Genomic DNA, 72,089 nt, shown 5'->3' with positions numbered 1-72,089 from the left:
GGCATTGTCATTTCAAAAGACAATTTCCTACCCATAATTGTGTGTTTCATTTTAATGACTGAACACGGCAGCAGGCGTCTATAATAATAAATAATACAAATCATAAAGGAGGAGATTTTCAAGCCTGTTAATATCTGTTTGAGCAGTAGATTGTGAGGAATAGTGCAGTGCCTGGGGTTGCGAATATGATCAAGTCAATGAAAACCCATATCACAGGAGTGGAATTGCTTGACAGCAGGGAACCCGTTCTCAATAACTACTCTCCCACTGTTTCTCGTTAGAGACTAATGTACTTTGTGTCGAGAGGCATTTCAATTCATTGAGCCTTCAGAAAATGAGGATTCAACAGCAAGCGGCGAACTAACGCGGAATGGACTCGCATTGTTGCCTTGTTATTTTGTGGCAACCTTGCAAATGAATTTCTTCTGATTGAAACGTATCGGTGAAAAGCCTTTGAAAGTTCTCCGATCTCTGATCCATCACAGACGTCTTCACAGCAGTATAGGTTTACAAATGAAATGAAATATACTGACCACAACAAATCTCTCTCCTAACCAAAGTGAGCTGTGCAAAACCATGCAATAAATGATCTGTGTCATGGAGTGACTGGGGGAGCATGCTTGAGTGATCGGAGAGCTGGTGAGGGGCGGCGTGTGGACGCCCATATTGCAGCGCTGACCTTTCCGGAGGTGGAATTCACTAAACTCCATTTCAACTACAAAAATGAGCAGAAAAAACACATGACATTCAAGCACAGGCGGCAAGGAAACGGCATGAGTTGAAAATACCAATTCCGATAAATCCTTCAGTGGGAAGCAGTATGAGTTCCCAGCATAAGCAACTGTGCTCGTGCTATTGCTCTGCAACAGTAATGTGTACGTAGTCTCAGGTCACCTGATGTGCACCTGGTCAGTGTGATCAGGTTAGTCAGCCGCTTTCATGCAGGGTTGGACATTTTTAAATACATGTCTGCTTGTGCATGTGTGCCATTATTTTACTGAATACATAAGAGGAGCGTGTGTATGTATGTGATACCGAAAATATTCATAACTATTATTGCATCAATATCCATTGGGTAACTCACCTTTTGTTTTCTCTCGAGTTATTCCTCGTGCGTTTGTGTATAATTCCACCGCCGAGCACTTTTTGTTATTTGGGCCTCGTGAGTTTGTTTCTGAGTGTGTTTTCGTTGTCCCCATTAGTCAGGTTTGAGTTGCATTCACCAGCTTTTTTGTTTTCAGGTTTTGACCCTTTCCCTGCGTGTTTGTCTTCCTCGCTCCACTTCTGGTGTCGACTCTTCTTCGTTCCTGTTTGTGTTTTATTTATTGCGTATCTGTAATAAAACTCTATATTAAGAACTTGGGCCTGACTCCCAGACACAACATGACAGAATGTTTATTTCAATTCTCTGACACATTGTAAGCGTGCTACATGGCAATTTTGTAACAATTATTCCACCTGGCTTCTGAACTGATATATAGCATGTACTGTACTTCAGTCAATGTGCTGTCATTATACCGAGATGGGGAGATGGGGAGAGGAGCAGAGCGATGAACATTAGCGCTCCCAACTCCACTGGCTTCAGGTGACTAGTTTGACCTTTCCACAGGTTTGCTGTAAGTGTTTGAAAAGAACAGTGAGAAAAAGCGACTGACATTTCACAGGTGCTCCACAGAAACAGCGCCGCTGCTTAACACAATTGAAAATCAGATTGATTTGAAAACATGGCCACTGATATTCCACCGTTTGTTGCACTTGTTTTTTCTCCCATTGTAGCCTGCAGCAGAGTTCCTCTTTGACATCAGACAATAATGGAAACATTAATTATCAGCAGGAGAACTGCATCATAACCAAGCACCATTTCGGTTTTGCCGTGAGCCGGAGGAGGCTGCGTGTACTGATTCAGTTATTGTGCTGTTGTTTCACTTTGACTCTGAGGAAGAGACCGTTTCATTATCAGTGGTCCAACATCCCAGAGGGCGCTCTCCTGTGCACACTATAATAACAATAATAATAACAATATACAAGTGGTGTTGTTAGTAGCAGCAGCAGAGCAACAGCAATGTTATGTTATTTGCGGCTTGAAGCTTAATGATCTTCAAATGAAGGACTCTAATCTGTTCAGGGGATTACAGTCGTCGATTCTTCGTGGATGAGCCTCTGTTGATCTGATTCACCAGTCGAACCTTGAATGTAAGCCAGACTCACTGAGAGACAGTGGACCAGGAAGAGGTTAGGTTGGATGACTCGTGGAGGACTCTGGTCGGCAGATCTTAGCGGTGTGCAGTGACTCAGTGGAGAGACATGAAGGGATGGGCGTGGTGAGGTCACCAGCTGAGACCCTCAAACAAGGCCTCCTGATACGCTATTGAAGAACAGCATCGAAGCTCCGTGCGTGGTGTGGGCTTCGCAGCCTCACCTTACCTTGGACCTAATGCCAGGCTGCAGCCATGACCTAGTCAAGGGACTCGTGAGCGACTTCAAAGCAGACACCAGTGTGACACACGCGGCCGTAGAAGGTGGGTCCCCATCACCCACTTGCTGATGTGTCTGAGCCATGCGACTGCAGTGTTGGTTCAGGTGAAACTGGGTGTAGAAAAAGGAAAAAGCATTGAATCATCTCTCGGGGAAGAGGACGCACCGCAAGATTCAGCGCGTGTTGGGACTCTCGAGTTGTCAGAAACATCTGTGTCAGTCTGTCTGCTGTAAGTCAGCAGTGGTCAAAGTGGGTTCAGCCAGCCAGTTTAGAGGCGGACGGACGGCAGCAACATCGATTGAAGAGTGCAACGTCTTCTATTCTTGTCGGCCCACACTGACTGTCGTGCTTTAAACGGCCTGGTGCTTTGGCTAGAATAGCCCGCAGCCTTGATATTCCCAGGAGGGTGAAAACCCCCTGACATTTGTCAAGTCTTTCACACAATGATCACAGTCCAAACGTGAAGCCGTCTTTTATGATGTGTGTCAGAGTTTGTAAGGCTCTCCCGGCCTCTGTGTGCTGAGGCAGAACGCACGAGGAGCTGGCGGCAACAGATGTTTGAAAGGAGAGCGCTGATACTCCTCAGTCTGCAGTATTGAGAGCGTTTCATAGTGCAGTGAGCACCGGGGGGCTGGAAGAGTGAATCCGCGGCCTCTTTCAGAAAGTTCCTCTATGCCCTGAGTGGAGCTGGGAGAAAGGCGCAGCTGCGTCGGGAGCTGCTGATCCATGATGCCTTTATGGTCTGCTGGCCCTTATCATTGTACGCTTCTTCGTGCCTTTACTCTTGCAGGTGAGGCAGAGAAATGAATGACAGCTATTTGTTATAGTCAGCAATTATTGATTCCCAGACCAACTCAGCTCACTGCCGCGCCCCGCCACGGCTTGTTGAGCTGTCATCCAACCAAAGGCAGGAGACGACGTGGCCTTTCATTTGCTTGACTGTCCAGCACACTGCAGCCTCAGCATAGCAGAACGAAGCAGATATTGTATGACAGATCCTCATGTCTCTGCCAGCTCACCTGAGACTCACCTGACACCTGGCTGCTGGGCCATTACCAGTGTGCCCCTCCTCCATGACCTGCAGGACAAGCCATCTCCATCCTCCAGTCTGGGTGGCCAGTTATTAGGAAATCGGTGTGTGTAATGTTGCTATACTTGTGGGGACCCATTCATGGAAACACACCTCCTTGTGGGGACCTTTTGTGATTTGGGGCTATTTGTGGGGCCAGTCCCCACAGGGTTTGAGGAGTAAGGCTTTGAAAGAAGTGTTCCATTATAACTGAACTTTGTGTTAGGCCCTGGCTAAGGTGAGCCGTGTGTTTTGGATGGTCAGGGCGAGGATGAGAGGCTGGGCAAAGCATGAAAGTCAAAGAGCCGTCCCCACAAAGACTGGTCTGAATCAAGACCCACGTTTGGAGACAAAATATGAAGGACATTTTACTTGTTTACTTATATACTCGGGACAAAACTCGCGACGTCTGTTTGCCTTGATCACGCGGACATTTTCACCCTTTCTGTCGCCTCCTTTTCTCCCCCCCACCTCCCCCTTGCCTGGGCTGAGATGAATACGTATTTAGCGAGGACTGAGATGGTGCAGAGTCAAAACTACATTTGTCAGTGCCACAGCGCCTTTTGCTCTGGCTGATTGTGCGGCATTGTCTTGCAAGGCTGCCTGGAGACATTCCTGCTGGACGGTTGGTGGGAGAAGGGAATTTGGTGCCACATAAACGAAAAGAATGTGTTGTTCTCCTGTGGGACACATGCAGTGTGGACTACATGATTAATTGGGCCATTAGCAGTGTGTTTGAATTCTACTTTCTACTTGATTCAGATATGTTTGCAGGTCCACATGCCTCTCTTTTGCACTGCTCTTTTCACATGGATGATTTCACAATATTTGCAGTGAACATCAGCATTTGTTTTCCCTTCAGATACATTGTTTAATACTGATAAATACAATGAAAACTGCCATTGCCTTGTCGCTCATTTGTTGTGAAAGTTGTGACTTGATCTTGAGAACCCTTGAGAAAAACATTGTTCAGTCGTAACTTTTTTGTTATTTGTAATTACGTATTTGTGGTTTGTGTGTGCAATTGCAAGCATCTTAAAAATCATTGGGCAGGAGCGGTTGGCTTAGTTTTTGAGGTATTCTTTGAGATAGTTGTACGTGAGAATCAGATATAATGGAAGAGTTGGAGTCCTGCCGGCCTTGGTTGGTCAATGAGAACACTTCCAGATCTGAAGCCTACAAGAGACATTCAGGAATCTGTGGTTCACAACCTGCGCATGCTGTCCTTTGGACACTGCGTCTCTTAATCAGTCACAAAATACTACAAAAGTACGTGCAGCAAAGTAGTGAAACCAGGCGGCCGCTGGTCCAGGTCTGGACTGGGAGCTCTTCTACTACACACACCGCTGGTCTTTAGATGTTGTGAATGGGTTAAGACACAAGTAAGTCAAAATATCAGCTGTCAACATTCAGATTAAAGAACGTTGGCAGTAATGTGTGAGCTATTGACCCCACGGTTTTTAAAGTGGTATTACAAGTTTAAACACGATTTGTGTCAGCAAGCAAGGTTTGTGTCTTTCAAAGAGGAAAACGACATTTGCATTTTGGGAAAGAAAAAAAGTGGCCCTATTCAGCAGCTTCTTTTTTTCCCTCTGAATAAATTCTCACATACTAATAGAGTCATCAAAAAAACCCTTTGTATATTCAAAGTTATATCATGTGAAATGGCATGGAAACACTCCGTTGTGTCTATTGAGTCTGCTGATGATGTCACATCCTGTAGACCCAATGGATTTGAGAGCAGAGAGGCTTTGAGTTCCCAGTGCTGAGCAGACACGAGCGGGATGGGATGGTGCAGTATTCTGTTGCAGTTGCCATCGCTGCTTTAGTTATTGTCCGTAGCGCAGCCAAATGCACACTTCTTCAGCTTTTAAAGCAAATGATTACTTTTTTTCCCCCAAAAGCTCTTGTGGCAGGTGGAGGTGGACCTGGCTGGCTGGGAAGGGTGGGATATCATCTTTTCTTTCTTTGGTCAGTGAAGACAGTGAACTCCATCTACCTAACCAGGCTGCCATTTTTGCAGTGTTTTGTACGGATTCACTCACCACTGTCCGAGTCATTGATCCCTTTATCCCATTTTATCTTGATTAAACTGCAGAACAAGACGTCCAAAAGCATAACGGGGCACGTTCATCGTTTCATGACTCAAACACAGTTGGATTCCCTTCAGCTCCAATGACAGCCGTGACTGCTCGTGTTTTCCACCGGTGTCTCTCGAAACTCATCCTGCTAAAAGAAAAGAGAAATGCTACCAAATCCAATTATCACTTTGAACCATTTGTCTTTTTTCCAGTTTTTCCAATTTTCAACTCTGCAAGTTTGGCAACAAAGAAGTTTTAAAGATTGGCTGTAATGGCCAGTGCTGACTGCTGGCCTGGAAGTAAATATTTAGACATGTAGATGTGCACTGCAGACGGTTCACACTCTGAAGCGCCTCTTTGTGTCCTGAGCTCGCCACCTTCCCAAGCTTCCAACTCATTCAAATGGTAAACTGGCAGAACCGACTCTGAATTCATGAGGCACATTAGCAGTCAAGTCCAGCTTCCAACTCTCCAGCCTGACTCACCGTTTCCCACTACTAGCAAAGGACAGTATTTAACATTAGAAAGGAGTTAGCGCGCTGCATGTGACACGCGCAATCGATAATGCGTCTCTGACACGTTGCTTCCAAGCATGTGCTTTTTGTTGGTTTTCCTTTTTCGTTTCACCCACATTCTGTGTCGGCACAGCTCAGATTTTAAGATGTTACTTGTACGAGGATGGACAAGTGTGCAATTTCTGAAGCGGTTAATGCTGCAGCTGGAAATTCTGTCCTTGAAGGCCCAGAAAATCCCAAAGAAACATGACCAACCAAATGTCATACACCCTCAAGTGCCTTCTTTATTGATTTTTTTCTTAAACAGTACAGTAGTTTAGTGACTTTCTGGGTCAGATGGGCACGTGACCAGACAGCAGGGGGCTGACCACAGAGTTGCTCTCGTCTGGGTCAGCCGTCTCGTCTCAGGTGAATTTGGGATGGTGGGTTCATCCCGTGAAAGTTTTGACACTCCTTCTGTCACCCTCACTTTGGAGTGAGGAAATATTTGTGGTGTCTAACTTATTTCCCGTAGGATGACAAATGTATGGCTTTCTCATGCTGATCTGAACAACAATACCTCACGCGCGCTGAACCCGTTTGCCAGTTTGGAGTGCGACTGACCTCCCACAGCTCTATGAGGGAGGGATAGTGGAGCTACATCTGTCCGCCAACACGGAGGAGCGGCAGGAGACGGTTGGATGGCACTCAACATCATGTCGAGCAGTGAAAGCCATGCTAATGTGCAACTGCCGCTCAAAACAGCGACCTAATTACCACCCATTTCCCTCAGCATCCCCTTTAGCAATGTTAAATTTGAAGCACAAAGCAAAGACAAGTGGATGTTCTGCTTCAGTTGCTCCGCTTATGGGGAAAGGAAGCAGCAGGATACAAGCGGAATCAGTCATCTTGTCTACTTGCATATAGCTGGCTCCATAAACCCGCACACGTGTCCGTTCTCTCCTTGGAAGAGTCCAAATGTTTTTGTCCTTCCTATCTGCATATATCTCGGAATACCATGGAACGTTGCAGTGAATAGAGAGGAACAAGTCATACTTGGATAATGCGGAGTGATGGGCTTGCAGTCGAACTGTCACGAGAGTAATTATACAGTACTGTAAATAACGTGTGTGTGTGTGTGTGTGTGTGTGTGTCATTAGACTTGACAGCCGCAGGCAGGCAGGCATGACATCAGATGTCTTCCTCGCTGCATAAGCAGCATTAGTGCTGTGTGTATGGGGGCGGAGGGAGAGGGCAGTGGAGACGGGTGGGTTTGAGGGTTCTTGACATATGATGCATCATGGGTTTATTGTGGTTCTGTAGAGCAGTGAATCACTGCATGGCAGACATAGTTATGTAATGACTTTTGAGACCTCTCTTCTCCAGGACAAAATCTGAACTAGAGAGATATACATGGTCGCTGAAATCAAACTTTTGACAGGCATGTCAAACCAGTATATTTTGCATCATCTGAGGACCAAAATAAACCCAACCATGAGCACCGTAAAGGGGATCCCTTCCTGTGATGCACTCTCGGACACTGCTGATCGCACGGGAGTGGGAACAGACAGAAACAGAACCGAGGAATAAATCTGGGAACGCAGAACAAACACACAAGAGAAGCCAGGATCTGACGGCAGTCAGTCACTCGCTGAGTACAAGAAAGTCCAGGAACACAAAATACACACGACGGTCAGACTCTCAGCTGAAATAAAGTCCAGTAAAATCCAACAGAATGTGACATGGTGGTCAAAAGTCACGCACGGGAAAGAGGGAGGAAATACATGCTGGTGGTGGCGGCACACACGCATGGCTGCGAAAACAGAAGTGAACCGGCTCACAGATATATTTGACGATAAAATCTGAAGGATCTGGAAGCGAACACGGACCGGGAATAACCCAGAGAGAGCCAAGGGACCTGCCTGGGAGCAGTGAGGACCTGGCTCACTGGGACAGCAGAGCATCCGGTCCCAGGTGTGGGCCACTAGCAGGTCAAGCTCAGGCGGACATGGAGGGGAGAACACAGGAAATGAAGCGACAAAATAAGAGCGCATCATGACACACAATGACAGGAAAATGAAAAAGGTCCTCAAAAGGCTGTATTGAGAGAGTCAGCATGAAGGCTACAGAGAAATGATCCGTACGCACCGTCATATTGGAGCTCATCCTGCACACTGGCCAATTACACTGAAGTCAGCAAGCGCTCGACACTTTCAAACATAACAAGCATATGTTGTGGCTATTCGGGCCGTAGTGTCAGATACGACTGAAGTCACAGAGAGTGTCCCGGGGCTTTGGTTTGACACAAGGATGACGTCATGGTCCAAGGGTTTGTGAGTGTCTTTTGGCTGGGCTGACTGCAGTGTTGCCAATTAAAACTCTTCATTAATGGTTTGTAAGACAAGTCCACGACTAATCCCTTAATATGGTCGGCATAGATAAGGGCTTTTACTGCCCTCCACCCCCACCCTTCCACTCGCACTCTCTCCATGTCTGTCTCTCTTCTGGAAGCTTCTATTCCATCGGTCCTCTGCTGTAAACACTTGACTTCGCCAACATTGTGCCTGAACCTTATGGTCAAAGGAAGCTGGTTCACAGGACGTCAGTCAGGAAGTGGTCAGAGTCAGTGTTTCCAGCGAGCCCGGTCAACCTTGTCTTTCATTCTCAGCTCTTCAAGAATTTTGTCTCATGCTGACATCGTCAAGGGGCGACATCATAGGCGTCAGTTGAAAGAGAAAGGAGGGGCAAATGTTTGGCTATTAACTGTACGATGCAGCCGTGAGGAAACTGTGTGGTTGTTGTCCGGATAAATGGGAGTTGATTTCTGATGAATTTGAATACATCTTAGTTGCAGTATGGACAGGCAGAGTCAGAAGCGGAGAAGAAGAGCACATAATAAAGTCAAAGGTCTACCCACCCACAGACTGTGGTCACGCTAATGTCTCAGCGTGTGTCTGCTGCGTGGATGTGAGTGTATGGACTCCCACTTGCACTGTATTGAAATGACTTTACTGCGACCAATGATGACCAATACACAAATACTCAACACACCTTGAGTTTCGGTCATAACATCATGAACAAGTGCTGTAACTAACTTTAAACGTCCTCATGCAACAACCGCAAAAAACATAGAACCCAGATACATGTCAAGCAGCGAGGGGCAGTTCACAGTGAGTCCTCTGTGTATTTGCATTTGTTGTAATTCAAAGTGCAGAAAATTGCATTTGTTCGAGTCAGGGGTTACAGAGTCGGGTGTCACAGTGAGAAGAGTCAGAGATTCATATTCTGAGGTTGTCCAAGTGACAAGAAAGGATGAGATCATAACAGAATAAGTCAGTTGAGACGGGTGGTTTGGACACGCGAAAGGGGCGGACGGTGCGGGACCAAGGTTGTTGGAGCTGGAGGATAGCAACACAACCAGTGTGGTTCATGGATGCTGAGAATGAGGAGAAGGCTGAGGAGCCTCGGTGGAGGCTTGACAAAACTGCAGGACTGTCATGCGCACCGGTCTCACTCAATCCGCCATGCTTTTATGGCAGCCAGACAGGGAAAATATCACCTCACATTGCAGTATTCACAGGTTGTCAATATCGGAACATACATGGCTTTGGACGTTCTGTCTGCAGTCACAGTAGAATGGTTTTGTGTTCAAAGTGTTTCAAGGCTGAGGTCAGCTCACTCTGTTCTGTGTGCGTAAACGTTGCCCTTATTCCACACGGATTCTCATTTTGTTGATGGCTGATACATAAATACAATACTGACCTCAGAACTGTCATTGAATTTTGAACCGCTTTGCTTCCTGTCACCATCCTGATCGTCTTCCAGTCCTCTAATTCTACCACTCTGTTCCTCTTAACTAAATGTGGCAGCTCACCTTCCTCTGGCTTTTCACTTTGACTTTGTCTGTCTCCATGAGTGTCACGGATTCGGGCGACTGGTGACCTGCCAGGCCTTTTCAGAAATATCAGCTGGACCCTGATTTAAACATGATGAATTGTCACGGCTCCGTATTTGGGATGGGACTTCATTGCCAGGCCTTTTCTACTCTCCAGTTGCATAACACTGCTGAATACAAATCCATCCTTGCAGCTGTGTGACTCAGAGTTCTGTGAGTCTAATGTCCCTCTTTCCTCCTCCGTCTGCCTAACTGTGCTGAACACTGTGATGTGAATGGAGGATATGCATGTGACTGGAGGCCTGGCTGGGCTGAGCATGAGTTGTTTGAGTCCCCCCCAGCAGAGTTCTGAGCTGCGACTCTGATTGGCTGGAGCTGACCTTGCTGCTCTACTCATGTTCTTCTCAAGTTAGCACCAAACTGAAGCCACATCAGATAGACAGACATTGTGCAGCCTAAAATCACGGTTTATTTGGGAAAAATCAAAGAAGTTAAGAGGACATGATTTTAGTTCCTGACTTTCTGCATAGGTTTGCATTTTCAACACGGGCAACAGTTCTGACTTCTATAGCTTCCCCTGTTTCTCTCTTGATTTCACTTTTTCTCTCAAGACTGACTGCCCATCTCATCATCTGTCTTCCACCATCTCATCTCATCTAATCTGTGGGTCAACATAATCCAGTGGCTGGAAAAGGCAAGTGGCACAGTACGAGCGCTCAGTAAGAGACTGTATATCTGTGGTGTATGTGATCGCGACATTGTTACAGTTGGTCCATATTTCCTCTCTGCTCTCTGGCACTGTCAGTCCTCCTGTGTGCATAGCACTGGTCATGCTGCCATCAGGAGACTGCACTATCTTGAAACTCAACTCTGAGCACGGTGGGAAGAGGATGCGTGTCTGTGCCTCTCATTGCAGAAACCTCTTTCCCAATACACTTTTTGTGGGTGTTTTTGATGGAATGTGGGTGGACTGGTCATCCAACCTGATGTTTCTTCAGCCATGGCAGCAGGTTGGCTTTTCAAGTCACCAAAGAAGGTTGGAAGGCGGCTTTCTTAACCGCAGTACTGAGTTTTCTCCTGTTTCGACTAAACCACCCGGCGATGGAACACTGCAGTTTTGCACAGAACTCCATCAAAAACGCTTCATTAAGCATTTGTTGTCCTCAACCACGCCGGCTATGTTACAACAGAGGACATGTCCTCACTGAGCCGGACTATCATCAATATTTATGATGAGACGCTGTGTGGCATTTTTTCCCTTTAGAGTCTGTTTTGGTCATGTTTTACAAATGCAGCATGCACAGTGCCTATGTGACGGCAGCGTCGATGTTATGGTGACCATTAAGTTTCCACTGGAGAGTCTTTCATGCACGTATGAACAAACCCCACATTACAGCAGAGAATATAATCCAGAGGTCTTTATTGAATTTGCAGATATCATATATTGCAATCATGCTTTTCCATATCAACACAATCTAAAGACATTTATGACATATTTTTACATATGATATTGTACATGAGGCCCAAGGTACAGCAGCTAGAGTTATAGAAAAGAATATTCTCTGACTAAACATTGCATTATTACTCTATACTGTTATTGTACATGTTCTTATTTTTTATTACGGTTGAGTGAAACGAGTCCTTAACGTTCGGAGATTTATCACTGCAGAAAAAATACACCTTCAGTGTTGAGAGAAAATCAAAAGGAAAGGGGGATGAGGTTGTACAGACATTCACAGATACATGGAGCACACAATTTTCATCATTGAAGAGAGAAAACAAAAAATTGGAATGATAACTTCATACAAAATTGACTCAACCCCATTTTTCATTTGAATTCACATATCTTCATTAATAAAAATATAAATAAACTGGAGTAAAACAACCTGATTTCTGTCGCACGTAGCTGGCACATAAGCAAATACACCGTGTGATAGTCAGGTGTCTGGTCTCTCATGACGACTGCTGTTAATGGTTTGGTATTGCCCAACAAACATGATATGTAACAACAGGTTTCTGTTGACCCTGTGAAAAGGAATAGTTTCACTGGTGTTGGCTTACATCTGGCTTCACCCTGATGTTGTAACAGTACAGACGCCGCTTGTGTCTTCCCTCGCCAGCTAAAGTCATCCTCCAGAGGAAAGGAGCGAAACACTGGAAAGGAAAGGAGCAAAATGGCAAATAAAAAGGGAGGCAACACTTTGGATGGACTCTCCTCCCAAGCCTGTGCGTTTCTCTTCACACTGGGTTGCTGTCAGGATTAGTGTCTGCTCAGTACAGCAAGTTTGTATCATGCAATTCAGCATGTTCACAGAGAGTTTGGTTCCATCTACCTTTTTTTTTTTTTTTTTTCCTGAGGAGTGGGTGACTAGATAGACGATATAAGGAGATACGAGTTAACAGTCAGAAGGTTTGCAGCTATTCCAGAAATACAGCAGGTGCAGTCTTTTTGCCCTCCAAATACATATAGTGTATCTTCAACAGAGATGTGCTGGAAGAAAGACTGTGATTCCCGTTTGTCCCAACCAATCTTCCGAACTGTGCTTCAATGTGTTTGGTCCCGCTCATGATCAAAAATAGAAAAGACGATTGGAACCACACGACAGTCACGTGATATGAATCATACAGCTGACGCTTGCCAGTTCCGCTAGCACTCGAGGTCATTTGTGCTTTTTTTTTCTTTTTTGCAACATGTGGTGTTTAACACTTGCCTCTGCAAATGTGCAAATGTGATGCAATGTTTACTGTGAAACAACAGATTTGGCCTGACCTGCCGCACATTCCCATATCGACTTTGCTTCAAATTGAACTCAATTGTTCCACTACGACATATTTATTTCACAAACAAGCATTTTTTTATTTGTACAGTAGTTTAGTTTCCTAACATCTCCAAAGTAGCACACGACTATTGTAGGCCTTTGATATTTAAATTATACATGTAATATACAGGAATTTACTTAGTCACATTTGATTTTCTAGAAAGACTTTTTTTTGTTTGTTTCTTGTTTTTTGCAAAATTAAAATTCATACTTACTCAACTATAGTTTTCTTTTTTTTCTTTAGATCTCTGAATTGTGCAAACCAAAATAAACAAAAGAAGAAATATGAAGTGTGATCAGGTCGGTCTCACGTGGCTCCTGGAGGTAGGTGAATAAAAGCGGACATGGACGTTGCCAACCTTAATCCCTATTCTGCTGCTAGAGTGGACCATAAAGACAAAGAAAGGACATGGATTTCTAGATGTACGCTTCCTCGTTGGCAGGATTCTGGCTCTGGCTTTCAGTTTGCTGTTCTGGGCCATTTTCTTGAGCCTTGACCAGAACCACAGGCTTGATCATCATCCGCAGACGCTGCATGGGCGAGACAGAGAACATGCTCAGTGCTGACATCGTCTATTGGAATGAAGAAATCACACTTCAATGTCTATGTTCATTTGAAGAAAAAAACAACAACTTTAAAAACAATTTGTCCAACAGTCCAATGATAAATACAAAAGAAAAGTGTGTTATTTTATTCCCAACTTGGTATCAACAAGCATGCAGATGTCTTGGAAACCGCAGTGGTCCAATCTGTCACATACACAGTACACTAGCACATCAATCTACAGATGTCTTGTAATCTTGTGACCTTCTACCATCTGATTTCAACTGCTAATGCTTTTGTCAATGCAAAGTAAGATCAACTCAAGTCTCATGTCGTAGGCTCAACTGTCCAGGGCCATGGAGAGCGTGAGGAAGAGGTGAAGAAGCGGGTGCAGGCAGGATGGAATCACTGGAGAAAAGTCTCAGGTGTGATGTGTGACAAAAGGATGAAAGGGAAAGTGTCCTGAAGGGTGGTGAGGCCAGCAACATTGTATGGTTTGGAAACAGTGTCACTGAGGAGAAGACAGGAGGCAGAGCTGGAGGTAGCAGAGATGAAGATGCTGAGCTTCTCTCTGGGAGTGAGTGCAGGATGATGATAGGATAGGATCAGAGGGACGGCACATGTGCTCAGGTGTTTAGGAGACCAAGTCAGAGAGGCTGGATGGAGATGGTTTGGACATGGACAGAGGAGAGAGAGAGAGAGAGAGAGAGCCAGTACATTGGTAGATGAAGATGTTGAGATGTTGGAGCTGCCAGGCAGAAGGTGGAGAGGAAGGCCACATGATGGAGGTGGTGAAGGAGGACATGAGGTTTGAGAGAAGAGGAAGCAGTGGACAGGGGGAGATGGAGGAGGAGGATCCGCTGAAGGGAGAAGCCCAAAGAGAAAGGAGAAGAAGAAGAGCAACCTCCATGCCATCCAGTCAGGACAATGTGCTGACGCTGATGACGCAATGTCCTGTGGCATCAATGAGAGTCAAAGTCAGCCATGACACTGAGAACCTTCCATCCCTCTTGCTAGACTTGAGCCTCTGCTACAAACTGGTAGATGACAACATCATCTCCAACACAAACATCTGCCTCGTCTGCCAGATCGAACAAACCAGACTCACAACTTCACATAAGACCAAAATATTCTTGCACTGGAGATGGAAGATCTGAAGCCATGCTGCATGCGCTTCAAGTGCCTCTGAAAGCAGCGCCCAAAATGAGCTCGCAGCCTCCATCAGCCCACTGATTGCTACAATACCATCTGACACCTGCAGCTTCCTCTGTTGTGGAGGACTCAGGAGAGCAGTGAGGGAAACCTGCATCTTCTGTTCTCAATGCTCAATGTGAGTATATGTCTTCACTATACATGTTCTCCACATATTGTCTTCCAGTCAGGGAATTTTCATGCAATGTTAATCACTCAGGTGTTTCCTCGGTTGCTCCACTGGACATCAGCAGGCAACAATGCCAGCCATTAATGTCAAGTACGATGAGAAATACTCCATGATATCGGTACTGATGAGATATGTTATCACAGGAGAGCACTTGAAGAAGCTTGTTGCTTTTTTCACCTCACCTCTTTGTACGTGCCCTTCAGGTTAAGGAACATGTAGCCCATGTAGCCGGGGATGAGGATCATGGAAGAGAGGGCCATCAGCCATCCCACTCCCTGACCCCAGGCCGGGAAGACATAGTCGCCCATGGTGAGCGGAACCATCTGCACTGCACTGAACAAGAACACTCCCTGGCAACGAAAAAAAAAGGTTGCCTTAGGCTCATTTCACATTGAATTTCAGTGTCACAATGAAAGAGCATGGATCATGCGGACGCCAAGACGTGCTCAGCTAAAGACCAAGGTCCATACTTACAGCAACAATGAGTGGAGTGAAAACACACCAGCAGGCCTTCCACCACAGACACGGCTTGTACCCGATCATTTCTTCAATGTTCTCATAGAACTTGTTCACACCTTGGGGTACACACCAACATCAGAATGTAAAGGTGTTATCACTACAATATTAATATTCAACAAAAGTCATGGGGCCGTGACTGCAGTTGCAAAAGAGCTGATGTAAACGCCCGCATGTATCCGTGTGTCTGTCTCTCAGCAAAATCATCACCATCACATTTTGGGGAAATAAGGAAAAGTTCATTCAATGTTGCTGGTGTTGTGGATTTCCATCAAGAAGCGAGAAGTTTTATCTTCATTGAGTTGCCGTATGCTGTGCTTTATTGCCCTACAAATGGATTTGTGTCAAAGCAACTTAGAGAAGCGCCTGACCAAAGCAGCCTCACGTGCTGCTCTTCGTGGGTCCTTCTGCACTCTGCTCCTCCTTTAGCGGAGTTTTGGTGACTGAATATTCGGTGCATCCCTAATGGCTTCATACGTTGTTCTGCTGTTTTGACTAATCTGCAGAATTAGCAGAGAGGGTGCCATTTGTGACACATACAGCAATAATAACAATCATAATGCCCCAATTACACAGCATCTTTTCTGAGCATTAACAGACAAAGCAGAACTTCATCATGAACCTACAAAGAACTTTCAAACAAGCGCGGTTAAACTAGGTTTTCAAACCAAAATCTCTCGGCAAAATGGAAGTCATGAATTTTCCAGCCAGTTAGAGGCATGAGGGAGATTTCTCGCTGAGTCACAGCAGTCCAGGTGGGGCATGAAGACATGACTGTCTTCTTCTAGGTTGGCATGTGGCAGCATGGGTTCGATTTGACATACTATTGCTCAGTGAAGGCAACAGAACTGGAGTGTTTTTTTTTGCTTTGCAGTACAGTCAGCTAGCTCTCACCATTTCAACGCATCACATATTAGACATTCATGAGACAATCTAATGCATTCAAAAGACACTGTGGAGGTTTGTCATCATGTGTGGTCACGATCACAAGGGTGACATCATTCATGACGGACTTAATGTCTTGGTAATGTAATGTAACCTAAAGGCCATAGCAATAGTGTGGGTCGTGACAATGACACATCACACAGCTCAGTATTAAGACTACAGCTGACTCTAACATAACAAGCACACTGTATAGTGTTATTACACACAACACTGGCTGCATTACATTCACGACCTTCTGTACTTCATCGACCTTGTTTCAGTTACTGTTCATGACTGCAAATATTCCGGGCGTCATCACACCTTATGAATGCATTGTAATGAGTGGGTGCAAGTAAACAAGCTTCTCCATAGGTTAAATCAAATCAAATTTGCCTTCAGTAATATGTTTCTGTTAATCTAAATCTAATGTATTATTGACGCTTTCCTCCATTATTATCATTATTTCTGTTGAATCACCATAATGTCATCAGGTGATCTGTGCAACAGCATGTGTGGTGCCATCACTGGCAACAACCAACTCCAAAGCTATTGTGACTCCCCATGATGCTCTGCAATGCTCTGATGCAAATACATTGTGGTTTTTACACATTAAAGTGCTCTAATGTGCTGTCTCCACTACTCCTCCTCATTATTTGGTTTTTCAGCAAGTAAATATTCTTAAATAGAGTTTGAAATGATTTTTCTAAAAGCACACCTGGTCAGGCTTGATTCCTTTTTTGAATGTGGATTCTTGATGTTGAAGAGTGACCCAAAATTGTACACACATCATCTTAATTGTTTCTTACATTAAAATGCACATTTCAAAAGCAACAGTAGATTCTCGGGGCAACCCACCATAAAACCATGAAATGGAAATGCACTCAAAGAAGACCAAGAAGAGCAGAGACATTCCACTTGCGGAGTAGTAGTCAAAGAGCTTGAAGACATACAACCCTCCCTGTGAAAGGACAGAAACCATTAGATGGTGCAGTTACAGTACAGCACTTGTGGAATCATGTCAGGGCAAGAGCGCCATCTCATTCGCCAGACTGTCTGTAACTGAACATGACCAATATCCCTGGACATCGACTGCTGTCATGAATACAATCCTCCAGCTGAGGGAGCAGCTCAAACGGCCAGTTCTATGACGGGAATCTGGTGTGGCAGAAAAGAAGTGTCAGTGGCGGACTTGACCTTGGCCCGCAGGGGTTTGTATTATTGACTGACACCGGGAACACAGAGAGCTGGCTTTGATCCCAGTAGGGTCTTGAATTTTGACACTCACATGCCATTAACTGGCCATTATGTCAATGTATACAGTTTAGTGTTTGTAGAAGAAACATATGATTTGTTACATATTAGTTTTGGATACATTATATATTCACATCATTGTGTGAATTTTGGAATCTAGGTACCTGAGAAAACACACGTGTGTGTGTGTGTGTGTGGTGAATGAGTGTAAGACCACGAAGTGCTTCATTCTTTTAGCGCTGCTGACGTCAGTCATAATATGATGGTTATCGTAATTTCCATGAAGCAAAGACTGAACCCTGCCGCCCTGTTAATTTGTTCACAGTCAGTCACAGTCGAAGAAATCTTGAAAACTTGCAACCAAATCACACAAGTCACTTTTGAAAATCATCCAGATTATCAACTTGTTAAAGGTGATATGTGCCACCAGCGAGTTACAATCTCATGTCATCCGTGGTTTACAATCACACAAGTGGGACATTGATACATTGCATGCAATAGCTTTAGCTGCATTATTGTTGTGCTTATATTACCCCCCCGCCCCCTTGGGCCACTTTGTCAATCATTTTGCTTTGCCATGTTTCTACAAATGTTTTTTTCCATCAGTTTAGGCACCACAACTATGGACTGAAGAAGGGACAGCAGTCACTGTGAGTTCTTAGGAGGATACTAACCCATCCAAAAATGTGGACTGTGGGAGAGAGCTGTTGCAGAAGTTCTTGTTTACCTGTGTGATGTTGGACAGTCCAATGGCATAGGAGATGACACAGACGATGGCGATAAAGATTTCCCGGCGTTTTCGGAGAACGTGAGGGAACTCATCCACCAATGCAGTGATGAAGCCCTCAACAGTGCAGAACTGGGAAGAGTGTAATGGTGTGACACATGAGGCACAATACAATCCCAATAGAAAGTGTTTTGTCTTCACCTGGCTGTCAATCCCCAACATCAGCAGCATAGAGAAAAAGAGGATTGCCCAGAGAGGAGAAATTGGGAGTTGGGTGACGGCCTCCGGATAAGCCAGAAATGCAAGTCCAGGTCCTGGGAAATACAAAAGCATTGAAGCTATACACAGGCACAAATGTCCGATGGGAGTATTGTATATTCGTTTTTTTTGTCATCAGTGTGTTGCTAGCATGTCGTTACTTTTGATGTTTGACGTCGTCTCAGCGTTGTTTAAGTTCATTTCCTTTGCCAGTGAGTTCCACTCTTCCACTTCCACTATGGCAGTGTACATTTGTCTCAGTGAGGGTCTAGCACGGGGGTGGTAGAAGTTCCCTCTTCTTCTCTGCTCCTCCTCATCGCTTTAGTTAGTTTCTACAGTCTGGGTAGATGATCCGGAGGCAGTCCATTTCTGGCTCTAAACATGACGCACAGTGCTCGTGTCTTTACTAGCTCAGGTCACTTGGGTGCTGCTCCTGTATTAGCTAATACTTCTGTGATAAACGCTCGATCACTATTATAACCGCAGAAGCATATTCAGTGGTTTGTATTACTTTGGCAAGTGTTCCCCCGCACCTCCACCAGAGTGTCCTCATCACTCTTTCATTCAAGTAGCATTTATTTGTCCATTATACACCGCTGTGTGGGTATTTTCATTCTGTCATTCTGTCGTCATGTGCTGTTTCAGTGGGAGCTGCTCGTCCGCACTGAAACCCAGAAATTTCACCACTAATACTCTTTCCATGAAGTTGCCACCTACATTTCGTATTGAAGAGTTCAGAATTGAGCCATTTCGACACTTAAGGACATTCACTGTTGTTTATACGTGATTCATGTGCTCCACACAGTGCAGATATCCGGAATATAGTGTATGAAGAACTTGGGTCCCAGAACTGAGCCTTGAGGCATTCAACATTCTGTCTCTATCTTTCTGGTTATCTACCGCCACATACAGTTTCCTCCTGCCTCAGGTAGCTTTTCCATCGGGCCTTTTTCTGGGCATCTACAACACTTCCTCTTCCTGCTGTTGATTTTCAAAAGTTGACATTTCCTTCTTCTGTCCTCTGTCTTCTGTGCTCTCTCTCGGGTCATGTGGTTGGTATCACTCATGAATACCCTCAGCTGGTCACTCATGTCCATGCATAGCAGTCCACTTCTGTGGTTTTTGAAGACGTTATCTCTGAATGGTTGTTACAGGCCTTACACCCTAGAAGACGTCCTCTGTTGTGGAGTGCACGCAGGTTGTTGTCGGTTGTCGTTGGATACTGTCACACTTGTTTACTAACACAAGTATTGTCAAAGAAAGCTCTACTATTGTTCTCTTTTTTCACGGAGTCCAGAAAACATGTTTCAGAAAAGTCCTCTCTTGTGTCTTGATGTTTCAGTAAAAGAATAGCACAGTAAGAAGCTCCTCCTTGTGCCCGTTATCACTATCGAGTTTCAACAATTACCTGAAGCTGCCACGTCTTCGATTGGCCTCTTTGTTACATTTGCCATGAATCCCACGATGGAGAAGATGACAAAGCCGGCGAACATGCTGGTGAAGGAGTTGATGCAGCAGACAATGACAGAATCTCTGTTGGAGGAAAACAGAGCGGAAGCCAGCCATTGTCACGCTCATATCGATTCCTTATCAACCTGACACACATTGTCCGGAGGGAGGGGCGGAGCTGCAGCTATCCCAAACAGCTGAACGCCTATCTCATGCTGACGGTGGTTGTTCTCAGACAATGTGGGAGACATGGGCGGGAGAAGAGTGTGGGGGTGGTGCAGGAGTGGAATGAGTTACCTGTAAACATTGTTGTTGAAGGGATTGTAGCTGCCAAGGGCAATCAGCGAGCCTAATCCCAGGCCATAGGAGAAAAAGATCTGAGTGGCAGCATCCAGCCAAACCTGAGATCCAAAAAAGAGACAGGTGACTCAGCACAGCATGAAGAACCCTCATCCTAACGCGTCACATCAATACAAGGCTCGATGTAGAACCCTGCCGGCAGCTCCCTTCTGTTAACATCATTGTATGCTCAAGATACAAAGAAGACTGTGTTCATAGTACACACTCACGTCCCAAGTCTCCTGCTGATAGAGAAAACCTCCAAAATACAAAAGTGATTGACACTTGATCCTGTCTGAAGAACGAGTTGCAGCTCTCTGTTTCTGGGCTGTAATGTGATATGTAGCACTGTTTTCATATCTCATCTACTGAATAGCAGCGTGACATGTGAAATGCAGCTGTACAAGTTTGCAGAAACTGCTCCAGCGGCCCTGGCATCTCAACAGGGCTTCTTGGTTCGTCACGTCTCACTTGTGCCCACCCACCCCACTTGACTCAATTGTTTACTTGTCGTGTACGTTAACCTAATTTGCACTGGCATGTGTCGGACCTGTTCAAACATCTGCTCATGCTGCCTGGTGCAATGAGAGTAAAGCTCTTGCACAGTCAGCGCTCATCCTCATTCTGTAGTTGGAGGTACCAGTGTTTAAGCTGCGCTCACTTCAGCCCGCCCTTAGGCTGGACTTGGACCTGAGACCCACTCATTGCCAGGATGCAGGTTAACCATCACCAAACACGCCCAGGTAGTTATTCCAATGATCTGTTATGAGTAGTTGTGGTACTAGCCGTACGTATGTCACACAAACCAAAAGGATAAAAGGACTACGTTGTACAAAACAATTAAGTACTACTTTGAGTACTACTTTTCTCCTAAGGTATTACCAAGAAGAAAAACAAATAAACTAAAATGAAGATCAACATTCCGAGGGGAAAATGAAAAGTTTCTGAGAAGTCAGTGGTGTACCTCGGACTCCTTCAGTTTTTCAAAGTTGGGTGTGATGTAGAAGAGGACTCCATCCATGGCTCCAGGTAAAGAGATGCCACGGCAAAAGAGGATGAACAGCATGAAGTATGGATATGTGGCTGAGAAGTACACCACCTGTAAGCCAGGAAAACAATGTGAAGCTCAGCTGTGAAATCACCCTTCACCATGGCTGCTAACACAAGTGTCGTCTGTCAACCTCAAAAGTGTTACGAGGACACTGTCCTCAGAGCTCTGAATGACGCCCCCAGAGTGACACGGTTCACTGGACATGGCCAGATCAATTTCCCTTCTCATCTGGACACACATCGCACCAGGCTATATAAGTCAACACATTGGCTTGAGTCCGTAGACCAACTCATTGCTATTGGATAGAGAACATTTGCTTGTTTCACAGCTACGAGGAGGAACACGGATTTCAGACCGGTAACTTTGGCACCTCCGTTCTGGGCAACTTAAGTGCTTGATGCAATGTAGAGCAGTGAAGAGGGAGTGGGCGGTGCTTCACCTTGAACTGTGAAGGTGTATTTTTGTGAACTTGTTTCATAAACTTTAAGGTGTGAATGTCATTAATGTTTACAGGCTCCTTAACCTATTTTCTTTACGACCAACTTTATCATTGCACTCTTTTTACAGATGTGAATTCAGACTCTCTGAAATGAACAATAAGAAGTGGTTTGTGTGCTACGTAGATATGCTAGATAGGAGACGGGGCAGGAGGCCCTGTCGCGGCTGCACCACTGAGGAGGGGAGAGGAGTTGTTGGCAACTGAAACCCCACATTCTCGTGCAAATCCCAGCTTGAATGGCAACCACTGACGGTTTCCAAGAAATTAGACTTTTAAGACTTTTAAGCATAAGTAAATATGGCCACAGGTGAGAGGAGGCAGGTATCGACCAACAGAATGATGACACTTCACCTAACTTCCTAAACATAGCCAGACATACACGGGCCGGAATAGTCAAAATGACTTTTGTTTTTAATGGTGAGTACCTGCAAAAACTGGTCCGTTTAGATTATTCAGTGGATGATGATGTAAAACACATGAGGGTCGCACATGGTTATTGCACAATTCAGGCTCATCTCAAATGACTTCCACTGAAACTAGGACGGCACCATGCAGCACGGTGGCGCTGATGTTCCGTGTGACTGGAAGGTGGCCGCCTAGTGAGTGTGTTTAGAGGACAGGTTTTGACTCACTGCCATGTGGCGCATATATGCAGCACCTTTCTGAGTGATGTTCACAAAGTGCTTTACAGACAGAGCCGGACCTACAGAACATGTATTTGAAGATTGTTGCTTGTCGAATGTGGTTGAATGGGCTATCCCACTCACAAAACCACTTGTTGTCGAGGTTGTGAGAGTGAAATATGACCGTGAACACCGTACTGCAGCTTAGCAACGTCTCTGTAGAATGGAAGGGGGAGGATGGGTATCCTTTTCCGACTGTGACATTTTGACTCACTTTGCCAGTCCAGCTGACTCCCTTCCAGATGCAGAAGTAGACAAGGACCCAAGCAATGGCAAGTGTGATAGCCAGTGGAACTCGGATCTCTCCCGGCTTCTCCAGACCGTCGGTCAGTTGGTGCATGTTGCGTCTGAAGGGAGAGGGCTTGATACAGTGACACAGTTGATCACCCTAAATAGAGCGGCGATTACAAACGGTCTGATCTGCATGGCGTGGTTGTTGCTTACTCCCAAAACTCCACCACAGCACTGGTCAGATTGGACGTGTCAGCGATGCTGTAGTTGGTGTAGCAGCGCTCAGTATTCCAAGGATTGCCACACGTTTGCCATGGCAGTTCCTGAAAATCAAAGCGTTACAATGAAATAAATCAACCACAGAGAATGCTCTTGTTTTGCTTTTGCTTGGACTGCTCTCCCGCGCTCCGCTGTGCTCTCTTTCCCTCACTGTCAGGCAGCCAAGCCCATGATGCTCGTTGGGGACATTGAGATTTCATGCTTCCCTGAAAGGACTCAATGACTCATCACCATTTATCAATACCTTGTGTAAAGTGCTAATGATGTGGGAAAGGAAGCAATAAATGTAACAGTCCATTGAGAAGTGTCCAGTCTTGTGTGATTGAAGTTGGCACCCTGCAACCATGCGCGCGGTGTCGACCCTTTCTTTGGATGGGATACTCACAGCCGTGAAGGAATTGTACAAGTAGTAAAGAGCCCAGGAGATGATGACGATATAATAGATATTGAGCCAAAACGAGAGAACAGCAGCAGCCAAGCCGACACCTGAAATAACAAGGATTTGTAAATTGTTGTTTTCCCCCAAATAACGCCAACATCTACCTTTGAACATGGGCGCCAGTTTCCAGACTCCAAGCCCACCAATAGAAGTGTACTGACCCAGCGCCGTCTCAAGAAAGAACAGCGGCATGCCAGCGAATATCAGGGTCAAAAAGTAGGGAATCAAGAAGGCCCCTGGATGAGATTGAAGAGGCGAAGGTGGGTCAGTTACAATACACCATGAGATATGTGAAAGCGTTTCATTCCGGATTTTACATGTTTGTCAAAAGAATATTTTGATGGCGTCACGCGGATCCGACCGTCGGTCGGCGACCCGCTCGGTGCGCATTTACGCATGGCTTTGCAATAGATAAATTAACGACGGATGAATCTTGAAAAATGTATGACAGCCGTGTCACGTTCGTGTTCGGTGTAGTGTTGAATGCATCCGTAATAATCCCAATTACCTCCTCCGTTCTTGCCACATAAATAAGGAAATCTCCAGACATTCCCGAGTCCGATTGCATATCCTACACAAGACAGCAGAAAGTCAAATTTTCCAGCCCACGTTTCTCTCTCTGGTGCTTCCTTTTTCGCCTTCTGCACTTTCACCACCAGGGTTTTGGGTTTGTCGTTAGGTGTGGCGCTCGGCCCGTCGTTCACGGTCTCCGTTAAGACTTGTCCGTCCGCGGCTTTGGTCCCGTTTGTGGCCATGGTCGCAGCGCGTTTAGGAGTGTCCTGGCCAATGGTTGATCACCAGATCGGGAAACAGCTCGGGGTCAAGTGAGTCGGCAAAATTCCGCGATTGGAGTCGAGCAAAGAGATATAATGTGGGGAAATGTGGAGCAGGTGCGCGCACAGCCAATCTGAAAAATAAAAATAAAATAAAATATCAATACATGAAATTATGGAAATATTTTAATCCAATTAAAAAATGTACAAACAGCCATCGTTATTATGAAAACACAGTTTTATACACAGTACATGCGGTTGCGAGAACTTTTTTTTAATATGTTTTATATGTTATTTAAATGTCTTGATTAATGAAAGAACGACATCTACAGCGATCGGATCCCGCAATGACGATCACTTATAAGTGTCCGCAGTGGCTCCACTGGCAAATGGCGAAATGTCGAGTCCACGCTTGTCCATTTGCTCGACGTCTGACGGGCCACTTCTCACATGATCCGGTACAAGAGAGAGGCTCCCCGAGCCACATAACGGTGGACTGGAGACCTGATTGAGCCTGAGCGGCTGTGGGCACCAGCCGCCGGAGAGCCGTGTCAATTCTGAGAAACATTTGGGACCAGTGCTCTTTTGTCCGCGCACCCTGGAATATGAGCTGATGGCGTTTTGAAAAATCTTAAAAATGGAAATTGACACGTGATTGCGAAAACAATTCAAACGTTTTTTTTATGTTTTTTTTTTTTTAATATGTAAAACTGCATTCATGCCAATTCTTTGACAGCCCACCGCTGTCAAACACAACCATCAAGTTCCCCGATAAAACACTGGCAGATGAAAATAAAAATGACTTACATGCACTCGCTCTTCTTGCTGGTACACCTGGGTGGAAATCTCCCCAAATCCACAGTTGAAATAAAATGAATCTCAGCGATCAACTTTGCTTGACAGCGAACCTCGGCTCCTGGGAACAAACGCCTCTTGGAGGGCGAGGTGCTGTCCTTAAAGAAGTGGTGCTGAAAGAGAGGAGGGCAGAGAAGACGGCGAGAGACACCGTCTGAGTTGGCGCGAGCGGGGACGTAACATGGAGCCACACTCTCATCTACATAGCGTCAATGTCACCACAAAGTCGACCCTCCCCAACGTCACCATTTCCACCATTTAGACGGCAGCGGGTTTGAGAGAGGCGCATCCTCTTGTCGCAAGGTTTTATATCCTTAGTCCTGCGTCTCCCTCCACCCCCATTTTTTTAAACATCAGCAAGTTTCTCTCAGTTTCACCCTCTAACTCTCTTTTGATCTCACTCCATAGAGCAGTCTGACACACGCGGATTTCATTTAAGTTGAGGGAAAAAATCTTAATTAAAGGGCCAAAACAAGGACTGACTGGTCCGTGAACACTTTGGCATGTGTTGAGAACATTAACATCAAAGATCCTACTATTTGTCACGCTTGATGTTGGGGTTTAACACCGGATTTTGGGTAGCTAATTTTCTCCTAAATGCTCACATGTGAAAATCTGGGCCCAAAATATTTCACCAAATTTCTAAGCAGAAATAATGACGCTGAGTTTTGCATAGTCATTATGAATTCACCTTAGTGTTTCCATCTATCATCACCTATCCATCAATCTGAAAATATAGCATCACCATTGACTCCCCGATCGATTCACCCTTTGCCATTAATCTGCTGATGTAATGCACATTTCATTATTTTTAGGATGAGTCTTGTTAAACGTTTGAAGGGCATCAGCATTTTGCATTTAACCTCCTAGCAAACAAGTCAAACTTTGAGGCCGTCTTCAAAAAGAACCTCTGGGAGCGATCCACAGGGAGACCCCAGAGGCTGCACCAGCTCCTGGCAGGACATGATAAGAGGGTCCCAGCCAATAAGGGAGTCAGGGTGAGGGAGATAATTAAAAAAAAACAAAAAAAAAACTGGGCTATATAATCTTCTTAGACGGCTGTCTTTCCAACACAAAATACCCTTGTGGAACATCCAAAATGAGTGGTGTCAAAGCTGACTTCAACTCAGACGCGATAACTCATCGCTCACACAAGGATAATCCCACTGGCTTGAAAGTTTAGCTGGTGGCCACTGACTTAAGCATTAGAATAGTTAATATTAATAATATTGTTTATATTAAATGATTTCAATTTAAGCAATTAAAAATGAGACCGTAACAAAATTTTTAAATGTCACTTAACTCATGTTCAGCTCACTGTCAGAAAGTGTTAACCACAAATAATAAAACATACAGACAAAAACAAACGTCCCAATGCACAGACAGAGTGCAGACACCTGCCAAGCAGCTAAATGCTGCTCACATTGTGTTTTAACCATCTTATTTGTGTTTTATGCTTTTATTATTTTTCTTTTGGTTGTTTGTAAAATCCGGGTTCTAGGCTGCCCTCATTGGCGCCAATTGAATTTGTTGTGGAGCCGCTACTAAAAGAAAAAACGAAACAAAACAAATGTTGAAATAGGTTACGAGCGAGACAATTACAACAGCAACTGCTGAATTCTACATGGCAGCAACTCTCCTCTGTTTCTGCTGTAGGCAGATTTTGATCCACCTCACCACCAGGCGGGAAAAACAACACAACACGAAGATGGCGAGCCCGTGAAGGCTGAGCTCACTTTATTATTATTATTATCATTATTATTATGACTCCATGCGAAACTTGGTCCGCAGGCTTTGTCTGGTCGGATGTGTGAAACAATGAATCAAACAGCCTGCCTGTCTTTTCAAAATTGCCACACCAACTCGAGGTAGAGGATCGGGCGCCCCCACCTGACATGTGCTCAGTGGAGCTTGTAATGACAGGAGGAGGAGGTGGTCACAGGCAGCGGCGTGCAGACAGACAGCTGGAGCAGGGACGAAAACGATGGTGTGACAGATTATTGCTCTTCTGAGGAAGACAATGGTGATGAGCAGGATCATGATGATGACAGCTGCATTTAGACATCACCGACATGCTGACGTTGAGCTTGGTCTCTTTTAAAAGCCGCCCTGGTTGGACATATCTTCAGAAACAGGTCAGGTTCAGATGTGCCGGCAAGAATCACAAACATATCTGCTGTGAATGTTTCAGCAGAGCACAGATATTTCTAAAGGTTGCAGTTTGTTCCTACCGACCAAGATGAAATGTCTCATCTATCCACTGTGGTGTGGTGTGGTGTTTCCATCAGTTGAATTATCAGCCAGTTCGGTGTGGAGGAATGGCTTGGCTGACATGGACCCTCTTGACTCCATCCTTGTTTTTGATGATGAGGGAACCGGGATGAAAACCTGAGATCAGATGAAAGCAACCCAAGTGGCTCTAAGGTCAATGTTGAAACCAACAAAAGCCCATTTGCTTGGGCTGAAAACCCTATCTTTAGTGCGCTAAACCAGAATCTGAACTCATCTCTTAAGTCACCAAACCTTGGATTGGATGTTGAGTGTGAATGCTGAACGTGATTTTTGTACTTGGGGAATCGGCATTTTAAATTTGAAAAATGTATCTTTTGAAAGGACAGCTTCTGCACCGTGTTTGTTGATTCTTAAAAAGAGAGGATGCTCTTCTGGGGAAGTCCTGAGGGATGGATCATTGTCCAGAGTCTCTGAATGAGCCTAAATATGCCACTTCTTCATTGGTAAGTCAGTCAGGTCGGACACGGCGCAGCCTTTCTGGGAGAGAGTGTGTCGCTTCCGTTCGCTGTGAAAAGACTGAGACGTTGTGACATGTCTGTTGCTGGGAAAGTCAGAAAATAGGTGCCACGGTTGACTTCTCTAAAAAAAGGGGGGATGGATCAGGCCCTGGAGTGAAGTAAAACAAATACTGGCCTCCATTCTTTCTTTCTTTTCGCGCTGCCACAGAGGATTGCAGGAGTCAGTGAGGGGGGGTGAAGATGAAACCAGAAGCCAAAATGTTTGCTTTTGTGTGCAGTCAAGTCAATTCTTCAAGAGCTTGGTATCAACCGCAACAGCTCAAGTGATGAATTACATTGTGATGGCTTGGCCACAGTTTTTCAAATTCTGTTGAATTGATTACAAGATACAAGAAGATTTACGTATAAAAAAAAAAAAATCCCTGTCCATGGGACCATGATATCAAGCGACCATTATGTAAAGACATTGGCTGAACATAGGCAGTGAGGGTGAGAACGACATTTGCTCTATTCACAGCCTCCGTTTCATTGGTGTCATGAGATCATAGCTGAGCCGAAACCAGAAGGCAGATGTTCTTCTTAGTCCTGCTCTGTCAAAAGAGGCTCTAGTACTGACAATGGTTAAACTTGGAGCATGTTGGAGCATAATGTCATGTTTCGTTTCTCTTGTGCTTTTATTTTGTTATTTCCTGTGTCATTTCCTTCACTTTCTTCAGCTTCACAGCAGCACAGCTGGATCCCATTCCGCTAATCAGACTCTTTGTACAACTCGCCTTCTTTTCCTCTCATCTTTGTTTTTCCTTGTGTGTGTGTGTGGAACCACCGAGTGCTTTCTCTTATTTGGCCTGGTGAGTTGACTTCCGAGTACGTTTGCGTTGTCCCCGTTAGTTATTCTTGACTGTACTTCTCTTTCCTGTTTCAGGTTTTTCCCCTGCCCTTGAATGTATTTCCCATTCCGTGTTTCTGGTATCGGCACCTGCTGTTCAGCGTTCCTGTCCGTCTTTTGTGCTCTTGCGTGATTGTTAATAAACCTTGTCAAATCTATCCTCGATCTCCCGAGTCTTCTGCCAGCCTGCGACAACGCAGCCCACAGGCAGCCATGACACACAAGGCTTATCTATGCTTGTTGTGTTTGACTGCACTGAACCATGCTCACACACAGCAGCCAGTGGAGAAACTAGATTTAACTCCCTACTCACCGCTTTGTCGGGATGTTAAACACCGTGAGCCCAGGATATCTAGGGCTGCCTTCGTTCACTCATTGATTGAAAAGCCTATGAATAAATGAATGAGGCATTAAAATGGTAATTAAACTGGATTTACATTTTGTCTGGCTTAAAATTCAGATCCTGATGGGCAGCAACAATGACAATGAAGCGACACATTATTTTCACACAAAAAGGCAGTATGTCACTTTTGTTTAGATTTTTTTTGATCTGCTGCAAACACAACTTTTGTCTTTTCCACACTCAACCATTAGTTCATGGAAATTTTCCACTCACTGGCAATTTATTGGGAAATCAGTTGACTGCTTTATTGGTAGTGTTCTTTTAGCCTTCACTACATTTTCACGTTTTTCATTTGAGTGTGTATGGATATTTGAAACATATATTTAGATCACAACCATCAGTTTCTTTTCAACCAACTTATGCAGATGGTGACAGATTTTCTAAAAGATCCATCCATGTTCCATCCGTGTCCACGCGCTTCCTGAGCGTGAGACGTTAGCTACACAAAGCTGTGGAGCAGATTTCATCCAGCGTGTCAAACGCTTGTCTCTACGATGACTGTTTAGCAAATCTGCCGACTTGATACACACAGACGGACCCCATCAAACAAAGGCAGACACAAGATTTCCTGCCAGCCCTGACGAATGTAAATGTTGTACACACGTTGAACTCAGATATAAACACAGCTGCACATGCGTCCCAGAACATGTGTGCCCAGATTTAACAGCGACACATGAATTCTATAGCGTGATTCGGTTTCATTGTGCCATGGCAAATGAGGGAATATGAAACAACGTTTGCTTTTATTGAACTGCCTTCTCCTTATTCTCATTCTTAACAAATGGAACGATGGGCTGCTGGTTATGTTCCAGGGCCGAGCTCCTTTGCTCGCCTGTGCATTTGGGGCGTAAACAGGATCCAGACTCCATATGGACGTATTTCAACGAAACTTTGGGGGCTAAGTGATTTGATACTAGTGTCTTCTCTTCGGGTGTTTGGGTTTATCAACATTCTCTACTTTCTTAAATTCCCCAAAATACTTGAAAAGAATGAGAAGTTTTGCCGTTTGATCTTCTGTACAGCCATTGCTTGATTGATTGCACGAGGGGAGTAAAATGGAATATTGAGCTATTCATGTCAATATTACACATATTTATGATTATTCTATTGGCAAAGAGCATGTATAATTGACTACAAGATACTATACATTCCACCTACTATTGATCCAGGACACTTTTGACCAATTTGGAATGAGACTAAAAATGGCTGCTTCAGCAGTCTGGAGAACTGGGGGTCGTGCGATGGCAATATCAATACACTCTGACCTCAGGGTGTGCGATACATTATGACAATGTTGTTCACTTGGATCACTTGCAGCACGTCCATCTGACATTTCTAGTGATAGGGTGGAATACTGGAGTGGCTTTCACCACCAGCTGGGTTTTTTTTTTTAATAATTATGAATGGATAATGTAGATATTGAAGATGTCAGTGTTATTGCAGACATCACCTCCTTTGCAGCAGGTGTGATAAAGCCAACCTAAAATTCCAGTGTGGTTTGTGTGACAAAGCACAGTTGAAAAGATTTGAATTGAAATGACTTTCGGAATGCAAGCAACTCAGGATCATAATCTTGGTTTTTCCTGAATTAAGGAAAACCTAAAAACATGTAATGCAGGGGTTTCACCTGATAAATGCTCGTGGAGTCCTGAGTGGTGAACTGGTGTGCTGAATGACAGCCATGAACGACGACCCTGCTCGCACACTACTTCTGTAGTCAGGATTTTGGTGAAGTCTTTCACCATATTTGCATTTTGTTATGATTGCAAGGCACTTGGGAACCAAGACTTCCTTCAACACTGCATCCCGCACACTGCTGTTCACTCGCCCCCTTTCATTGTGGAGATACTGAGATGCTTATCTTCGTCAGAAAAATCGCTCTATTACACAGCAAGAAAAGCATAAGAATCAACATTGTCCTGAGCAGACAAGTCAACATCAGTCGTTGAGCCTCATGCTGCAAAAGTGAACTACATTCTTCAACTGAAGCTGTTTTTATTGCTGTGCGATTGGCTGGATCTCAACCACAACAAACACCCAGCAGTTGCCAGCTCACAGTGGTAGACAGACAGTGTTATGAGGGCGTCACCGAACAGGGAAGAGTCCACAACAGAAAGAGTCCAAACGAAAAAGGAAAGAATGCAAAATGAGTCTGTAAGAGGAAAGCAAACACACAATGAACAAATGTCAACGTCCACTTCCAGTCGCACATGACAGAGCCCACTTACAGTATGGCAGACCGGCAACAGTTTAACATCTGTGTGTCTTTTGACTTCAAATGCAGTACAAAGTTGTAGTGTACACCACAGAAAGTTCATTTGGTACAATTTAACAATTTGTGAAGTCAGATTCGTATTAGTTGTAATGAGTAGTAGTATCAGTATGAAGCCTGATCCTGTCTGTTCAGCTCAGACAAGATGACGTGTCACATTATCATCTGCTGGTGCGTGAAAGAGGCACGTTCTTTCTCTATTTTCAAGATGTAACCTGCAACTAAACGGAAGGCGCTGTTTTCTCTCGTTCCTTTTGCAAAGATCGAATCACACCATTACAACTGACGAGAACATAAGTGGTGAACCCAACCGCAGAAAATGAGAGTCTTTTAGTCACAGTAGGCAAAACAATCGATCCAAACACACAACTGGTCCCTGGAAATTCAACAAATGACAAACCCAGAATGAGGAGGCACAGGCTGCTGTTGAACTGAAACAAGGAGCGATAAGATAGTACTCAACTAGAGCAAAGCAAAACAAACAAAAAAACAACCTAACGACATAAGCAATGTGATGTCAGGCTGAGTGTAACAGCAGATACTAGCAATCGAGAAATGACCTCTGGGCGAGGTCTTCATGAACACTTTGCTGCCATGCAGCCAGTTAATGACAAAGAGCCTCCAGCCACTACTCTGGTACCAATGTCAAAACGCGAAGAAAAGAAGGGGAGTCGAGGAGAGGGATGATCTTCTTCATTTTAGGGAGCTCTTCAAGCCATTTCAGTTGTGCCCGACCTAGTCACTAGTCTAGTTCACTAGTCAAGGCAGGAGGGAGCCACAACTAGGAAGCTGAAGATCCGCATGGAGGTCTTGAGCCACTGGTTTCTGAACCCTGACATAAACCATGGAATCTCTTTGCCTGTCACTCCCCATGTTGCCTCGCGAGGCTTATTTATCCACAAACGTATCTTGTCATCATCGAGTGTTGGACTCAAACCTCATCTTTACCTTGTTTTCCCATCAACAAGTTCAACTAAATTTGTGGATACACTCTTTTTTTTTTTTAACTCATTCATTTATTATTATTTTTTTTTCAATTTAACAGCCACCAGTTTGTCCCCCCATTTAAGAGGTGTGAGGCACATAACCAAGAGGCATGTGTGGTTCCCAGGATATTTTCATAGAGGTAAGGAAAGCCAGTGTTTCAGAGGAGCGCTGACATTGGTTACATCAGTGACCTAGTTACGCTTCAGTCTGGTCACTTATTGTCGACTCTCAAAAATCATGAAATGAAACATACCTATTTCATCCACTTTCTTGAGTCTCGTTTTCAAACCTGTTACATAAGAGACAGTCTTGCTTTCTGAAGTCCCATCAACATTTGAATTTTTGTCAATTTATTTTTTTTGGTCTTGGTGACAACAATTACTCATTGACAGTCAGGCCTGATCAGCTCAAACATAAAACGGATTCTTACCTCAGTGGTTATGAGACTGTGTTACCCACGCTGACTCCCATGGCGTGATGTGTTGATCTTGGGAAAACATACCTTTTTGCGTCCTATACTGACAAGAACGGTAGCCAACCGCAGGGGCTCTTAACCCTTTTCCACGTTGGGAGACGAAAACAGAAAATAAATCCATTAAACTAAAAAAAATAATGGTGTCCCTGTAGGGGTTCGCGGAGCGGGACCCAAATGCCTTAATGAAATAGACTCACGGAGTAGAATACAACGATATTTAATCTCAACAAAACTCCACAATAATCAATACCAGAGATCAAAAATACAAACAGAAGGCGTCACCGAACCGGGAGAAGAACACAACGGAGATAAGTCCAACCAAAAGCGTCACCGAACCAGGAGATGAATACAAACGGAAATCAGTCCAACCAAAAGCGTCACCGAACCGGGAGATCACGACTGAGGAATCTGAAAGTACAAGATAATGTTGATCAGGAACAAATAGTAAGATCACAAACGCGGTTGTAAAAACGAGAATACGAGATAACTAAGCTACAATCAGAATAAACAAGAAGTACACGGAGATCTGAATTAAACAAGGAATAAGACAAACCTAACTCAGGCACCAGGGAGACTAAAACGAGAGATTAGAAAATACAGAGCGAGCGGACAAAGGGAAGTAAACGCGGAAGCCAATTACCTAGCAACAAGTTGATTTGATCTGGCACTCACTGCTGGAACCAAGGTGCTTAAGAAGGGGAGGGATGATGATGTGTAGATTAGTTCCAGCTGAGTGCCAGCTCCAAAGTGAAGCTCCAAAAAATCAGAGGGGAAGGAGACGAAAAGAGGAAGTGGTGCAAAAATAAAAGCGAATCATGACAGTCCCTCCCTGTTTCATTCCAGGCGAAACACAAGAACTTTACTACTTACTGACAGTGTCACCAGGGACCGTTTTATGGGCTTTAAATAGCAAACGACAGAGAATTCATGGGGCACCATCCCACGGCTTACCTCAAACCAACCTCCGACGTAGACTCAAATGAGCGTTGCAGCACTTCTACTGTGTGTGTTCGCTAGAGACTTCTGTGGTTCAGGCTTTGGTCATCGCACTGGGTTTAAAACAGGAGGGTAAACTAGTTTCAATTCACCCGGTGCTCCGATGCGATGAACAGGACACGGCCAGTTGTGATGTGCAGCAAACAAAACAGACAACCTGTCATGATCAACTCTACCAACTGTATCAACAATGAATGAATAAAAACCGAGTAGTAAAACAGAGTCCCACAGTTGGGAGCTGCTATGTCAGTGAACTGAAGAAAGATCAGAAAATAATCTAGCGGCGTGTGTCAGTTGTGGGTTTCACTGAAAGGATGTAGGAAGAATTGAATTGAGAGAGACGGAAGGAGAGCAGGTGTCAGCAATCTCTCCATGCTCCCTGCTTATCTTCCATTCATCAGGCCGTTTCTATGGTGATGAATAGATTGATGATTGGTGCCAATCCTCTAGTCACTGGCCTCATAATGGACAGGCACTCAGGGAAAGAAAAGTCAACGAACTGCAGCAACTCCTTGGTTATGCAGCTTCTATTTATCTACATTATCAAAGTCTTGCTAATTCACATATGGCAAGTGATGAAAGTGTTTGTTTTCACATGGAATTGCAGGTGGTGGTTGTGAGTTATCACAGGAAACAGGAAAAGCAGCAAACAAATGTTCACTGATAAAAGATAAAAAAGCCTCCCACAATTAGATGTATAAAAATCCGTCCAGTGAAGTCAGTGTGGATTGCATGAAGTCACAGTCTCAGCATCATGCTGGGCTGAAAAGTGACTCCAGATAGTGATCGACGATGTGACAAAATAAACTTGGGGGTCTGGAAACTGAAATGAGCCAAAGATGAAACAACAGTCGAGGGCTGCTGTTTGTCTGCACCACACGCCCTGCAGAGGCTCGTACTGTTGCGTTCCACTGTGCTTATATTTTTGCCTATTTGCGCTTGTGCAAACGCACCGTGCTACAAAATGATCTGTGATAGACTTCTGAGCTATGTGTCTGTCAGCCCACACAGATGCTCAGGAGAGACACTGCTGTCTCCCACTCATGTGTGTCTCTGTGTTCCTGACAGCACCTGTCAGCAGAGGCAGGAGGTGTCTCCTGACCAGTCCCAGCTGAGAGGCTGGGCATAACCGAACGCTTCCGATGCGCAGGGCTTCAAGGCCAATCGTAACACAAGCCGTACTTCTTCAGTCAGAAACGGTGACATGAAAGAAGGTTGAAATCGTCTGTAAAGCGCCCGGTGGCATGTGCAGTCCAATACCAGTTTTCCATAATTCATGGCTACACTTGTTCATGTCTGGGGCACAGAGGCCTGTCTTCTTCATGTAAGTATCTGTTAGTGTATATGGACTGAACAACGGTTATAGAAGGGGCAACGTACTGGCTGTGAGGGCTCAGACAATGAGGGGAACCCAAGAGCAGGAAGTAATGAGAGACGAAAAATCACGAGATTTCGCTTTGAAATGGGGCACTTCCCAAAACCAAAAGTAAGGAACTAAGGAAGCCAACACCGGAGCCAGCACAACCAGTCCAGGGAGCAGTGAAATAGGTCCAGTAATACACAGACCACAGGTCGGGCACGAGTGACAAAGAACTGAGAAACAAGACGGAAATTCTCAGGTGCTATTTCAAAGGACCGGGCAAACCAGGAAGTAAAGATATGATGAAGCAAAAAATCCAAAATGTTCAGGATGGGTGTGACAAACATACCACGTAGAGGAAACATTCACCATCTGGTGGGGCATGAACCTACTGCTTCTCCTTAAGAGGTAAAGGTTCAGTCAGTGAGACTCGTTGCAGCTGCCAATCGCAGGACGACGAAGAACAAACAGGAGCAGGGAGTAGCTGACAAAATTAAAAGCATGGCAGGAGGGGCTGTGACTATTGCTGCTGACTTGCTAGTTGCTCTTGCCTACAATAACACACTGCAGCAGTTACTTCAGGCAACTCCGTCTCCATTTGTGTCAATGTAAACAAGTAGAACGTGCCAGCAAGAGGTCGTTTTCTACAGTCACTGTGAGAGAAGGCCTTTGCTGTGATTGATGTGACACTGAAATGGCTGTAAAACATTTGAAAGTGCCGAACTGCAGAATGAATGGCATATGCAACTGGACACCAAGTAAATCAGAGCCCTTTCTATTTCTGAGCACAGGCTCTGAGGGTCTAAAGTGGTCAGGGTAGCCCTCTTTGTTTTTCACGCTATAAAGGCCTTTTGAAAGGTGATGATCTCATGACTCCGCAGGTGTCATTAATATTCGATAAGCAGAGGGAGGAGCTGATGTGTTGTGACATGGCTGCAAGGTTTGGTGTCTGAGTTCGCGCTGATGCAACATGGCAATTGCCTTTAAAAACATTCTGGTGGGTATTTTGTTTACAAGAACGTGAATGAGTGCAACCTTGCTCGGAGCTCCTTTGTGCTCAGTACGCTGTGCAACCTCAGAGAGAGAGAGAGAGCGCTTATTTAACCATCACTCATACCCAGCTGCAAGATGTTGCTATTGCTGGGGTTCTGACAGAGATACATAAAGATCAATGAAATGGTTTGTGAAAGATGACAACACTTGTATTATTCGGCCAATAGATAGATCCCTTGTGCTGTGGTTGTGGAGGAAGGAGAGTGTACTATGAGTTAAGTGTGCTTCAAGCTACATTTCCCCACAAATGAAAGGTGATTCATGAGCTCATAAAATGAACTCAATGGTTTGATTAAGTTCAAAAATATGTGAAAATGATGTGTGGATTGTCAAAAGTTTCATTTTCAGTTGTGAATTAGCAGCAGTTGGTTCTGGCGCTGGCTCCAGTATTGCACGTCTACATCAACAAAGGTGGTAGTGAACAATAGTGACAGCGCTGCTACTCGGCGCTGACTGGCACGCTTTACTCACAGAGCAGCGCGGGACAAGGAGGAAGGAAGTAACGTCAAGAAGATGCTGGGAAGAGAAAAGACAGACGAGCGAGGGAAGGATGCAAAAGGGGAGAGATGGGGTGAAGATTTTTAGAAATGAAAAACGAAACAAACAACAGCTATCTCTATTACTATTATTATTATTATTATTATGCATTACTCAGTCATGTAATAACTCAAAATGAACTCCCGTGGTTTGGACACTTGGGGGTATAAGCTATGTTCATACCAAACATTTTATATCTTATGTTACATTACTGTACATTACTATGCAATGATTTACATATTCTTCTACAAAGACCTATGTTGATGTCTGGTGCTTCGTGACCACGAGATGGTCATTGCACCAGCCTGTTTATAAACAACTGTCTCTTTCTGCTCATAAAACATTCCTGGACTCTGCTCTGTTCATGTATCAACAGCAGCATGTAAACTTCTTTGTCTCAAGTTCCCACCACTTTTTCTATCATGCAGACAGTGGAGTCCGACTGCGCGGAGACATCAGCCCACACTCACATCAAATGAACACAGTCAAATCTCCATTTCTCCAAACAAAAAGCAAAATGAAATTCCTGTTTGGGACGCATCAGGATGTTCCGGCAGAAGAGAACTATATTGCCTTGAGGTAGGGATGTGCTTCTGTGTCCAACTCCAGCTTTACATGCAAATCATCGTAGCATAGCATTATAAATATGAATGAAATTTCTGGCTATTCCTGCCAGTAGTCCACCCCCAGCTCAGAACATTGGAAATGACTATGCGTAATATATCATTTAAATCAAGACCTATAACAGATGTTTTAACACACATTCTAACAAGAAATACATTGATGTGTATTGGACCTCACTGACACTCAACAGTACTAGGAACTGACCTGATATACTGATTTCTGTTGAACTTTTCCATTTTCTATGAACTGTGGTTGAAATTGAAGCAGCATTTCTTATCTCATCGCACTCCTGTCACGATGCGACACTGAGGCAATGTGCTGCCGAATGCTAATACACGTGTACTCAATTTAGAAGTGGAGCACCCACAGCACATGATGCTCTGTAGAGGAACTAGAACAGGAGATGTACCATCACCCTGCATTACTGCTGCCGTCTGGTCTCCGCCTGTGACACACCCGAGCCACTTGTTATCACAGTGCACATCATCATACATGAATGCAGCGCGGTCAGGAGCTCACCACTGTCTGCAGTTCCTCAAGAAAGTGGGGTTCAGAGGCTGATTTGCATAATACATGAATTGCATAATAGAATCATGTCACTGAGATGTTTTAATCATAAAACAATAGGCTTCACTATTCTGATTTGATCGGGATTAATGATCTGTGAGGACCACAGATTAATGACGCGCGACTGCAGCCAGTGATACGTGCAGTAAGACTAAACCATAGAGAGGATGTGGATGAGGAGGCTGTAGAGGATATTTGGTTCTGAGTGCCCTCCACTGTGAAGCTCCCTCCACTGTGAACCTCCCTCCACTATGAAGCTCCCTCCACTGTGAAGCTCCCTCCACTGTGAAGCTCCCTCCACTGTGAAGCTCCCTCCACTATGAAGCTCCCTCCACTATGAAGCTCCCTCCACTATGAAGCTCACTATGAAGCTCCCTCCAGTGTGAAGCTCCCTCCACTATGAAGCTCCCTCCACTGTGAAGCTCCCTCCACTATGAAGCTCACTATGAAGCTCCCTCCAGTGTGAAGCTCCCTCCACTGTGAAGCTCCCTCCACTATGAAGCTCACTATGAAGCTCCCTCCACTGTGAAGCTCCTCCACTATGAAGCTCCCTCCACTGTGAAGCTCCCTCCACTGTGAAGCTCCCTCCACTATGAAGCTCCCTCCACTGTGAAGCTCCTCCACTATGAAGCTCCCTCCACTGTGAAGCTCCCTCCAGTGTAAAGCTCCCTCCACTGTGAAGCTCCCTCCAGTGTGAAGCTCCCTCCACTATGAAGCTCCCTCCACTGTGAAGCTCCCTCCACTGTGAAGCTCCTCCACTATGAAGCTCCCTCCACTGTGAAGCTCCTCCACTATGAAGCTCCCTCCACTGTGAAGCTCCCTCCAGTGTGAAGCTCCCTCCACTATGAAGCTCCCTCCAGTGTGAAGCTCCCTCCAACGACCAAGTGAAGTGACTGACGTCCCTCAGAATTGGGACGACACTTGATGACATCACACTAGACGGCGTGTCATTGGCTGCCGTGCTGTGTTTTGTTTCCTGCATATCCAGTGTTGGAGACAACGTCTTGGAAATGACAGCTCCAACGTTTCTGCAACCTCTTGCATCGGCACTGATCACCTCACTTGCTTTGGTGAACCAATGGAGAAGAAATTGTTGTGAAATCAAGTCCTTTGGTCTCCTGGACATCTCTCCACACTTCATCTTCCCACTTGGTTTCAAGTCAGCTCCGGAGCTCCCTGGGTTTGAAGGGGTCATGTGATCAAGTGGTGAGCGGCCAGTGAGGAGGAGTGGGACACTGAGCCCAGTGTCGGGGGAGAGATGGGACACAGCCTTAAACTTGATGAGACACAAAGTGCAAGCAGCATAAGGGCCAGTGGAAATGAAATTAGATTGCGCTGTCCTGCGCTGATGCACGTAAATAAAACCATCCAAGGTCTCTGTGATGACTGACTCATTATTAAATGTTTTCCTGAATTAAATGTGTTTCATACTACAAGCATGAACAAAACTATCCTCCAGAATCCCCATGCCGACGGCTGCAGTCTAATTTCAGTCTCCTGAAGCGGTGCCATGTGTAGCTCTGTTTGTGGACATGCGATAGAGATGAAATCATAAATCAAATGCTCATTGTGACCTTGAATCACTTCACTTTTTCGAGTGAAACCCACACATTGCATTCCTGTTTTATTTTAGTTTTTTTGTCAGCCAAATTTTGGGGTCTCCTGGGATGTGGTATCCGACACGCTCCTGCTGACACAGAAGACTGAAAAACCAGCGTAAAGACAGATGTCACTCAAATGTAGAATTCCATTTTCTTCCCCCTCTCTCATGCCTCAGGTTTGACTTTTTTGACCTCTGAACACAAGGTGGAGTGCCCCGGGGCTGACAGGCAGATACAATTATTCTCAGGAAGGTGTTGTCCAACCCTTCCAGCTGAACTCATCGACGTGTGTCTGAATGTCCCTGGACTCCACTTGCTCTTGCATATTAGCCTGACGATGTTTGACTTGTAACCAGCCAGTAGTTTTTCTTTTTGCACACTCCACAATCCCAAATGTAAGAAGCCAATTAAAAAGCACACAGATTCCAAAGAGGGCAAGACAAATGCTGTTATCTTCAATATTTTGGTTAATAGCTCTGTGCTCTTTGGAGCGTTTGTCATTGTTGTCGAACTTTTAAACCATGTCAAGTTATTTATTTATTTCAATAGCAACGCTTCTGCAGACGGAGATAAGAACATTCAAACATTGGAACTGCATCCCTGTCTCTCATTACGTTCACAGTACAGCCGGAACCATTCTCAAGGAAGCCACCAAAAAAAGAAAAAATCCTCATAGGTCAAATTATATTGTTGACCTCAATTAGCCCTGGCTTCACAAGAGGTCAGCGCTGTGATGAGGAGTTTCATTTGAGCATAGCCAGTGGTGTTTTAGGCAGATCTTATCTTTCTCTGTCTCACTCCCTCTCTCCATGAAAACTGATGATCACCAGGTAACTTTCACTGCCGACATAATCGCTTCCTCAAATTGATAAGTTCAATTGTTTGCTGGAATTACAGGGAGCAAATTATCAAATACAAGCATGAAGACACTTTTGATATGATGATTTTTGTTTTTTTATGCAGAGTTTGTTCAACTGTCTCAAACAATAGTCGGTTTCCTCCAATGAAGCAACATTTTTTTGCCACCAAGAATAACATTTATCGCTGGTTACTGATGTGAAGTACATCAGCATGGTATGGCTTTGCAGAACGACTCAGAGCTCAGACCAAATAGCTGTTTATAACATTTTTATCTGTGTATTTGTCGCTTGCCATGTTCAAACATCCTGCGGTTAATGTCAGAAAAATAAGAACCGTGGTCTTGGGGGTGATTCTTTTTTCATCCACTGTGGCTGAAAGCAGGCTCACAGTATGTGTGAGTGTGTGCTCCATCATGTGTATCTTGCACGTGTGTGTCTGTGTGAGCCTGTGCGTGCGTGCGTGCGTGTGTGTCACATCTACACATGGCACCTGCTCGGCAGAAGAACTGCTTTTTCAAGGTCACGGATAAATCAACAGAAATTACACAGCTGCCAAAACCTATTACAGCAAAACGGTGGAGCGCGGCACTGACCCAATGGGCATGGACCAATCTGTGCGTGAGGAAGAGCAAACCCACATGAACCGTGACACAAACACATTTTTCTGTATGCACACAAAGATGCATGCAGATGGACTGTCCTTCAATAACAGCTCTCATCATGTCTCTAATGACAATGTCAATGCAGCAAAAATTCATGTTCATCCAGAAGGAATCAAAGCTGTTTTAATAATAAAGGATCATCATTCATGCCATCTGCTGCACCTCCAACCTCCAGTCCATGAAGCTGATCAAGTTTGCGGATGACACCACCATCAACAGGCTCATCTCAGATGGAGAGGAGGAGGGAGGTGGAGCGGCTGGTGTTCTGGTGCAGCCACAACAACCTGGAGCTCAACAGCCAGAAGACAGTGGAGATGGTCATAGACCATTCCTCTCATGTTGGCTGGTTTGCCCATTCCTATGGTGGACTCCTTCTGCTTTCGTTCCACCATCACTGAGGACCTAACCCAACCATCAGGTCCCCCTCATCAGGAAGGCCCAGCAGAGAATCTTCTTCTTAAGGCAGCTACGAAAACTACGACTGCCGATGCTGGTGGAGTTCTACACAGCCATCATCCAGTCCATCCGCACCTCCTCCATCACCGTCTGGTACAACAGCGCCACCTCCAGGGACAAGAGCAGACTGCAGCACATCGTGTGTTCTGCTGAGAAGGTGATGGGTTGCAGCCTGCCACCTCTTCAGGAACTGTATGTCTCCAGGACCCAGAGACGTGACCCTTCTCACCCTGGACATGGACTGTTTGTTCCTCTTCCCTTTGGCAGGAGGCTACGGTTCATCCAGACCAGAACCTCCCGTCACAGGAACAGCTTCTTCCCCTCGGCCCTCAGACTGTTGAATTTGTGATCAGCTTTTGCTGTTTGTGGGTTATTTATCTATTTTATGTTATTTTATTGACCGCACTTTATTCCGAAGCACTTTCCTAGTTGGTGGGATCCCCACTGACCATGGCAATACATTTGATTCTCAACATCAGGATGTATTCCTCAGCTGTCAGTTGCTCATGCAGTTTTGTATGGTGAAAATATTCCCACTAAGATGTGAGCCTTAAAAATGCTCCAAACAAAACCATCAAGTTTGTGTTTCTTGGTGAATAAGCAACACAATAGAACTTCACTCCTCAACAGAAATCCATAGTATTGTGATGGTGAGTGTTTCAGCCTTCTGTGGCTGCAAACTGAGACAAAGCAGGCCAGCAGAAATAAGGAAAAGTGCATAAAGGTGTTGGCCATCACTGACATATTTACCCTTTTATCGCCCACTAAGTCAGTAGAAGTAGTAAGTAAAAACATGCTTTGTTGTCATGGACACGGTGCACATGGATGAAGATCTAAATTCAAGGTCATCATCATTCGCTCTCTAACATGAATGGCATGGAAGAATTTCAGCCCAGTGGTAGTTTATGGAGTGACTGAAGTGAAGTCGTGTGAAAGCATCTCATTCTGGATTCATTTGACTGTTGCAGAATATGAATGTAGAAAACAATGGCGGGTGTATATTGAGAGACAAAGAAGAAGCACCCAAGAGTGGAATAAGCTCATTGTGTAACTCACCAAAGCTGTGAAAGCAAACAAAACAAACAGGAGCCAACATTAATCCAAGACAACTTGATGGCTGCTGGAGCTGGCGACGAGAGGAAATAGTAACAGTCATACACATATGGTGTCTATGACAGTGTAATGTAGTAATGTGGGCACTAAAAAAACGGTACAATTGTGCAAAAAAAAGTAAAAAAGTAAACAGTTCCATGGACAGAAGACACTCCTGCAAAAGGCTACAGTAACACATGTAACAAGGCACATAATGGGTGACATTGTGCAGCATTTCTTGAACCTCCCTCAAATAAATAAAACCAAAACGGGGAGCAGCCAATCGAGAAACGAAGCAAAGTCTTGACATTTCTTGAATATGTGACAACAATAGCAGCAGTTTTGAATCATGAGAAAGACATCGCTCTTCAGTCTGCAGCCGTCCTCACCCAGTCCGTCTCTTCACTTGTCAGGCTGGATGTACCACTTTAGTTATGCCGCCTGCAGATGCTTCGCCATCATTTTGTTTTGTTTCTTCAGATTTTTCCATTAAATGCATGCTGAAAACGGCCATGATCATGTTCACCACCCTCATGCATTAAGTTGTTTTGCTGTTTCTGCTTCGTTTTAGGACGAATCATCTTTAATAAAAGAATCATTATTTCAAAGGCATGGCGGCTCTCATCTAAGCCGTGGTTCTGTGACACGATCGTCTCCGGCTCCTTGAAACCCTGAAGGGGCAGACCTCCTGCAGCCCTACAAGCCCCAGAGTTTGTGGTAGTCCTCCTGCAAAAGGGTCATTGACACACACATTTTTACACCCGTAATTAACACCAGATGTCACAACTAATTCAGATTTGAAAAATTCATTTCATGACCCAGATGAAAACGTTTTCAGCACTTCCTTCAGTCAGATTTTGTGTCTGTGTACGTTCCTACAAACCACTGTCTACAACAGAGCTATGGCTACCGTTGAGGAAAGACCACGTTTTGTGGTGGTTAAGATAGAATAGAATAGAATAGCCTTTATTGTCCTTGTACAATGTACAACGAAATTTGAGCGCTACTCCCTTGGTGCAAACAATGTACAAAAGAATATATCAAAAAAACAATCAAGCATGCACTAAAAAATAAATAAATAGTATATACACAAGTAGCAGCAGTAAAAGAGCGTAGATGTTGCACTAGTTAACTTACAGTGGCTCTACATCTAACAGGTGTCCTTCCTCCTGGTTCAAATGTGTTGTGTGTTTTGGGCCCATTTTCACCCTCTTGTTTGGCTCCATGAGTTTTGTTTGTTTTGCTGGCAGTACTAATAGTGTTTTGGATTTGTTTTTTTGTCCCGGTAAATCACTGCACTTGATGCATCTTCCCAGGTAGGTTGTTCTCATACATTTGGCATGTTCTCTGGCATTGGGAAACATATTCATTCAATACATGAAGACCAAATCATATCACACCACACTGCCAACAACCATGATGTCAGGATCGGGATCTGGATCAGGATTGGCTTTGTTGTCATTGTATACCACAAGTATGTCATCACTCTTGTCCAGGTAGACATACATGATGTCGCTGATAATTTGCAGTTGCATCATTTCTGCAGTCTTCCCAGCTAACCATGACTTGTGCGTATCTGCTGGAACAGACGTACCCACGTTCACGAGTCCTATCGATGGTACTATTGTACAAGTCACAGGGGATAATCTTGTAACACATGGCACGTTTGGGTTTGTGGAATCATTCGCTTTTGTATTATGAAGGAACTGGCGGGGCCAATTGAAATGTTGAACAATGGCTACACAGAGAGGAGGAATCGTCCCTTGACTCCCTTCACTACCAACTAAATTCCTCTCTGTCATGCCCATCTTATATCCATTTCCTCTTCCCATCAGTCAGTCTTCCTCACCTCACCACCTTTTGAGACTGTTCGGAATCTGCTTATAAATCATCTTCATTCCATTTATGTGTTCATGCTGAGGTTAATTCTGACTAAACAAGACTCTGATGCTGTTGTGTGTATAGTGTTCAATATAAATATTTCATTTTCTTTCGCCTCACATGAGTTCTGCTGTCATGGTGGATCTCATATTGCATCAATGATGTGCTTACATTGCAGATGACATTGATGCAGACACTCTCCTTAGATGCACGACTATTGAGCATGTGGCCTGTGCTTATTCACACACTGTTAGAAAAAATGCATCTGGTCAGTCACAAAGACACAACTGCACGCATCAGTCATTTTCCTGATGTGCTGCAGCTTCTTCGGCTATGGTATTTAGGAATATGCTGCCCCCTGCTGAAGATAAAATAATAACTCAATCATTCAAAAATGAATTCGGCAGCAGGGATCCAAGGGTGAAATGATTAAATACAATGTGTTGAGAAAAACAACACAACAGAAGTAATTACACATGGTAGTTGAAGTCAGGCTCAACAATATTTTGAAGATTCTCTGCTTATGTATTGATCTGTGTCTATGAAAATAACAACAACAATAATAATAATAAAGGAGAAATCGTGTCTCTCTTGAGAGTCTGCCTGTGATGATGGATAAACTGCATCAGAGTAAATTAGAGATTTCACCTGCAGTGAGTGAGTGTTGTTCAAGTGCACACATAACTTGAGTTAAATCTGTTTATAACAACATGAAATGCTGACCTCACTAACTTGAGTAAAGCATCGCATCTCTAGTCTGGCCCATTGCAAACACGTCTCTGCTGCATGACTCAAGTGACTCGAGTGGGAGCGGAGTCAAGCGCAATGCGACATCACACAGAGCTACGCTCTTGAAACCATTCGCACAATGTGCAAAGCAAAGACCTAAAGACGGAGCATCATCATGGTGAGGGAGGAAGAATGAAACGTAGTCATGAGCCAGAATGGGCGGGTCTCGTGGATAGGTGCTGTTTAGGACTGTGTCGATCATCTATAAAGCAATGCCATCATTGCTGTAGACAGCCATGTGGGACTGTGACATCGCCCAGGACCCGAAGATTGTATGACCCCACAGCCACTTCTCAACACTTGGTAGAAGACCGTCACCATGTGTACATTTTAATTGTCATAATTACGAAATTGTTAATGCTAAAATGTAACCCTCACATATGTGGACAGTCAGCTGGGGCACCAAAGAGGTTGAGCAAGAAAGAAGAATATCAAACGTGTTTGTGTTTGACAAGACAACTGTTGACTGACCTAGGCTTGGATGACCTACGCCTGAGGTCACGTCACCGTTGGCGTTGGTCTGTTGCTCAGCACAATATAAGTCAAACATTTCGGGAGATTTCAGGAAATATTGATAGAAATCTTTACAGATGATTACATTTTTGGTGTATTCGCTTCCACCTGGAGTCACAACTCAATTTGTGTGTTACTGTCTCAACCTCCCGAGTCACATGCGGCTCTTTTCCCAGTTTCATGCGGCTCTTCACCAAACTTTGTCATCCCCTAAACTAAACGTATGGCATGTGTTTCACCTGTTATTCACTGTCCTTACATATTTGTAGGATGTGGCTCTTTTCAGCAACAAAGTAAAACAATGTGGCTCTTGGCCTCTGACTAGTTGGCCACCCCTGGTATAGTCTGACGCTCTTGGTATGTTTCTAGTGCTGTCTATGATGAAGCATATTTGTGAATGGAAAGACCAGATAAGGTGAGACATCATCCCCTCAGAAAGAGTGTGTGTGCGTTCCCTTTCCTGTGAAGAAGACCCTTGAAATCGTCCACTTGGATCTTCCTGCCATCACATGGTATGAAAGGTAATTCCTGTGATTCTTCTTGCCAGCGCAAGATGATAATGATGGCATACTGTAGCAGTACATGAACATTTGCTCTGATGAAACCTGCTTTAGTTAGCCACATCTGTGGCTCCAGTAGAACAGCGATCTGGCCGAGAGGGAACATCTGTCAATTGGTAGATGCATACAATAGGACATGCAAGGGCACTGCCCTACTCCTGCATTTGTTACTTCGGATCATTTTATTCATATATTTAGTCAAGTATCGTCTGTACTACTACTACCAACTATTTTATACTTCATGACAGGTAAGTGATGTTCCACAGAACACCGATAGAGACTATCTCTGACTTCATGCTTCTTTTGCTTCTGCCCTTTACTATTAGCTGTGTGCTTCGTGGGACTGTTTCTGTAACTCACCTTTTGTTTTCTCTTGTTACCTTTCTTCCTCATGTGTGCTAATTCCACCACCAAGTGCTTTTTGTTATTTGGGCCTCGTGAGTTTATCCAAGTGTGTTTTTGTTGCCCCCGTTATTTAGGCTTCACTTTTATTCACCTATTTTCTGTTACAGGTTTTCCCTCGTCCCTGTGCGTTTCCCTCGCTCTGCGTTTTGGTGGCAACATCCTTGGTTTCCTTGTTTCCTGTTTTCTGTATTTTAAACCTCTGTGACAGTTTTGACCATTGGTTTAAACAATGCCTTTGTTTTGATTTGCTCTTTCCTTGTGTGCATTTTAGGAGTTGATACAGCTGATGACTTTGTGACTTGTAAAGGAAGGAGGAGAGGCCTGGGATGAATTAAAATGCAATCCCCCAGGGCATGACTTGATGAACTGGAGGAGACAAACAGGGCACAGATGCTAAAACTAATCTACTGAGAGACTGAGATGCCAATCATTTGTGCTTCAGACAGTGTTGAACAGATTCAAGTTATACTGGTGACTGAATCACCTGCCTCCACAATGAGATCATGACCTTGAAGAGATGGAACACATCAATAGAGGACAAACACACGTCCTTCTCGGATGTTTTGTGTAGGCCTTGTGGGATGTTTGTTCCTCTGAAGTCACGCTTCTGATGTCACTGGTCATTCTGCATTCATTAAGCCACTGTTTATGATTTGTTTGCACCAGCACATGCTCGTCTTTGGTGGTTGTTAAGTCAACAGCAAACTTGCAGAAGTGCTTGGAAGCATAGTTTGGTGCAAAGGCAGGAGTCAGCAGGTTGAAGGGGAGGGCATAAACTTTCCTGACTCACTCAATTTGTAATGCTACTATCTTTTTAATGGCTGGTTATGCACTTGGGCTGTGGAAAAGTAGCTTTTGTCTTATTTATAAATTTGCTCTACCGACTACAACTAATGAACAGTGGAAGAGGAAAACAATATTTTCGGAGCAAGATTAATAGGTATGTGCAACCAAAGTATCGCCTCATTGATTGTAAGGCGACTAGACATTAAACCCTTCAACAAGCTCTGTAACGTAAGATATGTAAGATAGTGAGGTCCAGATAGTATTCATCGCATCTTATGTTTTCTCTGTCACCACTGTCAGAAGCTTTCACAAGCTCACAAGCCGAGACACTTTTTCTTCACTGATCACAGTGCTCAGAAAGAAAAGAAACAGTGTTGACAAAACATAGAAAATCTTTCTCAGCTCAGCAGTTGTGATGTAAATGGGTCGAGATAAAGCTCATCTGCAGTGGAATAATGCTAGAAGTCGTAATGGACAGCCTTAGTGAGAGTGATTCGGCCCTTGCAGCCATGTCACTTTCGTGATCTTGTTGGCTACAGACTTGGTAGCTTCTCACGCAGAGGCAATGTGATACAACAGAAGAGGATTACCTTCACATCAGATGGCAGATTAAAAGTCGAGACATCACGTCAGAGTCACTTGATGGAAGCTGATTTCTGACTGCACATTATCAAGCACACACCTCGCAACACCTCAGATTATTGAAAGATTCATTCAGTATGATCCTAAATTCACCATCTTTGGGGAAGTACCAAAGTGCCCAAGTGTTCTTTTAGGACCATGTAACGTGCACCATTTCTGTCCGAGGCCATGAGTGCCACTGTTTTCTTGTGGCATGGTTTCACTAGGTGTGAAGTTTCACTGCTGCTGCTGCTGTTGTTGTTGCAGAGGTATGGTGTGAAGGGCCGTACCCACCACCTGTGGGCGCTGCGGCAGCAGTTTGGCCCCGCCAGGCCTCTCTCTGTCTCTTTGTCCTGACTGCTGGTTTTGTTTTTCTTGTGCTGATAGGTCAACGAAAGCTCCAGTGACAGCAAAGACATCTCACCATTGTCTGTGAAGGAGCAGCATCAGAGGGGAGGAACTGCTGCTGTTTTGGTCTGTTTTTTTCTTTTTGTTTTGCTGTACTTCAAGTCCTGCACTGCATTGCTTTGCTTTGTTTTTCTTTGTGATAAGTTGTTCCCTGTTTTCTTTCATTTGGCAGTTTTTTAGTGCCATATTGGTTGTTGTCTGAGGAACACAGTCAGGAGACCTACATGCAGCAGACTGTGACTGGAGGTTGAGTTCAGCAAATTGAATAAGACGAACTAAATGTACTCGACTTCTAATCTCGAAGGAGGATCTAAGATCTACAGAAAGACAAATGTAATACAAAAAACACAACGACAGAGTACAAAAGCCCAAAATCAACGAACTGACGCCGGTTGTCATCTAGCCAGCGTTTAAGCAGAGAACGGGATGATTGCGGGATCAGATTCAGGTGTCTGTGTGTGTGTGTGTGTGTGTGTGTCTGTGGCGGGAAGAAGACCTGCCATCCTGGAAGAGAGACGGAGAGAAAGGCGGGAACAGGAAGCAGTCCAAACCAAATTGACCAAATGGAGAGGGTTCGTGACGTGTTTTGTGGTTTGCCATGTTATTATTATTTTTTGTTTCTGTGTGTGTCTCTTAGTTTTCATTTGTTTATTATTAATTCAGTAACAATTCTGATGAAGTATTGGGGTAGTGTGTCTCTGTTTGTTTGGCCCCTCTGCCTGTACAGTCGACGCCTGTCACCCGGCCCCAATTTCATTTTCCCTTTGATTTCTGATGCAAATGGTGTTGATTTTAGAAATAATTCGTTTGGTTTTGATAAAGGATTTATATGTTATGTTGTCTTGGAACCTGGTCTCTTCCTACAGAGTAAACGTGCCTGCGTCCTTGGGTTAAGCTCATTCTTGGGTGAAAAAAAGTGGCATTGCAGGAATTTGCTGCATTTTCCTGTGATCCCACCACAACAAGCCGCAGTAAACAGTCATTTGAGAAGATCCATCAACAACTTTATTTTCAAAAATGATTAAGCAGATGCACCATTGAAAAACGTGTGTTGAACAGAGGAAACGTTTGCATCACGTCTTTATTGCTGTGAGGTTTGGGGGGAAAAAAAGGAGAAGCAGCTGCTGTTTCTGAAAACATTTGTTTTACTTTTAGAAATAGACAAGACATCTTCTAAAAGAGATGTTATATAAACAGATATGCCGAAGGTCAGTGAGGAGGTGATGAGGAAACCATAGCAGAGAGACCAAACAAACATCACAGCTCATACAGCATCCATAGAAAAAAAACCCCCCATCATTACTTAGTCGATCATGCACTTCCTCAACTCATCAATCCATATTTTCTTTCACTTTGTGACTCCTCCTCAAAAAGAAAGACTGACAGAAATTGGGTCAAACCAAGGAGGCGGGGGGAGAACGACGTATGGACATGAAGCTACTACTGGACTGAGAATGAGACCAGCTCATTTAATCCAAGATGGTGTCGACCATTGTCACATCCACTGACCAAAAGGCAGTTTTTCATCAAACATTTAAACAGTGTTACAGGTTCATTTATTTGGAAGCACTTGTCTCCTTACATTGAAGAGCAGTGTGTAGCATGCTTGGCTCTGTCCATGTCCTCCTCACTCCTCATGATATTGACGTTGGGAAAGTGGACTTTTGTGTACTACACTGACGAAAAGGGCCTTCAGGGGTTGAATGTTATGTACAGGTGTTGCAATGGACTCCAAGAACGGTTTCCTAATGTAGTATTCCAGGAGGGGCTGCCGTTTTTAAGCCCTTACGTGGTTCTCCTCCTGAGTGACGGTACTGCACGTCACCATGACTAAAATGCATGGCCATTTGATAAGCTTTAAATAGAATGTGACACGTAGACTGTAGGGAGCGCCATCCCATGGCTCACCCTAACCCCAACCTACATTTTTTTCATCAGTACGGGATGCAAAAGGCAACTTTTCTAACGTCCATACATGACGCCATGGGAGTGAGGGTGGGTTGATGTGGGATAACGTTGCTTCCCACCAGGACGCCAGCAGTATATAAAGGCCAGTTTGCACAGGATAAGGGAAACAAGCGCGCGAGGTCAGTCCACTCGTGCACCACATTCTCAGATGGGAGGTAAATCTCCGATCATTTAAAATCTCATATACCTAGGTAAAAAATCATCCAATCGAAAATGTGCATTTTTCATGGTAGGTTAAAACCTTTGGTAGCTAATGTTTGACAGTGCCCACACTTGTGAACAACCAATGTGTCTTTGAAGAATGCATGTGCTTCAACATCCAATGTTAGCAATAACAATCCAGCAGTCGAGATGCATTACTCATCAACATTTGATTGTTAAGTCCGTGTGATGAGGGGTGAGGAGAGAGCAAAGCTCACAGTGGGAGACAAGCAGACGCTGGCTAGAAAGAGAGTACTGGACAAGACGGACGGAAAGAAAGCAGATGGAGAAGCAGCTTTTGAAGTGTACGTCTGCGGTGTGTCCGTCTTCATTTGTGCAGGCGGAGAAGCAAACAAACTGCCGGGATGCACGTCTGCCAGTCACTCTTTGCTAAGCTCAGAGTAATACGGACTGTCTCGCGGCGGGCCAAGGAAGGAGAGTGAGTCTCGCCCTGCGAATCACTCCTAGTCGAAGGAGAGGTGAGATTCCCTTGGTTGCTGTGAAGAAGCAATGGTCAAATGACATCATGGATGCAACTGACAGCGAGGTGAAGCACTAAAATCTTTGTCACCCACATTGTGTTGAATGGTCTCTCCGCTTGTGCCTCTGTCACAGTCATATTTTGGGGTGCTGAGTCACAAACGGAGAGCTGCAGCACTTGTCAACACTTCACATTGGTATTGTTCAAAGGTACCAGGACAAATACGCTGTATCTTAATGTAAATATTAAAAGTTAAAGAAAGAAAAGGTTTTCTTTAGCTACAAGTTAAATGAAAACAACACACCTTGTGCAAAACTGGAGCAGACTACATATCATGATATAACTTGAGATAACTGTCTCATTTTTATACAAAACAAAAGTAACACTCCAGGTCATTTTCCCGTTTGTGGGTTTCTGCTGTGGAATCTCAGCATGGTACAGCGTGCGCTTGCGTTAGAAGGGCGTCTCCTTTTCTGAGATGGTTGATATTTTTCCGTCAGATTTCAGTTTAGCATCGTTGGTGGCATATGGACTGAGAGTAGCAAGTTTCCCTCTCATTTTCAGGTCTGGGCTGGGAGTTGTTAGCTTTTTCATCCTCTACAGAGAGAAAAAGACAAGAACAAATCTTGCTAGTTAGAACCAGTTTACACAGTAAGCAGTACAAAAGTAAGGAGAGGGAGAAAAGATGAAAGTGAATGGACGTGATACTTGTTTGACTCAGTGGAGAGTGCATCTGGAGCAGGCTGGAACAATCTGCTGATGTGAAGGTGAGGATGTCATTGGGTGATTGAGTGACCAGAAAGGACACGACCAGAGGAGAGCTTTGGAGACTCCATTTAGTTGTTGCTGGGTATTTAGAAAAAACTGCAGTGGAGATGCCAAACACAACTTTATGTCCCTGTTCAAAACTCAGTACAACAGGCTTGTATTTATGTAATATCCTCCTCACATTTCCTCAGTTCTCGCTCACTGAAGGAGCTGACCATCTTCGTGGTCGAGCAAGTGAAAACATTCTTTGCCATTGTTTTGCCTGAAAAGCACTTTGTGAACAACGTTATGGTAATAATAATGACGATGTCGCGGTATCATGCTCTTCCGTGTCGTGAAAACTAGATGACCCTGTACATTTTACTCGAACTGTTCAGCAGACTGAGAGTGCTCATGGAGCCCTCGCACCGCTACAGATGGATTGTCCCACACCATCCTGTGGAAGCACCTCCACCACTGCTGTGACAGACTTCATGGAGAAATGTCTTGACTGTGGATCTGTATTTCCTGAGAGGTAAGTGTGAGAGGCACATGTGTTTGTTTCTCCTAAAGATCTGCTTACAAGGATAAGAGAAATGTGTTCCTCAAGCTGCAACATTCCGATTTACCTCCTGACCTTCACTTCCCATGGGCCTGAGTTATAAGAAGCACTGTAACGCTGCCACCTGCTGTCCAACTGAGTTCATTGCATGCTGAACATTACGCGCAAACACTCTTCTCTTTCAGCACAGGTCCAGTTTTGACCAAAGCATGAAAGCGGTGTGTCATGCAGGAGCAGGCTTATTTTGTACCTCAGAAAAGGTGCCCGGAGTCTTCCAGATCATCCAGATGATCCCCAGTGGAATGCAGACCATGGAGGACATGGCCATGAACCAGCCGATGCCGTAACCCCAGTCCGGATAGGTGTAAACATTGTTGTACTTCAACGGTTTGTATTTAATCAAGAAGAACAGGAAGATTCCCTGCAGCCAACACATACACATTGATTCCTTGATTCATGAAGGTCAAAAAGGTCAAACACAAAATTGTATATGATCAAGTATTCAATACTTCCAGGTCATAACATTACTTTGTGTCATGTTCGTGGTGAACTCACAGCGCAGATGCCCGGGGTCAGGATCATCCAGCACCATTTGATGAAGAAGACAGGTTTGTAGCCAATCATGTCCTCGATGTTCAGGTAGAATCTGTCACTGCCTGTGAAAGAGTTCAGCTCGGGATCATTGGCTTAAGCGTGAGAGCGTGTGCTGTGGTAGACAGGCGGTGGAGGGTGAACAATAAAGCAGAGCACATTTTCAAAGATGTTGTATTGCTGTCATTCTCCAGTAGGGGGCATTACAGAGGTGCAGGATGGCTGCGACTGGCGTCAGGACAGAAGGAATCCAAAGTGTTTGTACTCCTAGATATGAATGTTCTTACCATACACCCATCCAATACATATGGACTCAAAAATGGCCACAAACAGCAGACACATCCCACTGGCAGCGTACGAGTCAAACAGCTGGAAGACGTACATCCCTCCCTGGTGTGAGAGACAGGTGTCAGTTTGTTTCTATTTAATGCAAACTCAAGAGACTTTTTGTGCACGTGACTAGTGCTAGACTCACCTCAGTACACATGATGAGCCCGATGAGGAAAGATGCTACAGACATGGTGAGAATTAACAACTCTCTTCGATAGCCCCTTCTGAAAGTCTCCGGATACATATCCACCACAGCCGTCACCAGACTCTCAACACACACAAACTGGTGCAAGAGAAAAAACAGACATTCGATTTTCTTGTCCCTGACACAGAGTGTCCCATTGCGATCCTCACCTGACTGTCCAGGCCCAGGAAGATCAGCATCATGAAGAAGAGGCAGGCCCAGAGAGGGGAGAGGGGCATCATTGTTACAGCTTTGGGGTATGCGATAAACGCCAGACCGGGACCTGGGAAGTACAATTGCCATAGGAAATGTTTCAGCAGTGGAATGACTGAATCTGTTTTCTGGTCATTTAGCCACAGACACTGACCTAAATACTGTTTGTCAATGGTTCTGGCCTGGAAAAAATTAATATACATATATATATGCATGGGATTCAATTAAAAATGTCATCTAATTAACTGGAGAATTTGTGATGAATTGATCTCAATTAATCGCACTTTAATGGTATCAGAATGTTTGCCACATTTTTCAAGGTGAATGAATGTGGTGTATGACTGAATCCAATGATGGAGCCATACAGACATTTAAACAGCAGAATATTGTTGATTCTGCATCAGTTTGACAACAGCACAATAAATCACCATGGTGGCTCTATTCAAGTCTTTATATCACCTGAGTTCAACTGAAGCTCTTTTCATGTCTTGGAAATAGTCCAAGTAACGTATTCTCAGGGGATTCCTCCATGTTTTTAATTGAATTGAATTGAATTGAACTAAAATGAATTGCACTAAATCACACTTTTTGTATCTATTCTAAATGTAATTTCTCACTGTAAGGAATATTTCACAAAATGTTGAGAATCACACAAGAGTGGCCATTATTCATTGTATTCTTCATCCAAGCAACATAACAGAGACTGTCCAGTATATTCTTTAGAATAACCTCAGAGGCAGTGAAAAGGGTCAAAACATCCTCAGGGCCTAAAGAGCAGTACTCTTAAAACTCAACGACATTGGCCTACCATCTCCGCTGGCGTGACTACTGCTCTGTTTCCTGATCGTGCTTTGAGCCTATATTATGTGGGTTGGCCAATTTCATGGAAACAAATTACATTGAGACCTATGGAGATCAGGTCCAGGCAGCTACATGTGGTGGCAGGTCCATGTGGTTACTGAGCATTGGGGTGTGGAGTTGTGTCACAATGATTTCAACACAGGTGATAGAAAAGCACAAACTTGATTTCCGTGATCGACTGTCGCGACATACCAGATTCAGCCACAGCCTCGATGGGAACATTCTGTTCATAGGCCATGAATCCGAGCACGGAGAAGATGGCGAAACCTGCCACGAAGCTGGTGCCGCTGTTCAAACAGCACAGCATGATGCAGTCTCTGCAGGGATGGACAGTTGGCTTTGTCAACAAAAAGCTTATATATCATGAATTATATCATGGATTCATGATTCACACCTGTAGCAGTTATTGTTGTAGGCATTATAGCTCCCAAGTGCCGTGAGGCAGCCCAAGCAGATGGCATAAGAGAAGAAGATCTGTGTTCCAGCGTCAACCCACACCTTAAAGCAAGAATACACGTGTTAGTCTCATGTTCTCGGTGATGGCATGCTTGGTATTGAGCAGTTATAGATGGCAGAGTCTGGCTTACATTCACACCCTGGTGAGAACCGAGGACTGACTCCCTTGCTGGAGCCCAACAATGAATGATGATGACAATCAATTATTTTGCATGTTTTTCACTACGTCTTGAGATTCGGTGAGGTTTTTGTGAGGCCGTCTAGAGTTTTTACGGTCGCACGAAATCACTGGGAGTTGGACAAAGGCGCTGGACAAGTCTACAGTAAAGACAAGGCAGAAAGCATACGCTACTCATGAAAGGGAAAAGCCTATTTTTGTCAGGCAGATGATACAGAGCCTCCAAGAAACCTTGCTCCTAATTTCAAATACACATTTCGTATAGTATTTGAAACAGCCACAAACTACTTTGTAGTGGCAGCACAGGAACCGAAACGTAACGTGGCTCTTAGAAACCTCTCTCACATCACCATTCAGTCACTAATCTCATTTCCCCACCAAGAAACAATTAACAAACGCTCGGTTTTCACTCCCTCCTGGGAGTAACCAGGGTAACTTCTGTGACCTCACAAACACAAGACTGTTCCTGGGGAAGAACAGGCCTTTCTCTGCTAATGTTCATTAATGTTCCCTTCGCTTCACCCAGGGCTCAGACCTTAAAGGACCAGAGCTGAGAGAGAATCGCTTGTTGTGCCTAATTTGTGTTTGGCAATGTTAAGACTCGGAAACATATCGGACGTATTACTTTCAAAATTGTCCCAATGAAAGGTGTAAAACAGATGAGTTCAAGTCATTCACATCAAATATACAGAGTATATAAAGGACAAGAGCAGTTGGAGACGTGAAGAGGAGGTACGTCGGACGTGGTGGAGACGGCTGTGCTGCGTAAAAGAAGAGTGTAGTGGATGCTCTATTATGGTAAGGTTTGGCAGAGGTGATGATGCTCAGGTTTTCCCTGCGAGTGACCGGGAAGGAAAATATCATCAAGCAGATTATCAGAGGAACACCTTCTGTTGAAAAGTTAAGAGACGGAGAGAGAAGTTGGTTAGGACACGCAGACACACAGAGGAGGAAGGCGACAGGAAAATAAGAAAAGAAATAAAAGCCTCTCACAAGTGGACGACATTACGAAGTTCTACAAATCCTTTTATCTCCATGGCAGATTAGTATCGTCATGAGTCACTCTCATACTTTTTCAAGTGGTAATAAAAAAGCAGGCTTCTGCACGCAGGCGTCAGTAAAAGAGAAAAAAACTTCGGTGGTCTGAAGGAATATACAAAAGGTGCCACATTTCCAGTGACAACGCAGGATGGAGGGGATACAGTTTAAGGAGAGAGGAGAACGAGGGAAGCATGATGACATTGAGGGCGTTGAATAGAACAAAACTGTCGTCACACTGCATGGTGTACGGAACAGTGGCCCGGTTGTCTGCAAGGAAGCTCATTTAACATTAGTGTCAGAAGTAATGTCTCCCTCTGCCAAACTGCAGAGATTCTTTATCAGCCTCCTTTGTGCGTGTGGCCATTTCTGGCCGGTGCACCATATATCTGCATTGCTCTTTGTATTGCAATCAAAACCACCATGGCGGAAGGGTTAGATGACGGTGACTGGGGTAAAAAAGAAGTGTCAAGAGAGGCCTAAAAAAATATACATATTAAGAGATTTTTGAAGGATTCCGCATATTCTTAAACCAAACGTTCCAACAAAATGTTTTGGACATAATGAAAGACAAAAGAAACAGCGCAAACACTGTTACAACACTGGACAGGAAAACACCATAAACCAGCGGTCTCAAACGTGGGGCCGCGGGCCATTTGCAGACCTCAGGATGCAAATGTTTTGGCCCACCCTGGAATGCCCAATTTTGGCATGGGTGCCGCCACCACGGGACACCCACTCTTTGTCCAAATGTGTCGAAAACATTGTATAAGTGGATGACATTTAGTAAATGAGATGAGCAGAATGAACGGCACAAAACCCCCATGCAGCCCAGCCTCACCAGGACACGCACTGCTGCTGGAAACCTGCACTCAACACTCACCTGCGGGTCTGACAGACGGGAAATATCTGGGTAAAGGTAGAACTTTATTCCATCGTATGCGCCAGGCAGTGTGACTCCTCTGATCAGTAGAATCAACAACATGAAATAAGGAAATGTGGCGGTCACGTACACAACCTGCAGACAGAGAAAATTGAGCAAAAGGGTAACCCTCACTTTAAGCTCTAAACATCAAGATATGAATGACCGAGGTGACTGGCAGATTTACTCTTGCAAGAGTCATACCCCATTTATGTGTGTTTCTCTCATACAAGACTGTGCAACTTGCACAGCATGACATTTGTTGGCTGGTGTGCCTGAATTTGACAAATTAGCCCTGGCCAGGGCTTTTTATTTTTCCTTTTGCGTGAGTTACAAGGGTAAACTCGCATGTTTTAATGTGATTCACCATCATCAATCATCTCATCGATCAAACAGGAAGTGCTAAAGACAGCAAGATCCAACTAAACCTGGATCTTATGTTGATAGAGTGGTGAGTAGCAAATGCTAAACTCTACACATTTATGTAGTCCGGGTCCAGAATTAGGCTCCGCATCCTAAGGCTCTTAAGAAACACTTTGCACAAAGACGCTGGCCCCTTTGAAGGCACGGCCGGGCAACATACATCCCCTGCCTTGCTGGCAGCCAGTCAAAGTCCAATTGAGGACAGAGAAGGGCAGAACAGAGCTGGGCCAGTAGAGTGAAAATAAAAGAGGACTCCTCTGGCCCCCACTCTTTAAGAGGAGAAGCCGAGAGGAGTGAAGCTGGCAGTGTGGGAAAATACACTGCTCTTTGAAACACACGGGGAAGTGAATGAATACGCATACAATTATGCAGGTTCAATTCACGACATGGAGATACTACAGTCATTCATGAAACGCATGTTTGCTACAACCACACGTATACATGAATTCCGTAGGTTGGACGTCGTCATCGTGTTAGAAGGTTGGAGAAAACAGTGACAGTAATAAGTACAATATATATTCAGCAGTTTTGTCTGGCCATTACAATCTTTGTAACGTTCATTCCCTGACCAAAGGGGCCTCATCTATTCACTTAACGCACTTCAGGAGCTCAGCATGCTCTTTCCTCCTCACCACAGGAAAATACGGGAGTAAATTTAGTGGTCAATTGTGTCTCAGCCTGCAATAAATTTAACCCTTTTAAATGTGAGAATAACCGGACAAAAGTAAAAAGTTGAGCAGAGCTGGAGCTGAATGGGTCCCTGGGTTTGTGGTGAAAGTACAAAGAGCCATTCTCCAACAACAAGCAAGATGTGGTTTATTCCTAAGAGACAAGAAGGTGGCAGAGGTGGAAGCTGGGGATACACTCTGCATGCGCCTCATGCACACTTGCCTTTCTCTCGGATGAATACAGGAATCAATCACGGGCTGGCTGCTGAAGCCCAGCCATGAAGAATAATGCTCTTCTTTCGGCTCACAATACAACAAAAGAGTCTAAAGGGGATAAGCTTGGTTCAGTATGTCACTGATATTTCCTCCTGCTCTTATGTTCAACTGGAATCTGCTAGCGTTTTCTTTTCTAGGTGGATTTTAAAAAGCTGCCACGGTAACGTCCTATAGCTGAAACACAATCACACAACAAATGATGCTATACTGCTATATTTGGGCTGGGCAGCATGCATTCTCGTAGCGCACCTTTCCTGTTGACTTGGGCCCCTTCCATATGCAGAAGTAGCAGATGAACCAGGCTAGTGCCAGACACATGGCCAGCTCCCAGCGCATTCCGCCCATGTGCTCGATACCATCAGAGATTTTCAGGACTCTGCGTCTGTTTGGAGAAAAGAGCAAAAATTCAACAAGCGGCATCGACGTACGTCAATATCTTCAAAAGAAACTTTTCAATCAACGTGCGAAATTGCAGGCAAAAGGAAATATGCAGTCGTCTGCAAAGGAAGCAGTTGCTGTAACCTTAGTAGCAATTACTATGCAGTACAGTGGTGCCCGTTCAATTACCCCCAAGGTGACCCGCGAGAACGCTTCCTCATTTTTTCCACGGAAGAATTAGCGCCACTGATACCAGCAACACGTCACAGACCCCTTTCAAGAAACCAACAAAGACCCATGTATGGTTCCTTTGGAATTTAGCCCGAAGTCGTATGCATGGTTTTGGTTACAATAGGTCCATGCCGCTGTCGAGAGAGGATTTTGAGGGCACAGCGAATTGTCCATCCCTGCGCTTCAGTTGAGACTTTCAATAGTAGACTTGTTTAGCTTTTGTTGTCAACTGACACATGTCATGGTAATGTACACCATTAGAGCTTCATTGCTTTTCATTCTGGGCACATGGAAAATATTCCTTGCTTTAATATTTTTTTTTACACTAGTGATTTGAAAAAAAAAAAAAAACCTGTATGTTATTAATCTCCTTTTTTATTTTGTAGAATGAACCTGGGCAAACAATAACTGACTGCTATGTTCCACTATACAGTACAATACACAGCAATCTTTGGCTTCAGTAAGTACTAAATTAGTGGGTTACGACGTATATTTGGATGCCGTTTGTTTCTGCAAAGTGTCGTTTTGTAAACACAGCAACAGACAGCGGGGCAGGAAGTGTGATCACTATTACACAAGTCCAGATCTGCTACCACGCATGACTCCTGCTGGGAGACAGCTGGCCCACCATGGACTGCTGACAAAAACATTTGAGTGGCTTGAACAAATTACTGGGACAAATGGAGAGCTGATTCACACCGAACTCCTAAATGGAGGAAATTCATATCACAATTTGGAAGACTGAAAAAAATGTCCAGCAAGGAATATAGTATAGTCTCCATTGAGTTTAAGCCACACTGTGGTGGTGTGGGATAATAGCATTGTAGCCTTTCCTAGCAAAAACTGTTGAAAAAGTACCCGTCTATCACAGGGCACAAATAGACAACCACTCCCACAATCTTTGACCTCACACTTGAAAGTCTGATGAGCAAGTTGACAAAGCACTCTATGAGTAAAACTAACCTAAATTCATCGTCACAGCCATAAACAAGGCAATGCTGCTCATTTACCAAAAAATCTATTGTAATGTGAAGACCTCTAATTGACTTGTCTGAAATGAAGTCTATCTAGTATAATTTCTGAACTATAAGGCGCTACTTTTTTACTTGCGGTCTGAGCCCTGCAGCTTATACAACAGCGCGGCTAATACATGGATTTTTACGGGCTGAAATCACATGAAATCGGAGGCTTTTTATTGACCCTTAAAGCACTCAAAATGTGGCGTTTTTGCCCGCATGTCCACAGCTCCGTCAACAGAGTGGATCTCCTGGAGGTCTGGAATCCAGAAGCAGCTGCTGAGACCGGCAGTGGTGTCGGAACTTTGGGCACATGGGCGAAAACTGCGCATTTTGAGGGCTTTAATGTGAATAAAAGATGTGAGACTCTGTCTCCAGACAAAGTGCATTCGGCTGAAAAGTCCAACATGAACACAAGCGAGTCGGGTTTTGGCCGCAAACTTGATCCCGGCTCCAGAGCTGCACCTGGTCTATTGTGAGAGCAGCGTGGAGCGATCCAGATGCTCCGTGTTACGCAGCTATTTCCTCCCTCTCCATGCTGGACCCCGTTTTCCGAATTAGTTTTGAAAAGCGTCTCTAAACTGGTGCACCACTGAGCTGTCCACAGCACAGACAGCACCACTGAACCACCGGCTTATAGACGCTGAGGCTCATGGAGGAACAAGATCTGTGTTCCTTCTTAAATTCAGTGGGTGGGGCTAATATTCCGCTGCACTCTGTAGACCGGAAGTTACAGTATGTGCCAATTGGCAAAATCGAAGTGCGGCTCGAATGACCACACTGAAACCACACGCATTATTCAGGATTATTCTTAATACTTGCACGTTGGAGAACACACACTTATCTGTCCATTGTCAACATGATTTTACATTGCAAATTCAAAAACAATCAAGCTTAACTAGAGGTCGGTTTATGCTAAGTGCCTCCACTACATGATGGGTCATTTGTCACATGACTAGTGCTGTAATTACTCAGCTCTGAGTGGTTGAGTAATCTGCTGCAAATTTAGGTTGAAGTTGTTTCCACAGATCTGCTCTCGTTCTTAATGAAGCTCCGAACACATGAATAGAAAGTCAAGTCATACTCACTCCCAGAATTCAATGACTGGTGAGGTAGCATTGGGGTTTGTAATGTTGGTAGCATTTTCCCCATAGAAATCGACGCAGTTCTCTGTGGAGAGGTAACAAGACTTGACGTAGCTGAGAATAAGAAAAGATGGACGTCTTCGCTCCTACCTGTATTCCAGTAGTGACCACAGCCAGCCCATGGCAACTCAGTAGTGAAGCAGTTGAAGAGGTAGAAGATTGCCCATGCGAGGATCACCACGTAGTACACATTAAGATGAGCTTCAATCACCTGTGTCGCATAGCCAATCCCTGAAGAGAAAGAAAAAATGCTGGAAAGTGCAGGAAAACAAAAACTTTCGCAGACTTCACTCCTCGGAAACCACGGCGCTAAATAAGCACATTGACAATATTTTATTCATTTGGTGTTCGGTTGTCCTGGTGTCCACAGAAATGGAGACAGGAGTGCGCCAAATATGGAAGTGACCCCTCCATACCACGTCAATAGACTTGCACAAATGTATGTTGTACAGTGTACAGTGTATCCATTTGGTTGGAAATCGGCATGATTGTGCTTGCTTATTTATTTGAATTTTGACTGCTCATGCGACAAGCTCTCGTGGCTCACACTACGGTACCCTGCAAAGAAGAAGTAGAGCTGTGATTTAGGTTGGATATTAAACATGGACAGAGCTTTCACTAACGTTAATGCTTCATGGAATATGAAAACAGATTGATAGTTGTGGGCCTATAGACTAAGATTATGAATGAATGAAACGGGCATGACCATTCTCACCCTCGAACAGAGGACAGACTTTTCTCCAGCAGGTGATGCCCCCCTCACTGGTGAACTGCCCAAGGGCGGTCTCCAAGAAAAAGACAGGGATTCCACAGCACACAAAGAAGATGACATATGGAACAAAGAAGGCTCCTGAAAGACACATTCCGCCCCAAATTGTTAGATTGCAAAGAAATGATTTCGTTGTTGCTGAGAAAGGGTTATTGGTTTGCAGTTGGCGAGTAGCTTTTATATTTAATGCATTTCACCATGGGCCAGTGCAGTACTTCAGTGGAGGAAGCAGTTATTCTCAATGAATTGCTGCAATATGCTGAATACTTTTGCAACATTGGCTCAGTCACAAGGTTTTATTAAACAGCGCTAATGTGGTTAATTTATCTCTAAACTGCGTCAGGGTTTTTACCTGTCTGATTCTGCCAGTCAGATGAGCAACATCAGTTACTCACGACTGCATGAGGTTGGCAGGTGGTGGGGGCTCATGTGCAGATCAGGGTATGAGTCTCGCGTCGATCAAAGTAAACGCCCCATCGGATATCAAAATACATTTGGGCAGAATAGATGAAGGAAAAAAGTACCCCCTTTTTTAAAGAATTTAAGAATGGCTAAAAAAAAACCATGGCTCCAGAGAAAAGGACACTTTTCTCATGATGTGAAAAAGTGCAAATGTCGGAATCTATCTAGCATGCGCCAGATGTAGGTCTAGATATGTCTTTGAACAGCTTTGTATATTCTATTCATGGTGCTACTGTCACAAGAAGACTAGTAACCTTGCAATTGAAGTCAAATTAAATTTGAAAAAAAAAAAAAAAAAAAAAGAATGACAATGCCATGTGATTGATGATTCTTTTCCACCCTGTTCATCCAACGGCACGGTTTTAGATTTGCCTTGTGGTTTTGTGTGGGATACAATATATTTTATGAGACTGTGTTGAAGAAGAAAGACAAGGTGGGGCTTGGAAATCCATGGTTCATTTTGTTAAATCTATAACAATGTCCCCATTGCTATTTTCAACCCCTCAAATGGCTGTTCATTTCACTCACGGTGACTCACTAGCACTAAGGAGGAGAGAGGCTTATAAATAGCAATCGACATGTCAAACGCTGTCATTTTGCAACACAGTCTCATGTGGAAGTCTGAATGTGACTTCTGCCCAAACGTCGACATATGACTTCCAAGGAGTGAGAGTGTGTAGACTGTGTAGCTAGAAGCAGTGTGCTGCAGCTCTCTCTCCACAGAGAGCAAGAAATCTAGCAAAATCTTTGTGGGTGATCCAGGAAACCATGACAGTTCAGTGATCACTCTTATTATCCTTGTCCTATGAATGTACCTGGACATCTCATAGAAATCTGTGCTTTTCCTAAGCTATTTTTTAACAGACAGACACATTGATGATCACAATGATTTGATAACACAATAAGTTGGACCTAACATGTGTTTTGTTGTTGATGGTACATTGTATCGCTTACCGCCTCCATTCTTGTAGCAAAGATATGGGAACCTCCAGACATTCCCCAGACCGATGATCTCTCCAGCCACTGACAAGACAAACTCTATCTTGTTGTTCCACTGACCCCTCTCATAGTACTCCCTGTTGTCCAGGCTGGATCCAGAGCCGTCAGGGTCTCTGCCCTCCTCGGGTTTTCCATTTATTACTGGCCCACTCTTGTCTGCTGTCATGACGATCCAACAGCCCACTACAGTAAAAAAGAGACAGTTCATATGTTGCCTACAATAAACTGACCTTACTGTTCATAGAGGAGTGATGACCAACAATATTTCAAATCAGTAACTCAAGGTGGACGACCCTTGAAATAAAATAGAGTCCAGTGCCGCGTCTCATTCACCATCAAAGCTATTGTGCAAGAGAGACCACAAAAGCCAAGACGACTGACAATTCTGTGGCATCTTTAAATGGACTGAATCACCCTTCTGATGCACAGACTGTGTGTGTGTATATATATATATCCATTTAAAAAAAGAAGATCCCTGTAGATGGAAATGACAGGCTACTCTTTCAGCCACATGTGATGAATCACAATGAGAATGTAAATTCAAGACTCACCAGTGTCCTATGAAACTGTGACAAAGCTCCTTTGGTCTGATGATGGTGCACACTAACACTAACACAAAAAACAAAGAAACAAAAAAAACAAAACAAAAAACAGGAGGATCCTGGGTGAAGAGCAGAGAAAGGGAGAACAAGGGGAGGTGAAAGAAACACACGAAAAGGAATCAATGGTTGTAGAAAAAGATTTCTTGAGTCTCAGGTCTATAAAGAGACGCTCCCAGTCATGCACTGACGCTCTTTCTCGCTGGAGTGGATGGATGAGTGCGCGTCTGCAGCTCCTCAGCTCCAAACCAAATCTCAGGCGCCTCCAGTTGGAGGGCAGCCACGTAGTCACCAGCCCTGAGCCCACCTCAGTTACATGACAAGCCCATCACAGTTGAATGGCTCTTGCCTTTTGGGAAAGTAGGTAGGTCACTGACTTTAGATTAATTTGTCAAAAATGTGGATATGAAAACGTTTTTTACATGGGCCTTGTTTTATCGACAGTGGCTTGTGAAAGAAAGACAATCGTCCATTTAGTAGTGTTTTTTTTTTTATTCAGTAGATTTTTTTTAAATCTCCCAACGGTGGAATTCAGGATTCCGGCAGCAAACACACACATTGTCAGTTAACCAGCTTAGTCCTGTTCAGGGTTACGGGGAGCGCTGGAGCCTATCCCAGCAGTCATTGTGTGAGAGGCGCGAAATACACACTGGACAGGTCGCCAGTCCATCGCAATTTTAGATGAACCTAGTGAGAATCTGGAGAACACCCACGCGCACATGGGGAGAACATGCAAGCTCCATGCAGAAAGGTGGGGATCAAACCTGCAACTGTCTTGTGGCAGGACAAGAGTGCTAACCACTAGGCCACCGTGTGGCCCAAGCACACACAATAATAATAATAATAATAATAATAATAATATTTACAAATAACAAACGCTGCTTTTCAATAGTGATCATAATAAAGTACTCATATGAAGTCATCACCTGCGGTCACACTGCCACCCCAACAGACAAAAAAAAATGTACAGCATATCGCCTCATACACGCCTCAAAAGATCGGAGCGATCTTAGGATAAACAGCCTGCTCGGACCTTTCTTATACAGGGCCGTGAATCCAGTTGGTGAATCCAGTAATTAGGTTCCTGTACTCACTCCCTACCCTTCAGTATCGTGGCAGCAGTGAGTCAGTGAACTGATTTGACAGCTGCAAATCTCTGATAGGTACCAACTGTGGAGAAGTTCTTGGAAAGACACAATGTTTAAGAAAGTGATGGTGTCTCTGTGGCTGCCGCAGACCTGCACTGAGCAACATTTCAACATCCTGTTAGAACGTTTCTTGTTCGTCTGTCCACTCGAAAAAACATGCTGAGTCATGATGTCATAAAGTTGGGCAGAAAAAACGGATGTACCTTCATCTTTATTATTCTATTCGCATGTTTTTTTTTGTCATCAAAGCAAATTATGTGCAATCAAAATAAAGGTTTATACTGTGGGTCAATCGTTGGTTGCAGCTGCTGACAGTGTTCTGTATATTTCCATCTTTGACTACTGTGTAGCCATGGTCCTTCCTCATAAACAAATAGACGGGAGATGGGGGGAAGAACTGGAGACCCAGCTTTACGTCAGTTTGCAGTTGAATTCTTTTGCCACTTGAGCTGGCAGCAGGACAGAAAACCAAAGTTGGCTCACATGCAGGATGGCGTACGCTGGTGTGGCATCAGACAAGGTCACTGGGCTCCTAAACATTGATGATCACATGACAAGTCCACTTTGTTTCACTTGTGTGATGAAAACTGTTGTTCAACTGCCAACATTGTTACTGTGCAGATTTCTCTCATCTCATTCTCTTCCACTGTAGGCAATCCTGCAGTGTAGAACACCTTACCACCTAAGCTAGCAGCCATCGGGAAATCACGCCGCTTGCTCAGATAATCTCAACAACCCTCACGGATTGCTCAACTTTTGCCTCTTAACAACTCTTTGTTCATGTGCATTGCACCGTTTCCAGGCGTGATAGAGGCGTTGAAACAGGAACTCCCCTGTCTCTGAATGAATGACCCAACCTCTAAGAATCTCTTCACGCTAGGGTCAGCCGCCATTAGAGGATTAAAGGAAGTGCACTGCATGAGAATTATGACCACCCAAAGAGGCTGTGAAACTATTGGTGTGTTTTGGAGTGGTCTTTTCATGATCTGTTGCTATATCAGAAGAAGTGTCCTCAAGCATCTAAATATGTTCTAAAAGTGGAGGGACTTTTAGATCTTGCATGTAGACCTCAAACTCTGTAAACCATTTGTAAATTCAGGAGTCATTGTGGGACAATGCAAGCGAGTTCCTCTGCAGCTAAAAGAACTCATTTTCTTCCACTGCAAGCCTTTTAGCCTGGTGACACCAGATTGAGCTGGAAGCCTCCAAGGCATTGGCAAAGTAACCATTGGAAGACCACAACCATGCCTGACTTCGGTGCAGTGTTACTGAACACGGCAAAAAAAAAAAGGCAAAGTTGAGAGGGCTAGAGAGACGTGAATGAACTGAATGGACTGTTTTTATATTCAACACAATGTGGTTCCTTAAGGATGGTGCGTCTAAAGGCTGACAAAAGGGCAAGGTAGCCCGTGCAACGTGGTTAAGGGCTTTTGCTAGAATTCATTATGGGTGCTCAAATGACATATATTTTACACAATCTGAAGCCCACATTTGTGTGCGTTACTGTGCACACATGGGGCAGCAATTGGGGTGAGAAGATGATTTGAAGTTTCTTTAAACAAAATAATATTTGTTCTATAGTATGTCATTCTGTTGTGGGAGCCAAGCTTGCTGGATTTACAAAAGGACACATAGGGAGGCGCAGTATTGGAGTAATACTGTAGTTCACTCACCCTTTGGATACGTTATCTGCTGTTATCACGGATCTGTGGACCAGTAGCTGCAAATAAGCAAACATTACAATGTTAAATAAAATTAAACAAATAAATAGGAGGAGGATGAAAGGGTGGTTTGTAGATATTTAAGATATGACCTCATATTCTGCTCCTTCCCATTCTTGGAAGCAGCTGTTTATGTAGTTGCATGCTTTAATCTGAAGGCCTCTTCAGTCTGATGCTATGATGGTTCTTTGAAGATTTTGACATTTGGATAGTGAATAAGAACATTTTCTACAATCAGTGATCCCCCCTAGAGTCCAGGGGAGATGCTCCACTGCTTGGCCTCCCACTGACAATGATTTGCATATGAAAGATGAAGTCACACCAACTCAGGGAGGCTTTTTTTTTGGGTTACCTTGAGCTCCTTGCTGCAACTCAGCTAATGGTACGGCCACACACCATCCTTGTAAATGCTGCTAAATGTGTCATGATCTGCTTTTATTTTGTTGGCACATTTCCTGCGTTCTGCCCATCATGTCCAACCTAGCTTGATGCACTAAGCGCACACATAACTGATCCTGCAAACAACAACTTATGAACTTATAAGCTTATATGCTATGCTGTACCAGCGCTGGGTGCCAGATTCTCATTGCTCCCATGCAGGTCACTCGGCTCTTTCTTGGTTATTCCTGCTCCGTTTTTCATTCATGTTCGCTCCTTTGGTCCTCAAGCTTTAATAGTCAAATTTACTGTGTTCTGTGAGTCAGTGCTGTCCTGCCAGAGCTCGTTCTGTTTTCTCTGCCTTTGCTCCCACTGCCTTTTCTGTCCTTGTGTGTGTCTTTCCACCACGAGCATGTTTTGTTTGCTCCTTATTCCTCCCTCTTCCCTGTTTGCTTTTTAGTTGACATTTGATCACCATGATTGTGTGTTTTGTGTTTATGGACTTGTTCTTGACCAGGGTGACGGCAGTGTAATTGTGTGTGTGTGTTCTGATTCTTGTTGACAGATTTGATTCCTATGATCTGTTTGTGTTTTGTTTTCCTGCTTCGGCGATGCCCTCCCTCAGTTCTCCTTGTCTCCTGTGATATGTCGTGAATTAATAAGTTGTTAAACTCTATTGTCGTTGTTGAGTCACTAGAGGTTAACACTTGCACTTGGGTTCCGTGCCTCCATTGTTCCTGACAAAATGACCCTTTGCATGCAGTGGATATTTGTGTGGACATTCACTATCACATGCAATCCGATCCACACATAGCACTCTATTCACTGAGTCAGTGACTCCTCCAGAGTCAGATGGGTTTCATGTTAGTATTAGTGTTACACTTCATTGAACTTCATTCAAAAACATAATGTATTTGTTGTTTTATTTTTTTCATGTCTGTTCAAAGGTTTGAGCTCCATTTCTTTCTTCCCACCATTTTTTACTTTATATATACACTGTAGATATATTATACAACGCTCTTTGGTGTGACAGGCCTGTGGTGCCAGTAAGTTGAACATTTACACATCAGTTTTACCTCAGACACAACATTGATATAAAGCACTATATCAGGGGGATAGGATGTCAGTCTATCTTCTTCTTTCTCTTTGGGTTCTGCCTTGAGCCACAGCGGATCCTCCTCCTCCATCTCCCCCTGTCCTCTCTGCTTCCTCTTCTCTCAAACCTAGAAACCTCATGTCCTCCTTCACCACCTCCATCAATCTCCTGTAGGATGTCAGTCTATGTCAATTGAAAAACTACAATTCAGGGATTTGAGGCAGCTTGTTGTTTCCCTAATCCTCAAGAACTCAAACAGGAGCACTGTGGGAAGGATCTCCAACTGGAGAACCATGCTCTTGGACTCATCTCTATGGTATAAATTCAATTTCAAACTGTTATATGGATATTTGTTTGGCATGTTCTTCAGCTTATTTTACCTAGTCAACTGCTTTGGAGGCTCCTTGTACACATCTGGAGCAGCTCATGGAAATAATGTCTTCACTCTGATGGAATGGAATATTTCGTGATCAATAAGCTAAGTGATGCAGGCAGAAACTGATCAACAATAATTGATAAATTTGCTCGATTTAGGTCACTGTTAGCGAGGCTATAAACCACTTATCTATTGGTGCTTTGCTATGTCACCTCCAAGACAGCGTTTGGCACAAAAGCTTGTCGCTGTCCCAGTGGTCTTGCGTGTCAGTGTGGGATGAGGCCATGCAGCTGTTTTTATGTAACCTTAAATCGATCAAAATAAAGAATGAAAGCTATGGTATAAAAACATCCCCTACACAGAAAAAAATGCATAATTTGTCAATATGTTGTCAACCAATATATTCTATATTTCCACTGATGATACGTGACCTGATGATGTAGGACAGAGACACACTCTGCTCTGACCAAATATTGCATCTTTTAAGAGCAGAAAAATAAAGAAATCAAAGGTGATTAAAATCTCATTTTACGCTCTAATGCATTAGACTTCAAATGTTTGCAGCAGCAAAGAATCCTCTTTTATTTTGTCAGTGTATTTCCTGTTTTCTCTCCACTATGTCTGTCGGAGCTTGATCGACTAATGGCACACACCTGGGGCTGATCTTGCAATCAACAACAGCTGTTCATAAGCTGTGCTGTGAGCCAGATTCAGAATCTTTCTTGGTTATGCCCAGTTTGTTTTCCTTTGTGTTCACCTCTTTGGTCTTTGAGCGTTAGTAGTCAAATTCATTGTGTGTTCTGTGAGTCACTTCTGTTCTGCCATGTGCTTTCTGTTTTCTCTGCCCGTTTCTCTCCCTGTGTTTTCTGCCATACGTGCGCTTTCAACATGCACATATTTGGTTTGTTCCTTATTCCTCCCTCTTCCCGCTGCATTTTTGACCACCTCATAGCTTTCTGTTGATTTTTTTACAGGATTATGTTGATCACCTGATCTTTTGTGTTTATGCACTTGTTCTCCACCAGTGATCTCGCTGTGTTTTTGTGTTCCTGTTCTGAATCTTGTTTGTTCTGTTTCCAGATTTCTCCCTCGGTTCTGTTTGTGTTTCTCTCCCGGTTTGGGTCTTCCTTCTGTCCTGAGCCATTTGGTTTCTATTCATTCATTGTCGACTCTCTTTGCTGCTTGTTACAGCTTGCACTTGGGTTTTGTGCACATGCAGCCCATGACAAGAATACCAATAAAAAAAACAAAATATAAAAATGCACATTTAGGTCAATCTACACTCAACAAAAATATAAACCCAACACTTTTGTTTTTGCTCCCATTTGTCATGAGATGGACTTAAAAGATCTAAAATCCAATATTACTATTTCTCTCAAACATTGTTCACAAATCGGTCTAAATGTTTGATAGTGAGCACTTCTGCTTTGCTGAGCTAATCCATCCCAGCTCACAGATGCGCCACATCGGGATGCTGATGTGGCATCATGATTAGTGCACAGGTGTGCCTCAGACTGTCCACAATAAAAGGCCACTCTGAAATGTTCAGTGTTGGTGAGGCCTGCTTGATGAGTGCCCAAAGTCCTTTCTCGTCCCGCTCATGGTCAGTGCACCGTCACTGCAAACACAAATGGAGTTCAGCCACTCCTTAGTTAGGAAGCAACCCACAGTTTGAGTGGCCCAGTCTCTGACACATTCAAAAAGATGGATTCTTGGGGAGTTTGACACGTAAGCAACAGTCTTCCAGGAATTGGTGTCAGGTGCTTCGTGAAAAGCAAACCATTTACTGCATATGTCTGGCTAAAGTGTTGACGGGCAGTTTTTCATTTTGCAGCACTTGCATCATTCTGCATGACCGAGACCATGTCTGATGCTGCAATGGCTTTTGTGCGCTGAGCACTTTCGGATGATATGGTCCCGTGGATATTTGGTGCTGCCTTTCTTCTCCACCCTTGCTAAACTTTTCCTATGGTGTCTCTTGATGGATAGATTGCTCCTCTTCCTACTGCTTGTGCACATGCTTGATGCAAACACAAAACAAACAAACCCACTTATACCATAGAGTTAATAGTCTCTCACGCACCAATTCCATCTACTGTTACTGTGGATTTGACAATTCTTTTCTAGTGCAGCAAATAAGTAACACAACCCCCTGACATTGACTCTTAAATGTATTATTAAACAGGAACTCCAAACCACCGACACAATGATTGTTGATATAGACCATGTCATTGTTTTTTTTATAATAGTGAAGAACACTCAAACTCAAGATGGAACGCTAAAGAGATTTTGAGATGGCTCACATGAGTCAATGGAGGACGTAGATCACAGATGACACCTCCTGGTTAGAACTTGTCACTGCAGTTTTCATTTCGTAAATCAATTTGTGTTGGAGTTTCACTTGTTTGCATTCACTGCAAATCCTGCCACTTTTGTGCACTGGTCATCTGTGGATGAACAGACAGAGAGGACCTTATGACTTTTGGCCGGACCCCACGTGGTTAAGAACAAGTCGAAGACTTCAAAATAACTGGGTCAGTCATTGTAATTACCGTAGGTTTCTGCTTGGTTTAGGGTGAGAGGCTGAGGAAAGCACTGGGCAATGAGAAACCTCCCAATGTCCCCACAAGGATAGGAATAAAAAGCTGTGTGCACATGTGTTTCCTGCGTCGTTCCTACTGTGTTCCACGGGAACGCACGTCTGTGTTTATACCATGAACACACTTGCCATTGAGCGTGTGCCACATGGGGTATATTTTGACCAATGAAAACAATTGGTTCTGTACAGACAAACCCACACTCTCGCAAGTTCATATGAATATCCTTGTTAGGACTTTCACCAGGACTCTTCATCAAACTTGCATCCAATCACAATGTCCTACTTATTTAGAAGTGTTCATCTTCAAGCTGAGGGATAACCTTGCTCGGAGTGGAAAAAAGGTCCGGTCTAAGCCAATTGTCCTCAGAAGGAGTTGGAGTTTGCAGATGCGCTCCTCACAAGAATAGATAAACCAATCCCCCCAAATGCGCACACACACAGTAAGAAGGAATTTCAAACTCAATCCTTTGTGCTGAGAGAATGAGAGAAAACTCCA

At 44.2% G+C, this 72,089-nt stretch overlaps 2 protein-coding genes across 2 annotated transcripts; both read right to left on the bottom strand.

Annotated features, from left to right (window-relative positions):
- Positions 1-11,428: 11,428 nt before the first annotated feature.
- slc6a1b (solute carrier family 6 member 1b) lies at positions 11,429-25,318 on the bottom strand. The gene is made up of 15 exons (XM_053869286.1): positions 24,986-25,318; positions 23,914-24,312; positions 23,510-23,641; positions 23,352-23,452; positions 22,901-23,010; positions 22,671-22,803; positions 21,188-21,322; positions 20,182-20,285; positions 19,844-19,968; positions 18,379-18,491; positions 18,178-18,309; positions 17,055-17,157; positions 15,234-15,334; positions 14,942-15,109; positions 11,429-13,365 (listed from the first exon to the last, which is right to left on the bottom strand). Exons 2-15 carry the CDS (start codon positions 24,158-24,160, stop codon positions 13,252-13,254), a joined length of 1,818 nt encoding a protein of 605 aa, XP_053725261.1. The 5' UTR covers positions 24,161-24,312; positions 24,986-25,318; the 3' UTR covers positions 11,429-13,251.
- A 24,252-nt stretch (positions 25,319-49,570) lies between these two features.
- slc6a11b (solute carrier family 6 member 11b) lies at positions 49,571-64,522 on the bottom strand. The gene is made up of 15 exons (XM_053869285.1): positions 64,228-64,522; positions 63,632-63,859; positions 62,162-62,296; positions 61,537-61,677; positions 61,390-61,471; positions 58,926-59,058; positions 57,271-57,405; positions 55,110-55,213; positions 54,908-55,032; positions 53,812-53,924; positions 53,603-53,740; positions 53,415-53,517; positions 53,092-53,192; positions 52,787-52,957; positions 49,571-51,824 (listed from the first exon to the last, which is right to left on the bottom strand). Exons 2-15 carry the CDS (start codon positions 63,840-63,842, stop codon positions 51,681-51,683), a joined length of 1,836 nt encoding a protein of 611 aa, XP_053725260.1. The 5' UTR covers positions 63,843-63,859; positions 64,228-64,522; the 3' UTR covers positions 49,571-51,680.
- Between the last annotated feature and the right edge of the window lie 7,567 nt (positions 64,523-72,089).

The sequence above is a fragment of the Synchiropus splendidus genome, chromosome 6, assembly GCF_027744825.2.
Source record: "Synchiropus splendidus isolate RoL2022-P1 chromosome 6, RoL_Sspl_1.0, whole genome shotgun sequence".
NCBI classification, from domain to species: domain Eukaryota; kingdom Metazoa; phylum Chordata; class Actinopteri; order Syngnathiformes; family Callionymidae; genus Synchiropus; species Synchiropus splendidus.
Note: the sequence above shows the minus strand (reverse complement) of the source record. Positions and strands in the feature narration are given on the sequence as shown.

Excerpts from the sequence above, each read along its gene's own strand:
- slc6a11b (XM_053869285.1), bottom strand. The coding sequence starts at position 63,842 with ATGACAGCAGACAAGAGTGGGCCAGTAATAAATGGAAAACCCGAGGAG. Across the intron at positions 53,518-53,602 it reads GGCTCATCATGTGTACTGAG|GGAGGGATGTACGTCTTCCA; the intron begins GTGAGTCTAGCA and ends CTCTCACACCAG. Across the intron at positions 52,958-53,091 it reads TGACCCCGGGCATCTGCGCT|GGAATCTTCCTGTTCTTCTT; the intron begins GTGAGTTCACCA and ends TGTTGGCTGCAG.
- slc6a1b (XM_053869286.1), bottom strand. The coding sequence starts at position 24,160 with ATGGCCACAAACGGGACCAAAGCCGCGGACGGACAAGTCTTAACGGAG. Across the intron at positions 20,286-21,187 it reads AAAAACTGAAGGAGTCCGAG|GTTTGGCTGGATGCTGCCAC; the intron begins GTACACCACTGA and ends TTTGGATCTCAG. Across the intron at positions 18,492-19,843 it reads CGAAGACGTGGCAGCTTCAG|GACCTGGACTTGCATTTCTG; the intron begins GTAATTGTTGAA and ends TGTATTTCCCAG.